Raw genomic sequence first — 72,089 nt, forward strand, 5'->3', positions numbered from 1 at the left:
ATGATCTCTGAGAAAAACAAGTTGGTCAAAGTAGCTGTTGAACCCGACTGTACATTTACTCTCAATTCATCTGCCACCACTAATGCAATAACCAATAGTGAACCAAGAGTTTTAGAACAAGAATTGATATTTAGTTATGTACAAGATTTCATGCATGTACAGGATACTTGAACAAATCTGTTAAACTGTATTTTAGCATACACCTTGTTTTATCTGTAACTTTACTGCAGACTATACTGTATATTATAATATGATAATATTATTATATCTCAATTTTACAACATTTTTGCTTTTTTCTTTTCCCTCTTTTGCACAATGTTAAGTTCTTATATACTTAATGTACTTTAATCTTAAATGTATTTCTGGAGCTTTTCTCCTAGGGTATCCACTGAAAGAGGGCCAATGGCTTAGCTGGACTAACCCGATTAACAAATGACAAATAAAGAAATAAATATACAAATATAGCAAAAGGTGTCCACATTTTGTAGTGTCACATACATGAAATGGAATCGTACTCAAACGAAAACTCGCTGTATCAGCACTATCAACATTTGCATTTGTTACTAAGTATACTGGCTTAAGATGAAGCAGTAAGTTTTTCTGAAACAAACTTTCAATAAACGATGACAAAAATTACATTAAAACTGATTTCTTTAGATGTGCTTTGTCTCACATAACTTTGATCTTTGATGTTTTATCTGCAATCTGCAGCATGTAGAATCTTGGGATAATTTCTAACAGCAGCATAAAGGTCACTGCTATAGCAGCATCTGTTCCATATAAATAAGGTTACCTTGATGCATGCTTTAGTTTGCCTTTGCTTTAAGCAAAGTCGGATTTCTCATAATTATTCAAATGATACATGATCATCAGTGCTGCGATCTGTAAAATCCACTGCTGTATTTACATATTCCTCACAGCAGGACAATCAAGAAGGAAACAGTACATTAATATATTCCTGCCCTGGTTCTCTGTTTCAGTCCTACCTCATCTGCATGCTAAAATAGAAATAGAGCTTGAGAGCAAATTTAAGCAAAAAAATGTAAGTGTGTCATGAAGAAGTGAACCAAACAATACTATAATGTACTTTAAAGTAAATTATCTGTAATTGTGGATCATACACTATCATCACATCCTACATTTTGGCATACTTAGAAGCAGCACACACACACACACACACACACACACACACACACACACACACACACACACACACACACACACACCTTAAGTTAAATGACATTTATCTAAATAGTGGTTGCTTTTAATAGGGATTCAGGCAGCACTTACAATTCCAGGGAGGCGCATTAACTGTACTGACTTGGCTTTAGTACTGCATGCTTATCTCTTTTGCTCTTTTAAACATAATTTTCTTCTGTGTAAGCTTTCTTTTTTTATTTTTAATTTTCTGTTGCATGCTGCCATACACTGCCACACAGCATCAGCCAATGAAATGAGAGTTGCACAACGTTAGCATGAGCAGGCAGTCACACCCAAGTATTAGCACTAGAAATTGAAGCGGGAATTGTGATGTACTAATTGTGCTGACAGGAAGCTCTCATTACCTCACATTCATTTTGTTGCATCTTCTGTTTTAAGCATGAACTATTAAGCTGTACACTAACAACATCATTCTGAAACAGAAACACTTCATATGAGCTAGTCACTTATGTTTTTGTTGCTGTAAAAATAATTCATGTATCTCCTGTAATAATACTAACAATGAATCAATGTATAAAGCATAACCACAGGAGATGTGTGCATTATTACTGTAAGGAGTGTGGGGCAAAGGGGCAGCTGCCCTCGATGCAAGCTATTGATGGAGCGATCAGGAGTGCTTAATAACTCCCGATCTGAAGCGAGTGCAGATACCATGATTCAGTTAAACTACTGGTGCTATACTGCACTCATACTGATCTGCAGTCATTACTCATCCATTAATCACTTCCAAATCCATGTCTGTGTAACAGACTAAACAGAGCAAGGAGCTTCTAATAGGCTTTTTGATGCAGTTTAGCAACTTAAAAGGAATTTAAAGGGGGTGTTTTCCTTTTTTTTTCTTCAGACATACCTGTCAGCTAGCCTTATTTTTGCCTCATAAATTTGCCCTGTCCCTTGTAAAATGATTGATTTTCTGTTAAATCACTGAGAACTACAGTTAATCACTAATGCCAGGCATGAATATCATACTTTGTGTTCTGAACATGCACATCAATACAAAATATTTTGCTCTATTAACTTGTTAAGTGTATTAGAGTAATATTTAAAAGATGTCTGTGATTTTGGTCCTCTCTGCCTCCATTATTTTTAGCTTGATACAAAATTCTTGAGAAAAGAAGTTGAGAGGTACAGTTGCACAACCTTCGGTTAAGGAAGGTGTCAGTGTGACTGCTTAAGGCACCACTTGACTTACCTATGTCTCATCTTCTACCTTTGTCTATCTGGAGCAAAAAACAACATCAGAAGAGTTTAGGAAACCAGGGGGAGAACCTAGATGGCCAACTGAAAGCAGCAAACATTTTGAGCTCTACAAAACTATTCTCAAAAACAGGAATATAATTTAGGATATTGTAACAACATTTTTCAAATCTTCTTAATAACAGTCTAGTCTTTGTCTCTGAATTTTGGCGGATTTTTCCAAAAAATTTCCTGTCAAATTTAACTGGAGATTATTTCATCAAATGAAAATGAACAGCTATAAGCACTCCCATTTTGATATATCTCTGAGGAAAGACCTGCAGCTATTGATTTGCACTCTACAATAATTGTCTTTGAAAATGGATGGCTTTCAAGAAAATCTAGAAAACCTTAGGGAGAACTGTCTTAAACAAACTGATGTGTTTAAAGGACTTCTTCAGCAACATCAGACTAAAATATCAGATATTGAAACTTTGTTAAATGATATTGATGAAAGATGTAAGAAGAAGAATCTCAGACTGACTTTCTTCTTAAACAAAACACTTGGCTCTGACAAAATTGATGACTTAGCAAACAGAAAAAGAAGATGCAACATTAGAATTTTTGGACTTCCTGAAAAATCTGAAAGTGAGGATATTATTTCCTTTCTAAATTCCTGGATACCTGAGATTTTGGACTTACAAGAGATTTTCTCTTATGGTATAGAAAGAGCTCGTAGAGTTATAGGGAAACCAGCAGCAGCATCATCCTTGTCACCACCAAGATCCATAGTAATAAAATTTCTATCTTACACAGATAAAGAACTTGTACTTAGATTTGATAATGACTACTCTTCTAAAGTAATGAACATGAGGAAGAAATGCTGGCCTCTTATTAAACTGTCAAAACAAAATAATATGAAATCTCAAATTATTTACCCAGCTACAATTTAATTCCACCTATCCAATGAAGTAAGGACCTTTAATAATCTAGAGGAAATATCTTCTTTCATCAAAAACAGCATAATTTCCATTTCAGAAGACATGGACTGGTCATCACCTTCTTTGAAAAGATCATCAGATAAAAACCTTTTGGACTGACTTAAAAAAGAAAGGAAAAAAAGACTGAACCTACTGTTGTTAATAATGCCAAATATCTCAAAGCATTTACTTCCAAATTAATCTTGTTTTCTGCTAATATAATAAAGGTCTGTTTCTATTTAATTAACTTACTTCCTCATTCATCATTTTCCAGACAAGAATATGTATTTTTTTTGTTTATTTAGTATCTAGGCATTACAGCTTGAAGGGTAAACTAACTTTATCAAACACCATATACAAGTATTTCACACATGTAGTTTTCCACGTGTATTTTTTTATTTCTTTTCTTCAAAAATGAATAGCTTAGTGAACTTAGCTTTGATTAGTAATGCTGCTTTTCTATAAATATGTTTGTTTTTTTCCATAGTTTAGTATGCCCTGATACAGCTTTGCTTTTTAAAGTGCTTTTATTTATTTTTTTATTAGTTGTTTTCTTTTCATTCTACAATTTATTTTTGTTGTGTCTAGCCTTGTCGTTTTACTGAAAGATTTCTTATACTTTGATGGGAAAGTTTATTTGTAATGATTTTGTCACTATAGACTGATGAGGTTTCAAGATGTTTGTTTGGCCTATATTATCAATTCCCCTCATAGTCTCAGTTGGCAGGCCCTTTTTTTCTTCTCAGAAACTTGCTTTGGAGCCTTGAGGTCAAGCTTTTACTCACCTCGAGATGTTTAGTCTCTCTGTTTATAATTGCGGAGTTTGTCATCCTCTCCTTTGCTGCTGTGCTTATCAGGAAGCTGTGAGATCTATTTTTCTGGTGCACTTGCTGTGTTAGGTAGTCCAAATCAAGTAATTCTCCCTTAGTAACTTTGCAGACATACTAGTGAAGTTTTCCAGGTGATTACCTGTATGTGCTAATGCACCTTCGCTGTATGATGTTATTTTGTTATTTTGGTGGTATGATTGCCTGCAGTTGCTGGAAATGAAGAAAGTGCTGTTTGGTTAATCCTTCCAATTTTGTGCATTGTTTCTTGTATGATCAATTGGTCGTCCACCCGGGCTGTTGTAGACGCTCATGTACATTTTCAGGTAATCAATCTATTCTCTTCATTATATCTAATACAGATTGCATGATAATTTTAATGTTATTAATAGCAGCTTCTCATTTTAAGCATGATAAGGATAGATTCTACCATGAACTCATAACACTGAAGTGGACTTCAGAGTTGCATATTGCCTATATGATGAAACATGAATGTCAGAATATAGAATGCAGTAAGTTCCCTGAGTCATGGATAATTGGTCGCAAAAATTACTTCTTATCAATATAGTATATGTGAAAGATTATTCCTTGCTTTGAATCTCTTTGGAACTGTTTCTATTTATCTTGGGGCTTCTGTTTCATCCTTTGCTTTCCATGCTTCTTAGTTCACAGATACCGTGCCACTATTACGTGTCTAATGTTATTATATAACACCTGATTGAGTTGTTTCCCTATATATAGATATATATACTAGCACATTGGCTGTATGCAACACTTATCTTTGTAATAAGTAAAGTATATGTGGTTTTGTCTCTGTTAGGTACAAGAACCTTTCTGCATTATCTGAGAAATGGAGTTTATATCTAGGATAGATGTCTTGGGGATGACCTTTGATTGCTCAAGTACTACCAGACAGCAATTAGGAAGACACTCTTGGCTCTCATTTAGCCCAAAAGGGGAAAGTAATATTATGAAAGATTATACTTCATTTCCTAGAGATTTTATGAATTAGTGTTATGCACCCTCATTTTAATAAAGCTCCATATAGAGATCAAAGTCATTAGTATAGTGAATTTGCATACCCTTATTTCAGTCTAATCACGATTCAGAAAACACCAGAAACAAACTCCGAACAAATGGCTCACTGAAAGCTGGAAATATAGGATTTGATTTTAAATCTACAGTGATTTTAAAAGGATTTAAGGGAATTTTCCTTTTAGTACAATTCTGGTTCCTGTATACCTTTATTTTACTTGTACAACAACAACTTTGATCGCAATTTTATTAACCTCATTCTTAAAACATGTGTTAAAAACCTGATGTTATGGATTCTGGTGGGGAAAAAAATAACATAGTATTAACAGCTTCCTTATTGTCTAGTGCATTATAATGTGTTTCTTCAGCAAATTTATATCACTTTTCTTCAGACTCGCTTTGATGAATAAAGTGTTGCCTTTCTGGATGCATGTTTAGTTTAATTTTCTCTCTCTCTCTTGGGAACAGGTAATGGCCAGGGTTTCTCTATTATGTAAGTAATCGTTTGCCCCCTGTGACAAGTCTGTGTTAAGAACTCCATATATGAGCTAGAGAATTTCATGTTATAATAAGAATATGGCACCTTTTAAAGGTGAATCTCAGCAAAGCATTGTATTCTATGTGTATATTCAGACATTTATATACATTAGTAGTTTTTTTTAATGATATAGTGAGAATCTAATTGTTTACTTTTTTATCCTCAGGTTTGTAATCAATAATTCCTTTTTATCTGTCAAGTTTACCGGGGGGTTTCTGACTCAAGTGTTACTGCAGATTCTCATCCAATAATGTTATTTTAGTATTTATTCTGCAATACATGTACATTAAGCTATCTTAAAAGAGTGTGGAGGTTGAAGTGGAAAAGAAGAAGGAGTGGAAGATGAAGGGGAAAGGAGGGGAAAAAAGGAGAGTGAAAAGGAAGGTAGAGTAGAGAAAGGGGAAAGAAAGAGAGGGAAGAGAAAAGGAAAGGAAACCTATCTTCTCAAAGACGTGTTTGTTATTACGTAATACATAGTTCTACATCTCTGTAGCCCATGGTTTTTCTTTAAGATTGTTTTAAGAACCTCATACAGATATTTTAGTATGCCTTTTCCCTCTTTTTTCTCTGTTGTATTAACATAGACATACTCCTAGTGTGATTAATGAACAAAGCACATATTGTTCCCATATAGATTACGGCTTTAGAGAAGCTAATCATATCTAACACATTTTTACATAATTATACACAACAATCAAATTACTCCTCAGCTATTCTTAACCATTTGTTTTGAAATATTCTTAATGGATGTTTTTATTTCTATCACCCTTGACTAAGGGTTAGATTTCCTTTAATCTTTTCATATTAATTTTTAATATTTGACATTGTCTTATTTGTCCTGATTGAGCAGTTCTTTTCAAATCAATTTAATTTACTTAAACATTGTCTCCTATCTGCATATATTATCTGTAAAGCTCAATTTGGCATAGTGTGGTTAGATATGATGGGTAGTCTGATAGATCATTGTTTATCTATTAGATATTGAGATTTTATATGCTTATTAACATAAATTTTATTCATTATTTTTCAGTTCTTTTTATTTACCAGGCCTGAATCAATAATTTTAATTTCCTAGGTATAAATAGTTCTACTTTGTATTATCTGTTTTGTTTAGATAGTGACACATTACCATGTATAGGAAAGAGTTAATGGGATTCAGTAATAAACATTAATAGCAACTTTATAAACCAATACCTCTATGAAATTAACTTTACTATCTTTAAACACTAATGGTTTAAATAATCCAAGAAAAAATTAAACTTGATAAGATATCTGAATATTAATAAAGCACAAGTAGTTTTCCTTCAAGAAACCCACTTCAAGATATGTGAAAGAGATATCTGGAATCCTAGCAGTTACATAACACTTGCTCATTCCTCTTACAAAACTAAGACTAGGTGGGTAATGATCCTTTGGAAGAACAATATCATTAATCCCCAAATTATCTATAAATATGAAGACCAAGTGGCAGTCCTCTCTCTTGTTATCCTACAATTCAACAATAGGATATAAAAACTTATCAACCTCTATTGGTTTTCTTGCATGGGGTTAAAGATTGCCAAAAAACATCTAGATTTCATGACAATCAGTTATAAGGGTAATGTAATATTAGGTGGAGACTTTAATTGTATTTTAGATAATTCTGATGCTACTAATAAGAGATCACCAGGGCTCAATTCCACTGCAAAATTCCTTAAAAAATGGATTGAGTTGCTTAACTTATTTTATATGTTCAATACAAAGGATACCAATTTGTTAAACATTTCACATCAAGATCATAGATTCTCTACCCAAACAAGAATTGATAGAATATTAGTTTCTCATTACTTATTTTTGAAAGTTTCACATTTTGCCATATACCCTTGCCCTATATCTGACCATGATTCCCTTATACTCAAGTTTCAAACTGACTATAAAAGGCTAACATCCATAACTAGAATTCCAGCTTATATAAGAAAAAAATAATGAATTCAGACCTTGGCTTACCACAGAACTGCAGTTTTTTTCCTTAAAACAAATTATATACCAAATGTTGGTAAAATTCTCTCATGGTTCAAAAATAAACTTAAAGAATGGAAGTTGGAATTACAAAATATCCAATTTCAACTTCTATTAGCAAAATACAATGTTTCCAAGAATTCCTCTGATGATAAAAAGAGAATAGAAAAGCTAAACAAGAAATATCTTGATATCTTATCTCATAAAACAAATATGGTGTTGGTAAAATTAAAACTGAACTCTAATGCTTTATTACCCAAACATTTGCATAACTTGTCAAAGAGGGTTAAAATGCATTCTATGTCTAACAATATTGTTAAATTAGTACATGAAGGCACAAAAAAGGAAGTATCTGACAATGAAGATATTCTTGATGTTTTTAAAATATTATTATACAGAAGACAATAAACCTGTTAATTTAGAAGTCAAACTTTTAAATTTAGACCTATCTATTCTTAATATTAAGAAAATCCCAGAAAAATTAAAAACAGAGCTTCAATCACAAATTTCATATAAAGAAGTCTCAGACAAAATTAAAAATTTAAAACCTAATAAATCACCTGGAATGGACAGTATAATTATAGAAATATATAAATGTTTTCCTTCATCCATCACTTCCTTTTTCCACAAAACTTTAGTTTAAATTCAATCACAAGGTAACATTCATCCATCTTGGCGATACTCGTTAACTACCCCCACTCTGAAAGACAACAAGGATCCTCAATACTGTAGTTCTTAAAGACCTATTTCTCTTCTAAACAATGATTACAAGATTTTTATGTCCATTTTTGTTGATAGAATAAAAGTCCCACTGTCCCATATAATTAATGAAGATCAATCAGGATTTATATATAATAGACATACTCATTATAATATTAGAAGAATATTAACTCTTATTGAATACTTGAATAGAGGTGATGAAGAAGCTTTGATAATTGGCTTGGATATTGAAAAGGCTTTTGAACTTGAAAGTGGGATTTTTTATTGAAATTCTTAAATCTTTCTGGTTTTCCTTATATATATATATATATATATATATATATATATATATATATATATATATATATATATATATATATATATATATATATATACACACACACACACACACACACACACACACACACAATTTAGCTTTTCTAAAACTAAATTCTTTTACCTTGGAATCTATTCCCTTAACTAAAGGCTGCAAACAAGGTTGCCCCTTGTATCGTATTCTGTTTGCACTTGCCACTGAAATGTTTGCTATATTAATATGAAATAATCCAAAGATTGATGATATTGATATATATAACCAATATAGTTCTAAAATAATGTTATTTGCAGATGATATTTTGCTAACATTACCCAATTCAAAAATAGTCCTATTAGAGTTAGAATCCTCAGTAAAAAAAACATTCAATCAATTTCTGGTCTTCAAATTAATAAACTTAAATCTAAATAAATGTTATTAAATAAAAAGAAAAAAAACACACAAATTAGTAAAGATTACATTATTGGGAAACAAGTAAACTCTCTTGATTATCTGGGTATTGTATTATGTAGTACCATAGAGGAGACAATAAAAAGTAATTATAATGATATCTTAAATACAATTAAAATTCATATAGATAAGTGGAATAAAATATTCATTTCCTTTGAGGACAGGCTACAGTTAATAAAAAAATGATTCTTCTTTCTACAATATTATATATAACCCAACCATTCTTTATGCCTCCTGAAAAAATATTTAATTAAGAACATAAATAAACTTTTATTAAACTTTCTTTGGTATCCCAATAGAAGCAGAATAGCTTTTCTTCATCATATCAGACTATGGAATCAGGGAGGGTTAAATTTTCCAGACATCAAAACTTATATCAAAGCCTCTGTATTTGAAACGTCTATATTAAATAATCGAAAGTTGAATTCACCAAACGGTATTTCCATCAAAAATACTATTCAGCAAATTTGCTCTTGTGGGGGGCTGCACCTCCCACACCCCCCACTAATTATATATACCAACTCCAATATCGTACTACAATGAGGAAAGGGCAAATTTTCTGATCTTCACTGTACTGTGATTGCAATATTCAGAATTCACTGAACTGTATTTTTGATGGAAATACCATTTGGTGAATTCAAATTTTAATAATTTAATTTAGACCCATATTTGAAGTCATTCTGAATTGTGTAGATCCAAATTATACCTCTATTTGGAAATCTTTACATTTAATCATTTTACTAAATGAGAATAATCCTTTAACCAACCTCTCTTTAAAGGTTATTCTAATAAATTCTGGTTTCTCCTCTGTTTCATCTGCAATATAATATCTCTAAACCTACAAAATTTAATTCTGTAAATTTTATCTTTAACAATTTTAGGAAATTTATTAAAGCTAATGTTGATATTAAAATTTGATTTGAACTATTAATACTTTTCAGTATTACAAAAATTGTTTTTGATAAAATACATAAAAATACCTTTATTTCTTGGGAAGCCAAAACTTTCATTTGTTGGCAATGCTGCATCAAAGATCTTAAATTATTAGATATCCAACATATTATGAAAGACTTTGACTTATCATCGCAAGATTAGTTACTCTTACAAATTGTATTAGCTTACTGTCAGGACCTTTACAAAATAACTGGTAATTCCTCTTTTAAAGATAAACCCAAATTAATACCATATTTATATGACACCCTATCCAATGATTTCAACATCAATAATATTACTTCAAAATTATATAAAATTTTATTAAACTACAAACTAAAACCTCAAAATAAATGTTGGCATTATATTACTATGGGGTATTTTCCTTGTTTATTTTAAGATAATAAATTCATCATTTTGTCATCTGTTAAATTTACATCCTGGTCTCAGTACTGGAGTATATTTACTTGAAGTTTCTATACAGAGCTTTTCTAACACCAGATAAGGTAGCTAAATTTAGTAAACCTAATAATATTTCTTGTTGGAGTTAATCACTGACCTGTAAAGCTGACTGGTCACATTTTTTTAAGATTGCCCTAAGCTAACACAGTATTGGAGTGGCATAGATAATGTTGTAAAAGCTTTGTATTCCGACTTATTCCTGTTAACTAAAACCTTAATTTTATCTAATAATAATGATGGTTATCTTTGAATAAAGATAGTTTGTTTTTTTTTATGGTCAATACTTGCAATTGCTTAGAAATTTATCACTAGAAAATGGAATTCCATTTATTCTCCATTTCTTGAAGACTTCTTATCTTTACTGAAGGAAAAAGTGCTTAAGGAAAGCAAGATCAAAGAACTCAGGATTTACCCCAAACCTTTTGCCAACAATCCCAGGAAGAAAGTCATATCTCTAACTGAAACTCTTCAATTGGACTCTAACTCTCCCTAATAGAATCTGTATTTCTATTTATGTTATTTGTTTAATTAGTTAGAGATTATCACCTAGTGCTCTTTCCTATTGATTTTATATACTATTTCAGGCCAATGTATATACTGTATATCCACAAGTTCAAACAACTGTAGAGTCTTCTCACAGGTTTAATAATCTTCACACAGGTATAAAAACTTTAAGCGCTTTTCGCTTGCAAACATGCAAACTTCTTCAGAAGTACTAATACAAACAATTAAGTATTCTTAAATAGGCACTCAATCAAAAAACGTGGGACAAAACATAATTGTTTGCTTAAACAGACACTACCCCTAAAGAACAGCATTGATTCATCTTTAAAATATTTTTGTCTTAAATGATTATTCATATACCTAAACTACATTAAAACATTTATAATGATTAAAACAAAATTAAGAACAATGGATACTCTGTAACCTATTCACAGCATTACTACCAGCGTATTCATAATCAAGAATAATTGAACGGACATTCTAACAGACATTATCTTTGTAAACATTTGAGTTTAAGAACACTAGTGATAGAACATGATGCATTCAAGCCTGGAACATTAAACGCATTAAGTTTGATCTGCCACATTAGTTCCAACTCTTCTAGCTTGAAGGAAAATAGACCACCCCTAGTGTCCTGCAAAATATTGTCTATGACCATGAATTTGAACTGATGATGTGTGTTTAAATGGATATGCTTTGCTAAAGCATTATCTAACTTATTATGGCTGATAGCGTAAAGATGCTCATACATTCTATCTCGGAACCTATGTTCCGTTTTGTACACATAAAATGCAGGGCAACTTGAGCATCTAGCCAAGTAAACTATAAACCTAGTGTTACAGTTAAACCTTGATCTTAGTTTAAAATGTTGACCATTTAGTACAAAGAAATTAGTGACATCAACATGTTTACAATAATTACAATTTTCACATTTAGACATTTTATGTGGGCAAACGGAACGTAGGTTGCCAATTACATTCCTTATTAAGCCCTTTGGGCTGCAAAGTTTCATACTTCATAATAAGAATAGATTCCTTCTTTCTCAAGACATATTTTAATAAATCCTCATTACCATACTGATACTCTATTTGTTCTAAAACTGTAACTTTCATATCCTTTAAATCTCCCCCATGTATTAAATGAAAATGCTCCGCTATTGGACTCAACATTTTTTTATTTTTCACATCCCTTATGTGCTCTTTTATTCTTTCTGCCAAACTTCTTTTAGTTTCCCCTATATAACTTTTACCACATGAACATTTAATTAAATAAATTATACCCCTGCTCAAACAGGAGTAAATACTCAAAGTATTAAAATTTTTTTCTCCTATTTTTTCTGCCTCTTTTATTATATACTGGCAGACTGAACATTTACCACAAGGAAAAGTCCCCTTCTTGGCAACAGTGCTTCCAACCTTCTGTACTGGTCTTCTATATCTCCCTTTTACCAGAAAGTTTTTGAGACTACGTCCCCTTTGGTACGAAACACTAAGTTCCATACCAAACAATGTGGGCACCTCTCTTTTATTCTGTTTCCAGTAACTTTTTACTATCCCGTTCAATTTATCTGAAAAAACTGTATATTTCGTAACAAAAAAACATATGAGAAATTTCTTTCTCTTTTCCTATTTTAAGCTCTCTTTTTGTTGTAATTTTCCTAGATGTTCCCACATTTCAATCCTTATAAATTTTAACAGAACTATCTTTTACTTCATCTAGATTATAACCTCTTTCAATGAAGGTAGGTATCATATGTTTAGCTTCTTCTCGTGCTTCAATAATACTACTACATAACCTCTTTATTCTTAACATTTCACCAAAAGGTATGGATTTCAAAGTATGACCAGGATGAGAACTAGTAGCATATAGCATCATATTTGCTTGATTGAATTTCCTGTATATAGTAGTATGTATTTTCTTGCCTATTATTCCATTCAAGGTAATGTCTAAAAAATTAATTTTCATACCTATCTGGATCCCATCATATTTAATCTTATAATTATTTTTATTCAAATATTCTATAAATTCTGATGTCAAATTACGTCCACCTTTACAGATGAAAACTAGATCATCAATAAAACAAAAATATCTCATCACATTTATTAAAAAATTCACTTCTATAAATATATTCATTCTCTACTAATCCCATAAATAAATTAGCATAAACTGGGGCGAAAGCTGCACCCATAGCTGTTCCTTCTTTTTGTTTATACAAAATTCCATCAAATTCAAAAATATTATTTGTAAGACAAAAATGTATGAGCTCTATAATATATTGAGTCCTTGGCGTATCACCTAAAAAATATTGTACAGCTTTTAAACCCAAATGATGTTTTATATTCATATACAAGCTCACTACATCCGCTGTGATGAAAAACATATCCTCTGACCACTCTATCTCTTGTATTTTTCCCACTCAAAATATTCTTGCTTTAAGATTCCTCTTTGTTTGTCCAGCGTACCTCATAAATTTTTAAGCTTTTCATAAGTACAAGTCAAAACATATGCTACACCCTGGGACTGACATATAAAATGGGTTTTAGATGTAAACTCAACCACATTTATTTGTTGTTCATGAAAACTTCAGGCTCCCTATAGTAATTCCAAGACCCAAAATTGTGAGTCCAAAAATTATGAAAAAGAAATAGCAAAACTAGAGGAGAATGGTGAATATTGACAACTGCTGTTTTCCTTTAAGAGGCCTTTTGTAAGGGGACAAACCCTTGCACTCCACCAATGAGGAAGGCCACAGCACCACTCTCCCATGCCTGATATATACTAACTCCAAGACTGCCATAGTGTGGAGGAAAGGGAATACACTGAGACCCAGGCATCTCAGACTTAGTACAAATCTAGATTAGACACACTCAGCCTTGCTATTCCAACACTTGTACTTCTAAGTCTTGAAATTAAAAGTATTTCCCAAAATTAACCAATTTTCAGGCATCTCAGACTTAGTACAAATCTAGATTAGACACACTCAGCCTTGGTATTCTGACACTTGTACTTCTAAGTCTTGAAATTAAAAGTATTTCCAAAAATTAACTAAATTTATAACATGTTTTATACAAAAATTGCTAGCTACCAAGGAATGGTTCAGATTTCCTCCCTTTTATATGAGAACACCATCTGTTCTTCAATAATCACCCATTTATTATGGCCTTCCCTCACCGTGATCCATAATTTTAGAATCAGTTCTCATAATTTATTGGAAGGTGTCCAAAATATAACCTCTGATTATCTTTATCAATTATTATTGTATCTATAAAGTATCTGGTTTCCAAATGGTTTCTCTAGGCAGATACTGCATTAAGATAATATGTTGCTCCTATCTAAAAATCTCTGTTTAAGTCCTGTTTCACTATTTCAAATTTTCCTTTTAATGAGCAGCTCATTCTAAACTTGTATCGATTACCAAAAAGCAAATAATTAATTAAATGCTCTTGGATAGCTAGTAAGATACTGTTTTGTATTGTTATTTGCCTCTTTCTTATATAATTTCATAATATGTGATCTACAAGTCATTTCTCTGAGACTGGGCTCTATATCAGTTTGTTGAACAAACTATTTATCGAATACCTCTTTGTCAAACTTTATTTATTGAAACTTAATCCATTGAATGCTCATTTTAGCAAATTTTTTCCAAGGTAGAAAAATTAGTCAGTCAACCTAGTGACCATCACAAAACAACAACGTGTAAAACCCACCCAGGTGGGGGCTACTCCCCACACACCCCTAACTAAATATACCAACTCTGAGATCGCACTACAATGATAAAATGGCAAACTTCCAATGATGACAACTAGTTTTTTTCCCTGGGAAAAATTTGCTAAAATGAACATTTGATAGATTAAGTTTTGATAAATAAAGTCCGAAAAAGAGGTATTTGATAAATAGTTAATTCAACAAAGTGATAGGTACCCCTGAGACTGATGTACATGAAATCAGTTTCTTGTAACCCAACTTTTAATGTGAATTTTAAACCATAATGGTTGATACTTAATCAATAAGCACTTTCTCCACATTTCCATTTTCTCTGTACATATACATTTCAAATCACCAATATAAAGGGCATAAAATATCAGTACTGATAGCTATTTGCTAAAGAAAACAATACAGCCTCACAATAAAAAACATATTAAGCATGAGCAACAGCAAATTTCTCTGCCTTTGAAACTCACATTCATTGAAACTGCATTGAAACCCACATTTGTGAAAAATGCATCTGGTCGTTGGCCGATTAATTGTACTCTTGGGCTTTTTTCAAACCATGGGCCCCCTGCACACATTTTTGGACCATGTATAAATGCATGTGTTGTTTTATTCACCTTCCTGATTGTATTAAATTATATTCCTCGTTTATTATAGCACAACTTGTTAGAGTGTGATTTAAGACAATATGCACAATCTCTGCAGAAGTAAAACTCATCTGAATAATTGTACATTAAAGAGAACTGTAACTAATGAAGACATTGCTGCTGGCAAACAACTTTGCATTTCAGTGTTTCATATACAAATTCAATGTCTGCTGCCCTTGAAGAAAAAAATGTCTATGTTACATTTAAAAAATGGTGTGCTGGCAATATACAATAGGGAATGGCTGGCAAACTAAAATCATATTTAGAGTTACTAGGCATCTCATCCAAAGGACACACTCAGGAGTGCAGTATCCCCACCTCTCGCTATGCTGCACAGTAGTCACAGCAATCAGTCTACCTGTTGTAGGAAGAGGAACCCATAGCTGTCTGCACCAAAAGCACGTATGCCATCTGTTACACTACTGACACTGAACAACCCAGCTCTGTGAGTCTGGACTAATATTAACAGACTGCAATCCTTAATGATTTGCAAAAACTAAAAAAAAAAAAAAAAAGAAATAAAATTAAAGGAGGCCCGGCAGTTGGTGTGGATGTTTAAGGCACTTGCCTACCCCTAATTAATAAGTTTCAGGGTTTGACTCTGAGCAAAGTCGCTTAACTAGACAGTGCCCATAACACACACACACACACACACACACACACACACACACACACACACACACACACACACACACACACACACACACACACACACACACACACAGTGTTGTGCTTGTGGTTCTTCCATATCTCCCATTATGAATCTGTGCTTGCTATTGTTGTGTACATCTCCTGCAGGTGTTGTCATCTTCAATCCCCTGTAGTTTAGGATGCTGTTGTTGCCCTAATGCTGAGGTTTCTAAGGCTTTACAGAAGCTGTGTGTGTTTTCCCCCTGCGTGGTCTTAATGCTTGCTGTGTTTTCTCCAGCGAGGTCCTAATGCTGGGGCTAAATTTACAGAAGATTTTTTTTTATTTTTATACAGAAGCCAGACCACCAAGCCAACACAGGCCTTAGGCACCTGTCTCAGTCTGTTTGAAATATCTACTGTTACCCAGTAGCAAAAAAATGCATTTCTGAACAATTCAACCTTTCTATCAAATATGCAATATATTTGATGTTAGAAGTTATTTTATCAAAAAATGGCCTTAACCAAAAAAAATCCCAAAACTTTGCCACATTGTAGGTAAGGCACCCCACAGAACCCTGTAAAGATTTATGCATATGATAAAGCATAAAAAGAGCATGCAACGGATACCCTATCCAAAATTTCCTCACATCCTCATTATTTTAAAAGCCCAGCTATTGCCCTGCCTGTAAGAAATTGTAATTATATGAGCTTGACTATGCCTAGTAACGTAAACACTGGATCAAGGTTCTATTGCTTTGTATGCAGTTTTCTGATGTCCAGCTCCCATTAACTGTTTCCCATAGAGAATCATTGTTGAAGTGGTTTCTATTTGTGTGCTACCAGTGATCCAAAGTTCTTGTGCTCTTCATTCTTTTCTGTGGATATAAGTCTGTGGAATTAGAATACTTAAGTAAGGTGGACTTTGGGAGGGTGAGGGTGAAGCCTCCCCAATGTGGTGCACTGAATGGCTTGCCCCTACAAAAAACATTTCATTTTGTACTTTTTTTTCCAAGTTGAAATCTGACTAGTTTGTTACTTGCAGTTTTGATTAATTTCTTGTTGACAAGACACAGTGGAACCACATTTGATTAGGTAACATGTCTATAACTATACTGCCTAGGTAGCATTAGAAGGACAGTAATACCAACAGGTAAAACACAGTGAGAAAGCTACATAGGTAAGGTGTTATCTTAAGCAAAAAAATCTTGCCTACTGATCAGTGCTGTGGCATCACTGTTCTCTCATTTCTAACTCACTAGCAGTGCTCACCATTATGCTTACTAAAACTTTTATTTTACACTTTAATGCAGCCCCCTTCTTACATTCGAACACCTGATCCCTCTCCCTCCCCTGATAACAACCATCAATGGTGGCATCTCTGATCTCTGTGGTCATTCTGCTCCACATTTTAAACTTTGCCACTCAGTTCTTTGCTCTTTACACTTTTCTTTGTACATTCTCCTCAAGTAAGAAATTGTTACTTCATCAATTGGCCTGCCTAGAGTGGACATATTGTTATAGCATTAGGGATGCTGACTCTGCCCATAACATGGTCCATACTACTCTATGTTCCCTACAAAGTGCAATCTACCTCCCCAAACAATGTCATAGGGAAAACATCCGGTCCTGTCTTAAGAATGAACTAAAAAACAAGGTAATACTCATAGACCTTGCCTAGAAATCTTAGAAGTTCTCTAACTGCCCTATCACTAGACTTCATTTAATCAACCTCGGTAATTTTCCCTATGAGGAAACTAAAAATTCAAAATCCAGCTGTCTCCCTATGAGAATTAAAAAAAAATGATAATAGAATTCCTGACATTTTGAAAATTAAACTGTGATCCGATTACAATAGAAGAGAATTTATGAAACTTTTGAAACTCACTATTTAAGTGTCACCTCCTTTAACCCCTACACCCCTATCATTTATATATATATATATATATATATATATATATATATATATATATATATATATATACTTTCACTAGAATCACTGCTCCTTGAAGTAGACAGAATACTTCAAGATGCTTCGGTATCATAATTAGTTTATATTCCCTCTATTCACATTATAATTTTCATTGAATGAAGTATCACAATTATGATTCCCAAACATTTGAATAGGTATTCAGATCAGCTACCACCTAAACAGACAAAAGCATTTTTTAAACCACTACATTTATTGGTCTGAAATAAAATCCTCTTACAGCAAGAGCATTTCAGTTTTAGTAGTCTTTAAACAATTCACTTATTGTTCTTGACCTAATGATATGAAAATGTATTTACCCCTTCCATATTATTTATCCAACCCAATCCAACTAACCCAGCTATGATGATATTCTCCTCAGCAATTAAATCCAAAATGTTTCCTTCCATTGCATAACCAATTCAGAAGGCTACACATTTCTCCCATATAAAGCAAACCACTCATATTCTGAACTACACCCTAGATTTTCTAAAAAGCAGCTCATACACTTCACAATATATATATATATATATATATATATATATATATATATATATATATATAGAGAGAGAGAGAGAGAGAGAGAGATGTGCTCAGTCTCTAGGGTCAGTGATCTGTTTTTTGGCCTGCTGTAATCTGTAAAATCTGTAAAAGTTTATAATCCAAAGTATGGTTATCAATTTCTGGCAAAGTTCTTTTTGAAGAATAAATTGTACGAAGATTAAATCTCAGGAGTAGTTCATTTCATTGAAATCCTTTTTATTGTAATGATATCATTCTTATTACAGGCAGATGAGCACTGCATTGTGTTAATGTTACAGTCATGCAATTGTTTGGTTTATATTTGCTGGGAAAGGGGCATATTACCAGCCAGATTCATGTTTTGGGGTGTGTCCTCCAGTGGGCTAGAGGTGGGCATCTGTGGACATGGAGTTCAGGTGGGTCCGCTCTGAGTCCCTAGCACAGTTATTCATTTAACCATTTACAGTCTAAGTGTTAACACAAGAGAACTTGCGTGTTTCCACACAGTCTGATTTGTGCCTGAAACGATCATTCTTCCAATATGATCAAAGATTACATTTTATTATAATTTATATTTGATTATGACCTTTTTACCAGTAAAACTTTAAAAATGCTAAGCCATGGTTGCTTTAGTGTTAAACATATTCTGCAGTGCTTTTGAAAGTCTTCCTCAAATTTGCCTTAAAATAGTTTACTGTAATTTTCTGAATAAGGCTAGCTGATGGTTATAATTCGGTGTTTACTCTGTATTTCAGTTTTTTTAGAAAATAGTGTTATATCTTGTAAATACAGTACCTTTTTCTGTTTTTTTTAGAAAATAGAGTTACATCTTGTAAACAGAGTACCTTTCAGTGATTTCTGAGCCCTTATCAATAGAAAATAGCATTATAGCTTTTAAAATACAGTCAGGCATATCTTTCAAAGCTTTCCTCCTCGGGGATTGTTAGATTATGGTTCCTTTAATAAAATATGTGGTGATCAAGTTCCCTTAGATTAAGTATGCAGTTCACTGAACAGGAGGTGTTTAATCCTGTTTTTTTTCTGGCTAAAAGTCTTATATGCCATTCCAGTTCCTTCTTCTTTAATTTGTCGTTTTTGTTGCCATCCAGAAGGATGTGGTTAATTCTATCTATGATGTGGAATTCTGTCTATGATGTGGAATTTAATCCACATCCTCCAGATTCGTTTGTGTGTTTGGCCAGTGGGTTGGTCATGCTCCCTTGTAAGATTTCTTGTGTGATGGTGGGCTATTCTGGTTTTCAGTTTGTTGATGGTTTTTCCTGATGTAAAATGCTTGGCAGTGATTACATTCTGCTGTATAAAGCATGGTATTTGTATTGCAGTTTCCATAAAATGTGCTTTCAAATTTCTTTTTGTTGTTGGGGAATAAGAAGATGGATTTAATTTGCATATATTTGCAATAATTACAATCTTGGAAGATGTATGGTAGGTGCCTTTCCACTGGGAGTTATCTTCTGTGGTGTGGTGGCTTTCCACACAGTTCCTAATACTTTTGTTTTTCCTAATGGTGAATCTGGGTAACATGGGCAGAATCTTATTGAGGGTTCTATTTTTGCTGATGATGCACCAATTACCGAGGATTGCTTTTTTGATTTCTGCATAGTCGAGTGAGTACGTTAGGGATATGCTGGAGTCCCACTTTTCGTTGTTGTTCTGTCAGGTTTGGTTGCTATGTTCTCTGTGTAGGTGGTTTGAAGAGTGTCCCAAGGTAGGGTTGTTTTTAATTTCTGGTCTATGACGGGGTCCATGATTTGTTTGATGAGCTGTTCACTGTAACCTCTAGCCAGTCAGATCCTTTTACAGGCTTATGATGTCTTCAAAGAAGGATTCCAATTCTTTGGAGACCTGGTGATTCCAAGGCCCTGGGATTTTATGATGTTTCTTTTTTTGTGGGGTTGCATGCTGCTGCTACTGTTCTGCAATAACAGATTCACCCTGGTGGGTTTCTGGTGGAGGTTGCTGGTGAGTTGGTTTGTGTCCAGGTGTTTACTTTTTTCATGTCTAGGAAGTTTACTGAGTCATAACTGCAATTTGTTGTACATTTGAAAACATTCATAGAATTGTTGATGCGGTTCAAGAATTGCTCTAGATTTTCCAGACTGATGTTTAATACTATAAACATGTCATCTATAAATCTTAGGTAGCAGCCCACATGGGAATAAAACAGGGAGTTGTAAATAAAGTTTTCCTCCCATCTGCCTAGTGCTGTATTCTTCCATTGCAATTTCCATGGCTTGTCTGATGTAATATCCATCACATGTTTCCCTTAGAGCACTGCACACACACAGTCAGTCAGTTTGGTTTTTCTCCCCAGATCCCCAATAAGACTCCACACTGACACAGCTATAGGGTTGAGATGTCAGCCGTGTGGCCAAGCTAAGACCTCCAGCAACCTCTCTGTTCAACCATGCTTCATGTCCCTGCCCAAGAAGCTGACACACACACACTTTGAGATTTGATTGATATACAAGCACACACACACACACACACACACACACACACACACACACACACACACACACACACACACACACACACACACACACATACACACACACACACACACACACACACACACACACATGCATACACATATATACACACACACACACACACACACACACACACACACACACACACACACACACACACACACACACACACACACATACACACACACACACACACACACACACACACACACACACACACACACACACACCTGGGAAAGGCTGGCACAGGTTTACTAGCTATGCCCCCTTTTGCCCAGACTATAAGGTAGTTCCAGCTGCCACCATCCACCCTTATCAGCTACTATAAGGCCCTTACAAAGGGTGTCCGCTCCTAACCAGCAAAGGAGATGAAAGCGAACAAAACAAGACTACAACCAAAAGCAAAAGTTTGCTTGGAGAACCAAATAAGGGCACCAATACCGCAATATATGAAATTCCAAATAGTTTATTCAGTAGCAGCAAAAAGATTGAAATTTTTAACTTGCCTAAGAAAGTCCCAAGAGTCTTTTAAAATGGTGTCACCATTATTCGACAGATCTTTCAATTTTACATCCACAAATTTAGCAAGGGAGGTGGTAATGGACCCTTCTGAAGAAACAATAAGATGTAGGGGAGGATCAGTTGGGTCCTTGTGGACCTTCGGAATACCAAAAACTGAAGGTACCCTTGGATTTTTATTTAACAAAAAAATTTAAAAACAATTAAATGTGTCAATGTTAATAGAACCTTCCAGTAATAAGTCATTCAACATAATGTTAATCTTGGAATTAGCAATATTGACCTCATTAATAGAGGCTCTAGAGTACTTGGAAAAATCATATAACAAATCTTTCATTTTGGATTCATAAACAATAGTATCCATAAGTACTGTCCCACCACCTTTGTCTGGTTGCATAATTCTAATAGACTTATTGCTCTTCGGGTCATTTAATAAACTTCTCTCCTCCTTGGACAGATTGGAATTTAATCTATGTTCGTTCACTGTATTTCTGATTTCCCTTTCCAATAAATTTTCCAAATTTTTAAGTTGTGGATGAAGAGGGGAGGTTAATAATACTTTTTTCTTGAACAAGGAGGGCATAATAGTATTGGGGTTTGTATCATGAAATATTAATGCCAAATTCTTTTTCCTCAAAAAAAGTTTCAGATCTACAATAGCCCTCAGTATACTAACTTTTCTAGTGGGAATAAACTTGAAACCTTTAGAAAACAATTTGAAATGGTCAAAGTTAATATCCAAAATGTTGTAGTTTTTGAACTTGAAAATATTGCCTTGCTGACAAATGTTTATATTAATGGATGAAGCTCCTACCTCTTGTAGTTCCCCCTGTAATTGTGATAATTGTAAAAGACTGGATTCTGTTTCCGTATCCTGTCTGACCTCCAAAGCGGAGGTGAATAGTCTAAAGGGTCACCTTTGTTATTTTTGTATGGTACATCATGTTGTGCTTCTTCATGTGTCAATTGATCAACATTAAAAACCTGTTGTTCCTGCCTGGATTCCGTTCTTTGGTAAATGTATTGAACGGTCTAGGTTTGGGATAGGCAACACCTTCCTGATATTCCCTAATGTCCCTATCTAGTTTACCTTGTTTTCTCTTCATATTTTTAATACAATATTGGTCAATCTGTGAAAAAATGTTGTGATATAAAGCTTTTTCTGATTCCACTGTAAAAAGGAGGTCATTAATAATAACTGAATTATTGGATTCCATTTTACTCAAAAGTGTATTTCTTACCCTCTCATTTTCAGTAAGAATGGCCCTCACAACATCTAAACCACATTTATCAAAAATTTATATTAACTCTGTATGAAATTCCGAACCCTCTTCAACCCGGTTAGGAAATTTACAGACCCGCAAGCCTTTAGGAACAATGTTCTTATTTAAACATTCTTTCAGAAAAATACAATCACACCCTAGGCGTTTGTATTTATCCATGTAAAAATACAGGGAATCTAAATTTTCCCTGTATGCTCGAGAAACAGTTTCTGAATTGTTCATAGCAGTTTTGGTAAAGTTTAAAGAATAATTTGCTTTTGTTAACTGGGAAAGTCCATCTAGGAACTGAAATGCCCATTTTCAGTGGTGACTTTGGAATAAAAGTTCCAAAAACAAGGATAGAAATACATTTTTGACAATTTAAAATAAAAACAGTCAACAAACATTATTTACAAAGTACTTCAAAGCAAACGGTCAACAAACATTTTTACAATGCACATCAAATTAAGGAAATACATGTTTTAAAGGTATTGTGAGTAGAATCAAAATACTATGCCAATACTCTTGTGCAGCAGCCATAGTGGGCAGAGCTAGACTGCATGCTTCAAACTGTAGGTGTGATAAGTTGCATAGTTTATTAGTTGTCAGGTGATATTTTAAGGTGCTTTGGAATTGTTGCTGATTATTTAAAAGCTTGATGTGATTTGGAAGTTTGATCCATGCCTTGGAGATAGCAACAGTCACTGCAATAATTATTAGAGTTATTAGCAAAAGTTTAAGTTCTGAGGATCACAGGGTGGTTTTTGGTACATGGTATTGAATGAGATTTGACAGTGAGGGTGTTTTAAGTGGGTGGTGAACTATTTCTGTGTTTTGAGTAGCTGGGAGAGGGTGATGTGTTGAGGAGGTTCTAGCCAGTTGTCGCTATTGAGCATCATGCAGTGATGGGAGGAGTTTGGTAGGCTGCATGCAGATTTCCTGATTTTGTGTAGGAGCATTCTAGTTTGCGCTTGGTGGAAGAGCTGAGATTTGTGAATATTGTTGAGGCATATAGGAGAATAGGAAGGAGAAAGGAGGTGACAGCCATCTTTTTACTATGATCACTTAGCAGGTACTCTCTGAAAAGAGAGCCTAGTTTGCAGTGTGTCTTTTTGACTGCAGTGTCAATGTGCAGATCAGATTTTAACTTGTCATCAGTGATAACTCTTAGTAATTTTCTGTTAATGACATTTTCAATTTTTGAGTTTAATGTCAGTGTTATTTTGAGATATATTTTGAGGAAAGAATAGGATTTGTTTGTTTTGTTGGGGCTGAAGAGTAATTGAGAATTATTTAACCAGTTTTCTATGGAGGTAAAAGCCTCCTGTTTGATGGTTTCTAAGGTGGGAAGATTTGGTGCTGAACAAACTGAAATTGAGTTATCACCATATTGTATTATGCTGGCAAATTTTGATTCCTTGTGCATGTCATTAATGAAGATATAGAAAGGTACTGGCCCAAGTATGGAGCTTTGGGACTCCTGTAATGATTAGAAGGAGTGGGAGTTATTCCATTTTACAGACTGGATATCATTTTTAGGTATCTGGTGAACCAGCTAGTTGAGAGTGTAATGAGGCCTATAAGATTTAATCTTTGGAGGAATAGTTGATATGAGACTGTGTCAAAGACTTTTGACAAGTCCAGGAAAAGGGTGGAGACAAAATTTCCTGTGTTTTTACTTTGATTAATGGTATCTAGGAAATGTAGCAGTGCATTTTCAGTGCTTTGGTGCGGTTGAATGTCTTTCTGTGTAGGAGAAAGTAATTGGCCATCAAGCAGAAAGGCTAAGAGTTGTTGATGTATGCCTTTTCAAGTACTTTAGGGAGGAGAGAAAGGTTTGCTATAGGCTGATATTTTGACAGTTCGGTGGATGTGCTGCCTTTCTGTAGTGGGACTATTAACGAAGCAATAGAACCGGGATGTAGTTTTCTGTAAGGAATCTATTACTTAGGGATAAATACAAGGCAGAAAATGGTGTCAGTGGCTATAGTGAGGTACTTGGATGTCAGGTTGTCAGGAGCTAATGTTGCTGGTTTCCATTTTTTAATGTATTTTTGATGGTATTTGGAGGGGGGTTATTAGACTGAGTTGAAGTACAAATCTATGGTCGGATGGGGTTCAGTGGGGTTGGGTATAGGTTATTGTTTGAATTAAGTAGAGTACTGGATAGGAAGTGTTTATTGAATTTGTCTGCAATATTCCTGCTGGTTTCAGATGGAAAATGATTTGGGATGGGATTTCCTTGGTTTTAGGACATTGCTTAAATTTTGCCAAAATCTTTTTTTTTTAATTGTATGCATGGTTTGGTTTATGGAGAATGCATTTTTTAGGCACCAATATCTATCTAGGCAGGATTTGGTCCTAGTTTTGTGCCATTGTTTCCAGGCTTGGCATCTGTTTCTCATGTGCTGTTTAGTTTGATGTGTTAGCCATTGTACAGAATTTATTTTCACTCTTTTATGTCTCACTGGGGCTTGTTGCGTTAGTATGGTTTGCAAGGAGTTCTTGAAGTGACAGGCAATTTCATCGAGAGACAGATATTTTAGGGGTTCCAAATCACATTATTTAAGTGTGTCATTAAATATATATTTATCAAAATTGGTTAAGCTTCTCACAGAGCTGAAATATAGTAGTTTGGGGGTTTGTGATATTCTGTTTTTTATTTCCTCCACGTCTTTTGGGTTTCTAATACCATGATGAGAATGGACCCCATTCCTTAGTCAAATTATGATTAAAGTTCATGAAATTAGTATTGTTTTGATCTTTGATGTAAGCCAGAAGTGCTCTTTATAGCACCGTAATGACTTTTGCATTTCATAAGGAATTACATGTATCAGTAACACATCTAAGTACAATTGTAAATTCTTTTTTATAAGACCTGTTGCTCCTACTTCTATTGGAACTGTCTGGGTATCTTTCTTCCACATTGCCCTTGTTTCTGCCTGCAAATCCTGGTACCTTATGACTTTGTGCCTCACGTATATAAGACACTGTAGTCACTGGGTGTAGCAATTTCACTGATTAATGCTACTTTTGCCTTCTTTTCATGGACTACTATATCTGTTTTTCTCGCATCTATTTTTTTTAACTGTTTGTAATGGGTGATCCCATGTGATATAAACTTCATCATTTTCTATAATATTTTGTGGGTCATGATTCCATTTTTTTCAGTTATTTCAATAATATAATGCTTACACAATCCTCAAAGCAACAGTCTTGCCACATTATTATGCCTTTCAGTATACAGTCCTTATGCTATTAGTATATCACAACCAGCAACAAGATGTGCAACTGTTTCCAATTATGTTCTACAAAACCTACATTTGTCTGTTTCTCCCACATGTTCAACAGACATTGTAAACCAACATATGCATAGAGACAGTGGTGGCACATGCCACTGGACTGCAGGACTGCAGCCCCCCAGCTGTGAAGAAGAACATTTTAAAAAATAAATATTTATAAATTATTAAAATTTAATTTTACTTTACTTTTTACTAGCTGGCTGGCAGTGCTTTGTTTAGCTCATTAGATTAGCTGTGAGTCCAACTGACTTGCAAAGTCCCAAAACTCAAACTGCGCATGCTTGTCGAGTTCCGGGTTTTTAAAAAAAAATAGTTTTCTGATTAAGGAGAGAAGGCATCAGCCTATTGCTCAGAAGTCTGTGCAGTTTAACTGCACAGTAAAGTGGAAGGGGATCAGACTGCCACGTCTGCAGTCACGTACATGATGTGGACGGCTAGATAGCTACTGATTGGTTCTCACTCTCTTTCCAAAAAAGAGATGAGAAACAGACAGTAGTACCTCTCAGTACTTACTTCGGTTGCCAGCTTGCTACCCTTGCTTGCTAAAAATCCAATTTGCTTTGCTTAATTGCTTTACCGCCTTTACGGAGAGTTGACTTGATCGTAACTTTGTGATCGAGGTCATTGGACAGACGGAGACAGTCTTTTTTAACTTTAATTTGTAAGTATATTTGGATGGAGATAAAGCTTTTTACTAACACATTATAGGCATAAAAAAGCAGGCAGAAAAGGGATATCCTGACAGATGCTAGCAAAGAGCTATATTTTAAAAATTGTGAGAAATCATATACATGGAAGGAAGAGAAAATGAACATTAATGTCAGTGCTATGCCACCACGTCCATATAATTTCACAGCTACCAGACAAATAGCTCACTAATACAGTATATGACAACTCTTGCAAGGAACATAGCAATCTATGCCTGCAAAATCAGCTCATAATAGTAATGTATTGTAAAATAAAGTGGAGTATGATATGTTCAACTCATATAACTTTTAAAAAAATGTATTTTTAAACATAGGTGTTTAATAACCTGTGATCACAGTTTAACTTTCAGTATAACTAGAACAAGTGACTTATTTTAATTTCCTGAGTGCATTATATCTTGGAAATGCATGCATGCATGTTAAATAATGTGGCATACAAATACAACAGTGCTGTAACAGAATTGCAGTATAAACACATGAGGCTACATCCTTACCAGAATGTGCATTCTTGCAGGAATATGGATAGTTATTGCTTTGTACATACAGTGCCTTCAGAAATCTTGATTGAAGTTTGAAAGTTGAGAAGTGCTTTGAGAGGTGAGGTAGGTGTCCGACTCCTTGTCCATGACTGATATATTGTTAAAAAAATGTTTATTCTATAGACTGGAACTTGTAAGGAAGTTCAGCAGCTTTGTTCATTCAATTTATTGGTCACCTGCATGATGCATCTTGGTGAAACAAGAGCTGAGAAATGTTGGATTTGCACCTAAAGGGAAACCAGTTTAAAAATGGAAAAGGCTGCTCAGCAGATTTCTTTATCTTGTAGTCCCTTACTTACTTAGTGAAATAGGGAATCCAAGTCTGAGTGATTATATAATAAATTTTTCTTTAAGTTGAATGTTCACTGCACTTGTTTTGGAACCTCCTTGATGGGGGGGGGGGGGGTAAACACAGATAAGAAGAGAGTTGTGTCTGGGTTGAAAGTGGCATCAAGATATTTTTTTGTGCAGCTGACAAACATTTTTCAGGTAAATACAAAGAACCACAATTACAGCCCTAAAGCTGGGACAATGTAGCAAGTCTTACACAGTGACAACATCCATTTTACATGCCATCAAATGACTGCAGAGATGGATGAGTATACACTGTAATTTAATAGACGATGAGCTTTGCCTGAAGAGGTCACAAATTCTTATACCCTTAAAGTACTTATACCTTTTGTCTATTTGGTGTGATTAGTTTTCAGGATTTAAATCCACAATATAGAGGAAATCGGTTCATAAGGATGTCTGGATCCTACTATAATTCTGAAATAGTCGTTTGTGAATTTTATGAATTTACTGATGTCAGTAATTGTGCCGGTCCCAAGCCCGGATAAATGGGGAGGGTTGCATCAGGAAGGGCATCCGGCGTAAAATTTTGCCACATTATATATGCAGAAAACTGTACAGAAATCCATACCGGATCGGTCAAGGCCCAGGTTAACAATGACCGCCACCAGTACTGTTGGCCAACAGGGTGCTGGCAGAAATTGGGCTACTGTTGGCCGAAGGAGGAGAAGAGGCGGAAGGCATGCCCGAAGGCAGGTAAAGACTAGGACTGTGATAGTGAGGGTCAGAACTTTGAATGTTGGCAGTATGACTGGTATAGGGAGGGAGCTAGCTGATATGATGAACCAAAGGACGGTTGGTATATTGTGTGTGCAAGAGATCAGATGGAAGGGGAGCAAGACTAGGTGTATCGGAGGTGGTTTCAAATTGTTTTATCATGGTGTGGATGGGAGGAGAAATGGCGTAGGCATTATCCTGAAGGAACAGTATGCTAAGAGTGTTTTGGAGGTGAAAAGAGTGTTGGATGGAGTGATGTTTATCAAGCTGGAAATTGATGGTGTAATGATGAATGTTGTTAGTGCATATGCTCCACAAGTTGGGTGTGTGATGGATGAGAAAGAAAAATTTTGGAGTGAGTTGGATGAAGTGGTGATGACTGTACCTAAGGGTGAGAGAGTGGTGATTGGAGCAGATTTTAATGGGCATGTTGGTGAAGGGAACAGAGGGGATGAGGAAGTGATGGGTAGGTATGGTGTTAAGCAAAGGAATGCAGAAGGTCAGATGGTAGTGGATTTTGCGAAAAGGATGGACATGGCTGTGATGAATACATATTTTAACAAGAGGGAGGAGCATAGGGTGACATACAAGAGTGGAGGAAGATGCACACAGGTGGATTATATCTTATGTAGAAGGGCCAATCTGAAGGAGATTGGAGACTGTAAAATGGTGGCAGGGGAAAGTGTAGTTAGGTAGCATAGGATGGTGGTTTGTAGGATGACACTGGTGATCAAGAAGAGGAAGATGAGTGTGAGGGCAGCACCAAGGATCAAATGGTGGAAATTGAAAAAGGTGATGTCCAGGGAAGAGTTAAGACAGGCACTGGGTGGCAGTGAAGAGTTACCGAATAGCTGGGTAGCTACAACAAAGCTAGTAAGAGAGATGGCTAGAAGGGTGCTTGGTGTGACATCTGGAAAGAGGAAGGAGGACAAGGAGACCTTGTGGTGGAATGAAGAAGTACAGGAGAGTATACAGAGAAAGAGGTTGGTGAAGACGAAGTGGGATTGTCAAAGAGATGAAGAAAGTAGACAAGAGTATAAGGAGATGAGGTGCATGGCAAAGAGAGAGGTGGCGAAGGCTAAGGATAAGGCGTATGAAGAATTATATAAAAGGTTGGACACTAAGGAGGGAGAAAAGGACCTGTACCAATTGGCTAGACAGAGGGACCGAGCTAGTAAAGATGTGCAGCAGGTAAGGGTGATAAAGGATAATGAAGGAAACATACTCACAAGTGAGGAGAGTGTGTTGAGCAGATGGAAAGAGTACTTTGAGGGGTTGATGAATGAAGAGAATGAGAGGGAGAGAAGGTTGGATGATGTGCGGATAGTGAATCATGAAGTGCAGTGGATTAGCAAGGAGGAAGTAAGGATAGCTATGAAAAGGATGAAGAATGGAAAGGCTGTTGGTCCAGATGACATACCTGTGGAAGCATGGAGGTGTTTAGGTGAAATGGCAGTGGAGTTTTTAACTAGATTGTTTAATGAAATCTTGGAAAGTGAGAGGATGCCTGAGGAATGGAGAAAAAGTGTTTTGGTACCGATTTTTAAGAATAAGGGTGATGTGCAGAGCTGTAGTAACTACAGAGGGATTAAACTGATCAGTCACAGCATGAAGTTATGTGAAAGAGTAGTGGAAGTTAGGTTAAGAAGAGAGGTGATGATTAGTGATCAGCAGTATGGTTTCATACCAGGAAAGAGCACTACAGATGTGATGTTTGCTCTGAGAGTGTTGATGGAGAAGTACAGAGAAGGTCAGAAGGAGTTGCATTGTGTCTTTGTAGATTTAGAGAAAGCATATGACAGGGTGCCTAGAGAGGAGTTGTGGTATTGTATGAGGAAGTCGGGAGTGTCAGAGAAGTATGTAAGAGTGGTGCAGGATATGTACGGGTAGTGTGACAGCGGTGAGGTCTGCGGTGGGAGAGACAGATGCGTTTAAGGTGGAGGTGGGATTACATCAAGGATCAGCTCTGAGCCCTTTTTTATTTGCAATGGTGATGGACAGGTTGACAGACGAGATCAGACAGGAGTCTCCGTGGACTATGATGTTTGCAGATGACATTGTGATCTGTAGTGAGAGTAGGGAACAGGTGGAGGAGACCCTGGAGAGGTGGAGATATGCTCTAGAGAGAAGAGGAATGAAGGTCAGCAGGACTAAGACAGAATATATGTGTGTGAATGAGAAGGAGGATAGAGGAGTGGTGAGGATGCAGGGAGTACAGGTGGCAAAGGTGAATGAGTTTAAGTACTTGGGATCAACAGTTCAGAGTAATGGTGAGTGTGGAAGAGAGGTGAAGAAGAGAGTACAGGCAGGATGGAGTGGGTGGAGAAGAGTGTCAGGAGTGATTTGTGACAGATGAGTTCCAGTAAGAGTGAAAGGGAAGGTCTACAAGAGGGTAGTGAGACCAGCTATGTTATACGGGTTGGAGACAGTGGCACTGACAAAAAGGCAGGAGTCAGAGCTTGACGTGGCAGAGTTGAAGATGTTAAGATTTGCACTGGGTGTGATGAGGATGGACAGGATTAGGAATAAGTATATTAGAGGGTCAGCCCAGGTTAGAAGGTTTGGAGACAAAGCCAGAGAGGCAAGATTACGTTGGTTTGGACATGTGCTAAGGAGGGATGCAGAATATATTTGGAAAAAGATGCTAAGGATGAAGCTGCCAGGTAACAGGAAAAGAGAAAGGCCTAAGATAAGGTTTATGGATGTGGTGAGAGAGGACATGCAGGTGGTTGGTGTGACAGAGCAAGATGCAGAGGACAGGAAGAAATGGAAACAGTTGATCTGCTGTGGCAACCCCTAACGGGAGCAGCCAAAAGAAGAAGAAGAAGAAGTAATTGAAGCATGTAAGCAGATATTCTATAACAAGTATGCAAAAATGAAAATATACATTTACCATACTGCCTTTGCATTTAAGTCAAATAAGTTGAACTAAATTAGGTTTCCATAAGCAAGAGGTGTAAAACTCAAAATATACCAGTTGTCTGCAACATAGCATTGGTTATGATTAAGTTACAAAGAGGAGAAATGTAACTTATGGTCATATATGCTTGTCTGAAAATGCAGAGAGGAAAACAACTGACAATTAAATAGTTTGGTTAGGATTTTAAAAGCATTGGTAATCATATCAGAGCAATGACCATTTGCTTAATTAGTAAATCAAGGGGTCTCAACAATTTTCCTGCCCGGGAACCAGAACAGAACAAACAGTCGAGAAATTCAAAGCAGAGCATCTGATGTGAGAGAGAGCTCAGCAATGGCATTTGATGTGAATGTTGTTGTTGCTGTTGTTCTAGTTATGGGTAGATAACCCAATGTTTTGAATGGCTACAGGCTGGTTAGTCTTTAGCTGTCTTTGATTTTGCTGAACATGCCCAATTTTGCTTGCCCTGTCCCTGGCCTCAGCATACCTCTTAGTTGTCTGGATTTTTGCCTCATACTTTTGGTCTTCTCCACATAAAATATGTGGTTTTCTGAATAATGAGGACAGCCATCACTAAATGGGGGCAGAGATTTAAATTTTAAACATCATATCCTTCAGAATATGCATCCTGATGCAAAGTCTGTTATTCTAGCAACTTTCCAAGTTTGCTCAGATTTTCTGAACTGCCTCTCTTTGCACTAATTCTACAGCTAAGTTTCTGAAAATGGTTTCCACAATTTCTATCTGAAATACCCAGATGTCTAATTGTTAGTGTGTGGCATGGATAATAGCCAGGGTCTCTGCTGGCATATTCCCTTATCATTGGCCTTTCCTGAAGTTATAGCTAATGTGATTCCATACTATGTAATATCAATGCAGTGTATATCATGATAATACCCACGTTCTTTTAACACTCTCCATTGTCAGGGAATATAACGTGAAGCCATGATGCAGTGAAACTGTAAAAGTGAAAATGTATATTAAATCGCATTCTCTTATTCCGTCAATGTCTGAAGTTAATAGTATTAATATTTTAAGTGTCCCCTGATTGTTTGGGAAATTAATGACTCTGCAGTCTTCTTTAATAATTGCCTGTGTAACAATTGCTGTGAAGTTTAGCCAGCTGCACTGAAGTACTGTAAAATCCCTAACAGTAACAGTCACTAGTAACGTAAGTAATAATGTTTTAATATGCTGTTTTTGGTAGCATACACTTTGAAAGACACTTGTGTCTCTCTGAAACCCATGGCATCCTGAAACTGTTAATGCTTAGTTTATTGCCTATGACTGATTCTTTAGAAAGGCATATATTCCTTGATCTATGTCTATTTTTTGTGTCTGTGTGTGTAGTGTGTACAGATTTTTGCATCAAAGTGTTGGTCTGTTTTTTATAAAATTGTGGTTTTCTGGCAAATTAGTGGCAAATCGTTAAAGATTGAAGTTTGAAAATAATGACAGACATTTGAGTTTCAGATTTCATACCATTCATAAAATTCATACTAATGCAAGACCTACTATTTTATTATCTTTCTAAGTTTATAAGAGCAATATTTAAAAATTGTCCTTATTTTTGGGCCTTTGTCCCACTTCTATTTATGGATTTGTCCAAATTTCTTTCTCTGAGGTAGAGAGGTATGACAAATGTGTCAGGGCCATCACCATCAGTCAGAGACATTTCAAATTGTGACATACTTGTTATACCCCACTCCCCCATGTAGTAACTCTGGATCTGTCCAAGTAAGGCAATGAGCAGTTATGCAGTCTAAGTGTGCAGAGTATCCCCCATCCATGGTAGACACAAGTACTACAGTGGCTTTACATCTGTCCTTGATTTTGCAGAATGTTCTGGTTTTCTGTCATATTTTATACTGTTGATTTATGCTTCTTATTATTCAGAAAATGCATGTTGTTGTAGTGCCTGTTGCTCTGTGTTTAAGTAGCAATGCTTCAATGACCATTAGGTAAGCTTGTCTGAGATTGTAAGATACAAGTAAGCTTTAATAAGCATAATGTTAAAGAATTACAATTACCAACATTGAAAGCCTTTTTGTTGTTGCCATGCAGAGAATATTTACATATCTAGATAATGTATAAGCCTTAGATATTGAAATGCATATAACAGTATTTGTAATAAAGGACAGGATTACAGTATTTTCAGAAGCTTGTTACATTTGTTGGAGACTTGCAGTCATCTTTGCAGGCTTTATCCGTAAACTAAACAGAATGCCAATCTATCATGTGTGGTCCATAACTTGAGCAGGAATCCTTTAAGCAATTTATCTTGAGCTTGTTTTTTGTTTGCTGTTACTTTTTTACTTTGATTGTGTTTTCCCCATGAAACAATTAGAAAGCTGTTGTCAGGCAGCAGGTCTTTCTTGGATAAGAATCATTTTTACAACTGGGAGTATCACAGAGATTGCTACTTTCAGCATGTTACTTGGTACTTTTATAAAGCTGAATATAAATTATAATTAGAACTGCAGTGCAAGGAGAAGTGGTTTGAGTTGAGTGCTGCTTGTTTTTTTTATATTTGATTTTGACTGGCATTCCAATAATGTATTTAAAAAGTAATTTATTTTGTCATGCCTCATAACCTTTTTGTTTCCATCTAGATATTAAGTAAGCTGCCAAGTAGCCAATGCATTTAAATATTTTTTCTTCTACACTTCATTTTGTCTTGATTGGACTCTCATAATGATGGTTTGGCACCCAGGGCAGCGTATTTAATTAAAGTCCCAGTTTTTGTGGTTTTGAGCATAGCTTCACCCCTTTCTAGTTGGCCACACACCTTCCCATTGGCCCCACCCATTCTGCTGTCTCCCGCAGCCTCCCTTTGATTTGAAGTCACCAGCTGCCACTGCATAGTCCACTATCTTGGGCAATCAATAGTAACCTTTCGTCTTTTGGTTTAAATTCACCTCTCCTTAACCATTCCTACATTTGATCCTGATCAACGTGAGGTTGTTCCAAGAGTTTTCTGTACTTGCAACTATACTTATGCATTTTCCACTTTCTTGCCTTCTCATCTGATCCTTCACTGTATATTCTTTCCTTTGTTGTTTGGCACATTCTGTTGCTGGCTAATTTTTACCTACTTCTGATTTGATTTCCATTCCCGCTTGACGCCAATATGCTTATGCTAAGCTAAGAAGGGAAGTCATCTTAGACTTATTCTCCTCATGTTTTAAAACTTTCAATACATTTTGGTCCTGTGAGGTCAGCAAATATGTACACAGTCCCACAATTGCAGATCTATACATGTAATCAATTCTGAGGAAGCCCATACCTCCTTCAGAATGGGGAATATATAGTCTTGGGATGCACTGTTTTTTATAAATCATTTGATGAGCAGGAATCATCCTTTTTGTTTTCCTGTCTGACCTATCCAACACCATTCTCTGTTGCTACAGGTGGAGTGATGATCACTGAGAGAGTCTGGAAGGGTGCCGGCTAGTTTAATGTTTTCAGGACTGGTAGAGAGCATGCAGTCCAGTATGAATTTTTTGTGGATAATTTGTAAAATTGGATTGGTTGTTGGATCAGCTGAGTGAAATGATTGAAGCTAATGTTATGGGGGAAGAGTTCGGTTTGTTAGAGGTCCAATCAATGTTAAGGTCACTGAGCTCTCACACTTGCTGACAGACTGAGCAGGATGATTTCTTGGTTGAAAGTAGATGATAAGTAGCTAAGTATGTTTTTGGTAGTCTTGGCATTTGGGGAGGTTGGGTGTAGGCAGCTACAGTGATTATGGATTTCTGATTGTTTAGGTGAAGTTTGGCTATTAGGCTTTTTATTGCTGTATTGTAGAATAGCTGTGAGGTGGGTATGGATTTGTAAGGTGGCTTGAATGCTGATGACCATGCTCCTAGCCTGTTTACATATTTGGTCTTTCCTAATGATGGTGTAACCAGAAGGAATAATTTCTTCATCTTTAATATCAGGTCTTGGGTTTCGATGATAACTAGGATGTGGGGTTGATGGAATTCAGTCTATGTGTGAAGGTCAAATATCTTATTGCGGATGCTTCGGGCATTGAAATTATACATTTTTAGGCTGGAGGAACTGACTGGGGTTTGTTATATTGGGTGTGTGTGTGTGTGTGTGTGTGTGTGTGTGTGTGTGTGTGTTTTATCTGCAGGAAAAAAATGATTTGCTAGAAAGGTGAAGATGAAGAAGAATTTCACATTTCAACATGACAATAACTCCAAGCATACAGCCAAATCAACAAAAGAATGGCTTCACCAGAAGAAAATTTAAGTTTTGGAATGGCCCAACCAGAGCCCAGACCTAAATCCAATAGAAAATCTGTGGGGTGACCTGAAGAGTGCTGTGCACAAGAGATGCCCTTTCTATCTGACAAATTTGGAGCGCTTTTGCAAGGAAGAGTGGGCAAATATTGCCAAGTCGAGATGTGCCATGCTGATAGACTCCTACCCAAGAAGACTGAATGCTGTAATTAAATCAAAAGGTGCCTCAACGAAATATTAGTTTAAGGGTCTGCACACTTATGCAACCAGCTTATTGTATGTATTTTATTTTTTATATTTTATCCCCTAACACATGTGTTTGTTTTTCAACTGAATTGAATAGGTTATAGGTCACATTATAGGTGGAAAAGTTTTGAAATGATTTATTGTGGTTTCATTTTTTATATCACAAAAAACTGGCATTAACTGGGAAAGTCTGACTTGGAATGAAGCCAATTTTCAGTGGAGCCCCAGGGAGAAACACTCCAGACACATGTCTTTATAACTTGAGAGGAAAACAGAGCTCCCAGAGGAAACCCACACGAATGCAGGGAGGACATGCAGACTCCACACATAAGGCACCACAGCCAAGAATTGAACCAGAGAACCTCTTGCTGGGAGGCAACAATGCTACTGCTGCACCACTGTGCCATCCATACATATAAAGCTATGTCTAATTAGTCTTATATGTAAAGCCATGGAAAGAATTATCATGGAAGTGATCATTAGTCTTATAGTAAACATCCAGATACTGTACCCAGCCCAGTATGGTTTCATCAACCTGGTGGACTTCTTTCAGAAGGCCACCAAAGCAATGGATGAGGGTAAAATGGTTCACACTGCCTACCTTGACTTGACCAAGCCATTTTACACAATACCCCACAGGCATTGTTGATAAACTCAAAAGGTTAGGTGAAAACTCATATGTCACCCAGTGGATAGCCAACTGGCTCACAAACAGGACCCAGGAAGTTAGAATTGGGGAGTCCCCTCTACAAAGAGGCTAGCCACAAGTGGAGTCCTTCATGGGTCAGTCCTTGGACTGTTCCTTTTTTGGCATTTACTTCTCTGAAGTTAGAGACAATGTCATTTGTCTCTGGCTGACTAAATTTGCAGACAATTGCAAATTAGGAGCTGTCATTGAATCCCACACTGACACAAATGTTTTCCAGGAGCGGCTGACACAGACAAATAACTGGTGTCAGAGACGTGGACTAAAAATAAATGCCAAGAAATGCATAATAGTATCCTTCGGGAAGTCATCCACCCCTGGTAACTATCATATTGACAACACACCCCTTAGAGTTGACCCAGTAGTCAGGGACTTAGGGACACACATATATAGTAATCTGGCCTTTGACTATCATGTGTCTATAGCTGTGAGGAAATCATTGTATATTGCACAATTTGTAAACAAGTGCATGGATTCTAAGTCCAAGGAAGTCATTGTTCCACTGTTTTGGGCATTCATCAGACCTATCATTGAGTATGATGCCCCCTTTGGTATGTAGTTAACCAGGCATATCCAGCAATTGGAATGTACACAGAGGTTCCTCACTAAAAGAATAGAGAGCTTAAGTAAAATGTCCTATGCAGACCACCTCAAGGCTCTATCCCTGCATTCTGTCTCCTACTGGCTTTTGAGGGGAGATCTATGCCTGCCATACAGGGCATTGTCAGACCCCACTCTGATGGATCTCCTGCATATCTGCCAAACAAACAGCACCAGAATTACCCATTCTAAAGACTTAAACCTTGCCTGTGATATAAATAGGACCTGCTGGAGAGACAGGTATGTATCCCAGAGATTACCCCATCTCTAGAACAGGCTGCCAATCCATGTGAAGCAGAGTTCCTCTCTCATCCAATTCAAGTGTAACCTGGACAACTGGATGGAGAACAGGAAATTCATCCCTGGTTTGGCACTTATATCTCTAATGGACACAGACAACCTGAAATGTTTCATCTCCCAGGCCCTAGCCTGTAAATGTTTCCTCTCCCAAGCCCCTGCTTACACATATCAAGGGTATCAGAACTTGCCAGAGATTTGTGATGCATGGCTAGGCTTAAAAAGGCCCTTGTGGTCATTGGCTTAGCAAACACTTATAAACCTATGAACTTGAGAAATGTATCTGTCTCTCTGACATGTCCTATGCATGTTGCAATCTAGTAGTTTTGATGGTGTTTGTTTTGTGGTTGTGCAAAAGATTCATCAAAACAGGGTTCAGGGATGTCTTGTATCACAGTTAAAGATCACCTTTCAGAAGTCTCTATGATACTGAGTAAAGAGACAAGGCTTTGAGGTAATCAGCATAGGACATTGTGTTTACTCCCTGTATTCTTTTTGTAAAGAACCTTTGTGGACATTCCAGTTGCTGCATGTGCCTGGTCAGGTACATACTGAAGGGAGTATTCTACAGTAAGATGGGCTTGATATGGGCCAAGTACAGTGGTATGATGACCTCTCTGAACCTAGGTTCCATGCCCTTGCTTATGCGTTAAGCAACACAGAAGGATTTTCTTACTACTTTGGACATGTTTGTGGAAGGCTAGGTTACTATATACATGAGTTCTCAGATCCCTGATTAATGAATCAACTTTTAAGGGTGTTCTATTGATGACATAGTTACCCAGGTTGGCACACTTCCCAAAAGATACTATAATGAATCTCTTGGTATTGAGTTTTAAGCCATGGCTTTGGCACCAAGTATTTGTCAGTAGTAGACCTTCCTGAAGAGTGTTCTCGTCTTGAGGCGATTCAATGACTGCTCCCTAGTTTGCAAACTTGGTTAGCCAGAGGCCTTTGACATTAACTTTGACATCTAAGAGGTAGATGCCAAGGAGGAGAAGGCCTAGCACAGAGCCGTGGGGGACTCCACTGGTGACTGGCCTATTTGTGGAGGTGGCTTCACTGATTCTAACCACCTGTGTCCTATCAGTAATCCAGTTAGCTGTTCAGCATGTTATAATAGGATTTATACCTAGTTCTGTAAGTTTGTTGACAATGCCCAAATGGGTTATTGCATCAAATGGTTTAGCCAGATGTAGGTAGGCAGTATGCACAGTTTTCCCATCATCCATTGCCTCAATGACCCTTTCAAGGAACTCCACCAGATTCAGTAGGCATGACATTCCTTTGACAAAGCCAAACGGGTATTAATCCAGTGTCTGGAGGTCTCCTATGTCCCTGCTGACAACTTCCATGATAATTCTTTCCATGGTGTTGCACATAAAACTAGTCAGACTAATGGATCTGCAGTTTTCAAAATCTGTTGAAGGTCTTTATGAAGTGGGATGACTATTTTATCTGCCTAAATTTCTGGTATACAGTAATATGAAAACCATAGAAGTGGAGGCTAAATACATTCCTTCTTCTAAATTAGTGTCTGTTACAACAGGCTAGCATAGAATTATCACTCACTGCATGTTAAGAATAATGCTATATACCAGATTATTTATTGGAAATTGCTTTAACTCACATGCAGTGCTAGTGAATAGGATGAGAAGTATATGCAACTTCAATGAACAGAAGCAAATATGAAAGGGTGTGCTTTTTTGATCCACTGAATAAAACAATATGTATATCTGTGCCATTTGAAGCCCATGAACAGAAGAAAACCTGTGCTGTCTGAGTGTCATCAATCAAAACAAGGAACACATATTCCACAAAGGTCTCTGTCCTTTATGAGGAGGATAAAAGGAAACTGCCTCTGAAAATATTTGACTCCTAGTAGAGACAGTAAACAACGCCTGTGCCAGTGCAGTTGTAGGGAAGGCATAACCAGCTGCTTGTAACATGCATGTTCACTGCTACTAATAATTGGATTTTCCTTGCCAGACTAAAAAAAATGACAGCAGTCATCTCTGAAAGCCAGGTTGTGGGCTGGAGGAGAAGCATGAGGCCGCAGTCAAAGACTACCACATACATATTTATGCAGGAGAAGACTAACCATATCCTGTCTGTCTGAGTGTTAACAGTTAGCATCATGCAGCTGAAGTCAGTACTGTAAAATATTTAGTTATCACGGCCCCTGTAGACACATTCCCCTTTCTGCATTGGGTAAAAGAGTTCTGTCTCTTAATTTCTTGCCAGGTCAGAAATTTAAATCCATATAACTTCCTCCAAAGCAAAGTTGCCCTTGATAACCAGAACATTCTAACCCTAATAAGATTAGATAACTTTTGACAGTCTAGTGTGTGTGTGTGTGTGTGTGTGTGTGTGTGTGTGTGTGTGTGTGTGTGTGTGTGTGTGTGTGTGTGTGTGTGTGTGTGTGTGTGTGTGTCTGAAATGGTTTCACTTTCAAATCGTAACTGTATTTCCATGCTTTGCACAGCTTCACATATTTGCTGCATCTTTACTGAAAAAGCAACTGCAAGTTTTGTGCAGCTTTTCCCACTTTTTTCTATTACTGCTGCCTCTTTATAAAAAAAATGCAATTGCAGGTTTTATGCAGCTTTTCCTGATCATAGCAAAATAAATTACAAATTACAGCCATATGGTAAGGTTTGTTCCATTTTTGATCTAGAATGATGAATTCGCACAGTTAGTTGGTGAATTAGTTTTAAATCCTTACCATTGTCTATATATGTTCTGAACTTCTATACATATCCAACAGGTGAAATATCTTCCTTCATTATGGTAAAGGGTTTGTACAGGAATCTGGCAGCTGAATGGCTTGGTTACCTACCACCTCAGTGACCACTTCAGGCATAGATGAGAGACTGGTCCTACCAACCACTTTTTGGAAAACCATGAAAGTACTCTGCACATAGCCTACAATTCTGAAAGTCTTCTGCGTGAATTGAAGGCTGCTAAAAGCAAAGTTTTCCAGTGAAAATATATATAGCTATATAAATATATATATATTTAAGTCTGTAAATGTTGCTGGTTCACAGGGGGCTGGAAATATTTTTTTCTTCCATGACAAATTTTCAAAATTAAGACCACATGGAGGAGACATCAGCTTCTTCAGTGGTCTCAGATGTACAGCTCCCTTGCAAACCATTTCACATAAAGTACTGCATCCAAAGATGTTCTAATGGCAAACAGACCAAAAGGGTGATAAAAGTACCTCAAGTTATGCATAGGAAAGTCCCTTCTCAAAAAGAGTAGAAAGTAGAGAAGGGTTTGCAGGATCATGGCTGCCTTGGGATAGGTACTTTTATATTTCACCATGCTGAAGCTATGATTCACATATACGGGTATCTTTTCCTAATGATAGGACCTCTGCAGGAAAAGTATACCACTGCGGAGTCAGAGTTCTGTCTTCGGGTTGTGAAATGTAGGTGGTTTGGGTCTGAGTGCACAAGGATCCTCTATTGTTGGAAACATAATATGATTCTGGGGTCAGGACTGCTCACTTCATTGAGGAGAATGAGGAGAAAAAGAATCAGGGATTTCTTGGCCACACTGGGGCACCAAGAATCAAGATGGTTTCCTCCATATTATCTTCATCAGCGCGCAGGGAATTAACAGCAGGGGGTGAGACTTACAGGAGTCCTTTGCTCTAGGGGATATGGAATACACCCAGTGCTACAGCTGTCTTGTACAGCTACTGTGAGTAACATTTTTGAATCTAGAAATTTATCAAGAGGCAAGCATGGTTCTCTGGAATGTCATAAACTATGGTCAGTTCACAGAAGACTTTTGGAATTTGCCTGCCCTCATGTTGATGGGTGCAGACCTCCTGAGCTGGTCTGATAGCACATTCTGAGATGAGATATTGTAATATATATGGAGCTGGATGCCCAGTCTTGGTATCATTTCCCAAGTCAATATTTGTAGCTTCTATGTTGGGTAAGAACAAGTGACCTTGCTTGCTCTTATATTGCACTACCATAGAATTGTTACAATTCAGTTGAGGATGCCTAGTTGTAAGATTAGCCTGACTACTTGAAGTGTATAAATAATGGCTGATATCACTTTGATGTTGACGTTTCTGCCATGGTCTCATTTTTTTCTAGGTATCCTGGCCTCTAAGTGAACACATCAGGCCTTCCTGGAGAGATGACAGTCTAGTTATATTTCAACTCAACAGAGAGCATTCCTGAGATGGCTTTTACCTTCATCAACCACAAATTGAATTCCCTGTGAACTGGGGAAATAACTGGAGGAGTGGTTACCTTCTTGAGGAAGTGCAGGTTCTTGTACTACAGACTGCATAGGTACCATTGCAATGTCTTTATCTGTAACCTGTCAATCGAGCCATGAGAATCAGAAAAAGGTGTAGCCAACAGTCTTCAGGCTGGTCTTTTAAAATGTTAAAGGCAAGGGTGCAGCCTGGAAAAAGAAGACAATGAATACTGCTAATCCTTCCTCTGGGTCCAGAAAGGTTCCCATGAATCATGTACTTTGTAAGGGGGTATGGGTGGACTTCTGTAAGCTGAAGGCACTCTTCAGCATGGTGAGGCATTGAGTCATAGAATTTATACTATTTTCAGCTTCTCCTAATATTTTACCTGCATTTGGTAGCCACCCAAGTACAGGTACATATAAATGCCCTGAAGTCTGAGGTCGGCAAGGACTGGGACTAAGCATTTTGCAAATACCTAGGAAGGAGTGGAAAGTCTAGGGAGGAAGGAGACAAGCTGGAAATGCTTTGCCTTTCAGGAACAGTTGGAATTTTCTGTTCATCTCACAAATGGGAACATCTCAGGAAGTGAGCTCCACATTCAAGTTAACTATAGTTGCCTCTGGAAGCAAAGTGCAGGAGAAGAGACTGAATATGAACATTGTGAATTTCTTTACCATAATAAATGTATTTAAGCTTGATAGGTTCATCGTTTGACCCCATGACCTGACTTTTCTTGGTACTAAGAACAGCTTGAAGTAGAATCCTAGCCTTCATTCTGTAAAGAGAACTGTCTCTACATGTATTGATTCCATACCATCAAATGTCCAGATTTTTTTAGAATGTCCATTTTTTTGCCTCATATTTTTGGTTCCTCCCTCTTAAAATGAGGATTGAAGTCACTAAATAATGACATACATTTAATTTTCAGGCTTTGTGCTTTTCAGAAAATGTGTGTTAATGCAAAACCTGTTGCCCAAGCAAGTTTATAACAGCCATATTTAAAATCTGTCCCTGGTTTTTTGCCTTTTTTTCCCCTACTGTTTTTGGCTTTGGCCAGATTTCTTGCACTTAGAGGTTCAGAGGTATGACTGGTGTTACTGCATCTTTTAAAACTGTTTTTTCCAGGGACACCTGGCTTGGGAGAATAAGAGGCATTCTCATAAAATGATGAGCAGTTTTGAAATTCTATCTTGTATGCCAGGTACATAAGCCCGTGCACTCAATGATCTCTTGTCAGCTTGAACCACTGAGCTGTGAATAGGAAATACCAGCCTCCTAGGTGGGGTCCTGTCAGAACTTGACTGGACAAAGGATCATTGCCCTTTCAAGTTCTTCAGTGGCTCTTCCCAAGCTCCTTTGGATTAAACTGCTCAGGCCAAGAGTGTGAAGAAATGCCACTGCTTGCCAGGACAATTCCTATTATAGTTTTATAGTGGGGAAGGAAAGAATTCTCAGCTGTCTGGATTGTTTTGCTCATCTCTTCTGTTTTTTAATATGTCCTGCAATGGCGGATGCATTTAGTAGTTGCCTGTTAACATACATCCTGAAGAAATGTATCTTTAGCTAAGTATACCTTCTGATGACGTTCAAGGTTACTTGTAGCACAGATATCAACACCACCTTATAGTGTACTTGCTAACCCTGTGAGCCATGTATGATCATTCTGAGAGATTCTCTTTAAGGGCGGCATTTAAGAGCTTCTCAGACGTGTCCTGTTTTATAGTGTTCCCCCAATTTTGCAGCATGTATAATTAACCCTAATGTCTACAGTGAGCAAGTCACTTAATCAGACAGGGCTCCAGGGTCACCCCTGAAAAAAGGATACTTATATTCAGTAAGCTTACTAAAATAAATAAATAAGTTATGATTCTCTTTGTTGTTAGGTACGGTGGCAGTATCGGGTGCCAGCTTAGATCCTCTAACTGTCCAGACAAATGACAGCAGGACGGGTAACGACAGTTTTGTATAATTTTCTTAATTTGTTTTGAATCTAGTAAAAATGATTGGGTTTCCTAGGTGTCAGTGGTTAACAGTCAAACTGTAGTGAGGCACACCTGAAGTCATCCTCAAATGTTGGTATAAAATTACTAGATGTACAACTTTTGAGTTCTTAGTTTTATAGTACACTACTAAAGTCATGCCTAACCAAAAAAACAGACGTTAGAATCAAACCCTGTACCTTGCATCTGGGAGGTCAAGACCTTAAATATCATGCCAACCCTTTCCATTCAAAACAAAAGTCAGGCAGTATGAAAGTCAGGCAGCTATTCAATACCACATTTAAAATGTTCCTACATTATTACATGTTATGTTTCCCTGACAGATACAGTCTCAGTAGGAACTCAAAGCCAAGACCCCTTGGCATCAGTAACATAACTTAGTATTAAATAAATCTGTGTAGCATAACCTAAATCCTCTTCTTTGGTCATATCTGAGTCAGAGGAAAGCCAACAGGGATGGTTCTCTGTTTCTCTTAAATGGAGTGTCTACCTCAGAAATAGTGGGCTCACCAGACTGCAGTGGGAGTGCATGGATTTCCTGTCATGTCACCAGCTATTCCTCAATGAGCTGTATGTAGACAAAACTTTAGGAAGCCAAAGCAGACATCAGCAAGACTGATGCCACAAGGATTAGGCCTGCAGGTGCAGCTTGGGAGGCTCAACCAACAGGCAACCTGTTTATATTTACTATCTAAAAAAGAAATTGCTTCCCCCAAGACCTCTAGAGTTATGCACAAAAAATGTCTGGAATACCAAAGGGGGAAGAAGGCTTTACAGCGTGCAAGGACCATGCTTTGCGAAATGCAGGCACCTGGGAAATGGCATCTGACTGTGAAGCAGCACTGAAATATTGAAAGGCATGGCCATACTGAGAGACAAGCATTTGAGCTTTGTCCTGCAAACTGCACCAATAGATGGGAATATATATCCCTAGATGAAAGGGCTGAGAGCTGGCAAACTTGCACCTCTATGAAACACACTTCTATTAGTACTCACTGTACTAATAAGGTTGCAATGGTCTCTGACTCTCTGTCAGAGGAAGCTTCTGAGATAATTTCTTGTCCATCTTTTTAGGCATTCACTAGCTTGGCAGCTTTGAAAAACCTCTTCCTTAGGTTTAGGCACAGCTTTTATATTTTCCCAAAGGTTTGTCAAGCTATAAGAAGGTTTTCTTGTTAAAGGAAGCATAAAGCTTAAAGGCACTATGCAAAGAAGAAAGCAGAAAAATACTGAAGGTGAAAATCCATCAGTGGAACCTTACAGCTATAGGTATGCTCACTTGTCAGTAAGCCAAGTTTCAATTACAACGAGAACGTCAATCTTATGTTGGGTAATTTAGGCATGTAGTCTAACAGTTTTATTTCTTATGCTTCTAACATTTATTGCAGCAAAAATTAGATCACCAGGGTTGAGAATTGACTGTTGTTGGGGTTACAGAAGTGTATGGGAGAGAATTATCTTTATGTTCATTCTGACAGGTAGGGCCAGGATTAGGATGTATATCTCCTCCTAGAAAGATTTTAGTATATTAGAAAATTATACATACTTGTCCCACCCTCAGGTCAAATTACAACTGAAAGCAGTCAGTTTATAGCCAGTACAAAGCAATTAACAAAGAGATGCAAAGTAAAAGAGGTTGTCATTTCCTGATACTAAATAACTGGCATATGCAGTATAGTCTACTGGTCAAGCAAAAGGGGACAGTGGCCAACATAGTAAGAAGTCCTTAGAGTGCACAGACTATTTCACAGAGACTTTCAATCACAGAGCAGGCATGTATTTAACTGATTAAAGTTAATACACACCAATGTTCTTCATGGTAAATGTGCTTTCTTTATACAATGCCAACAATTCTCTGTAAACTTGTTGTAGGGCCTTACAGCAGAGCTCCTGCAGTATTGAGATCAGATGTAGTGACCACAGGCTCTGAAATGAAAGAAAGATAAAAGCTCTACTAAACTGCAAACATATACTGAGGTAATAAAGTTAGTACTTATTATACAAAAAAGAGATGGAGGAAGGACCACTGTAAGGCAGAGCAAGAGTATATGGGGGAAGTATAAGAGTAGTGTGATAGTAAGAAAGTGTATGAATGTAAACTCAAAGTAGTTTTAGCAGGAAGTATTGTGGTAGAGAGCCACAATAATACACTGTAAATATACAGCTGTACTGAGCAAATTATGAGAACATGGCACTACACTTTTTAGGTGAGGGAAGAAGGGATACAAAGGAACAATATTATAAGTACAGATCTTCTGGTACCAGGAAATAAAAAAAAGTGTAATTTGGGACGACAGAAAAAATCTGATAAAAAAGGAACAGGATATAATAAGTTAGCAAGATATGCTAGGAATGCATGAATTTAGACAAGTCATCTTTTGTGCTCAGTGTGTATATCTTGGTATTTGACTTGTTTTGACTATGTTCTGCACACTAACAGTTAGTCACATGGTTTAAACAGTTTTATGAATGGTTATTTACTATTATAAGCTTTTTTTGAACATGTAGTGCTAATTGTTTCTGATGCTTTACACATCTTCCAGTTTCATTCACAGGTAAAAAGATAAATATATATATTGGCCATATAAACTGAGTGAAGGCAGTCTCCATAGTGATTGCATGAGTTGGTAGTAAGCAGCTGATTTTGATTTTTAGATCAAAGCTGCTTTGTGGGATGGTGCTTTTGTATGAAGTTTAGTATTGAGAGGGTTTGTTTGTTTTGTGTAGGACATTATGGATTATCTTGAGTTGTTTGTACTGGCAGTAGTGTGTGAATTCCATTCAGTTTAGCTTCTGGAGTGGTAAGCAATAGTGTATTCTAATTTTGGTTTGCAGCAGATTTTATTATTTAATGGTAGCATTGCTCTAGCTTGACTACGCTAGTTTTATTCACATTTGTAATGACTGGAGAGACATAGAATAGGCTGGGAAGGAGGACTGCATAGGCAGTTGCCTGCAGTATCTGCTCTGTCTGGTATGACTTTGCTTTATATAGCATACCTAGTTTATTATGGGTTTGTTTTTTTTTATTTTTCCAGATGTTTTGGGCTTCTAACAATAAGGCAGACATTCGTCTTGCTTCAGTCTTTGAAGTTTGTCTGAGTGCTCAGCACCCTGAATGGACCCAGACATGCCTCATTCTGCAGTTCAGATGGTGTTGCATGCATTGCTAGCATATTTAAGTACGTCTGAAAATTCTTCTTTTTTTTTTTTTATCTCTATTGCTCCTGCTACTATTGGAATTAACTCGGGGTGCTGATTCCATATTACTATAGCTTTTCCTTGTATATCCTAATATTTTATGACTGTGTTTTTCATTTCATAGGGCACTGTGATCACTAGCTGTAGTTATTTCAATGATTTTTACTTTTATCTTTTTTTCTTGGACTACAGTATCTGTTTTTCTTGAGTCAGATTTTGGGTCTATATTAGTTCGTCGAAAGACATCTCCATTGAACACCTTTCCATCGGCACCAAACCATCGAAATTCACTTGCACAATTTGCAAAATTTTACCCAGAGCAATGAAGCAATTGTTCCATAGCACAATGGAACACACAATGCACAAAATCAAACCCACCCAATGTGGGGGACTGTGCCCCCCACACCCCCTTTAACTATATATGTCAACTCCAAGGTTGCACTACAGTGGAGAAAAGGGCAAGGTTTGGAGCTGGCCAACTACTTCCTTACCCTGGCAAAAATTCCGCAAATCACACAAGTGAAATTTGATGGTTTGGTGTTGATGGAGAAGTGTTTGATGTGATCTCTTTGACAAACTAATATAGACCCCTGATTTCTTATTTGTTTGTAATGGATGAGTCTACATAATCATAATTTCTTCACTTTTAGCAATTCTTTGTGGTTCGGGTTTCCAATTCTTCTCTGCAATCTGTACATTGCAGTGATGCATAATTCCTATTGCAACAGTCTCCCCACATTGCTCCCTTCAATATACAGACTCAGACATTTTTATATTGCAACCAGCAACAAGATGTGCAAATGTTTCTCGTTCTGTACTACAAAAATTGTATGTGTCTGTGTCTCCCTCTTGTTCAATAGATATGTAAACCAATGTGTAAGTAGTCCACTATCTTCAACTAACATTATTAACCTTTAATCTTTTGGATTAAATTCAACTCTCCTTAAACATTTGTGAGTCAACACATCATCAAAAATAATAGTTACAGGAATTGTCTAAACTTACCACTATAACTGTAAAGTTTCCATTTTTCTTTTCTTCAGATCCCGTTCTTTATATTGTATATTCTTTCTTCTGTTTTTTTGGAATTTTCTGTTGGCATCTGATTTTGTCTACTTCTGGATTGCAGACCTATACTTAAAGTCAATTTTGAGGAGGTCAGTACCTCCTTCAGACCAAGGAGTCATGCACTGGCTTTTATATATCATGTGATAAGCATGAAATATTTTTCTTGTGTTTTAGTACAACTGATCCAGTGCTTTGAGGGGTCAATCAATTACTACAAAACTGTAACCTAGTATAGGGATAACAAATTGATTTATAACTTGAACTTTATACTTGGAGGTCAAGGCAGTGGTCAATATTACTTATAGCCCTCTAAAATATTCCTTACTTAGCTTTGTTCTCATTTTTTTTCATGTTTTTGCGGACCCTTCATCTGTCACCAAGCATTTATACAATTCCTCCTGTTCAAGTTCATTTATGCCTCATTCCTCTCCCAGGGTGATATTTCCTCTGTGTTTCAGTGTTTCTGCTATAAATGTTATTTTTACACATTTATCAACACCAAATGTCATTTTTATATCAACTGAGAAAGTTGTTACCATTTGTTTGTTGTGCTTTTAGTTTCTTTGCTTGTCTGATAAGCTATTCAGAATTCAATGATTCACAAAATGCCAATGAGATGTCATCTGACAAGGATGTTTTTTTGAAGACAGCTGTAACCATAGCCTAGTTTATTATGTAAACAGCTTACTGGATTAAGGGAAAGGCTAAACAGCAGTAGCGACAAAGAATCACTTCGGAATATCCCCTTTGGATTTTTTTCCCATGGGCTAATAGTTTGCCATTTTTCATGACTTAGTTGTAAAGTGGTTTACCACAGTTTCATAGTCACCACAATGTAATTGATCAGTGTAAGATGTACCTTGTACATTTGTAACCTTACCATAATCCATGAATGTAGGATGTGTCAAATGTTTTTATGTAATCTATCCATGCCATACTTAGGTTCTGCCCCCTTACAGTTCTCTGTTATGGCTTTGGTTAGCAATAGATTATCTTTTTTCACAAATGAGTTTCTTTTGTATCTTTTTGTTCGATTACCATGACTGATTATTTTTCTAAGTGACTATAAATTCCATCTGCATCAGTTCAAGTATATAATTTATATATAGTCAGAAGGCAAGTTATTAGGTCTATAGTTCTTAGGATGGCTAGCAGGCTCAATCTTAAAGATGAGTATGCTTTTTTTACTTTTCTTAACCAGGTAGGTGTCAGTTTGAGAGTGCATATAAGTAATGTTTACCCTTTCTTCTTTTTTAGGTGGTGTTACTACTACTTTTGCTTTGTTTCCCTATTCTCTATCAAGGTTTTATAGGTAATCAGTGAATCACTTCTGTTTATACTTTTCCTTTATATTTGTCTGTAAACCTTCTAAGTTTTCCCAGTTGTTTTAATTGCTTTAATATTTTAGTTAATTATTGGAGACAGTGTATGATAATCCTGATCTGTTTTGATGTTGTGTATGGCTTTTAACACATCTGTCTCCCTAAGAGTTTCATTGATCTGTTTCCATGTCTATACTCCTCCAATATTGATACTGCTTGTCTTGGTTGTTTTATAGATTTCTTTATTCAGGGCCTCTGTTATTGTACCCTGCATGTTCCCTTCCTTTCCTTTGTTACTCTACATTTCTGTAGCACCTTATCTGTTATTAGTGTTCATGCACAGTAGGACGTTCTGTGTATTTCCTTGGTAATACCTTATCTGTTATTGGTCTAGGTGCACAGTAGTATGTTCTATGTAATTCTGTGGTAACACCTTATCTGTTATTAGTGTACATGCACAGTAGGACATTGTATGTATTTCTGTGGTAACACCTTATCTGTTATTAGTGTACATGCACAGTAGGACATTGTATGTATTTCTGTGGTAACACCTTATCTGTTATTAGTGTACATGCACAGTAGGACATTGTATGTATTTCTGTGGTAACACCTTATCTGTTATTAGTGTTCATGCACAGTAGGACGTTCTGTGTATTTCCTTGGTAACACCTTATCTGTTATTGGTCTAGGTGCACAGTAGTATGTTCTATGTATTTCTGTGGTAACACCTTAGCTGTTATTAGTGTACATGCACAGTAGGATGTTCGATGTATTTCTGTGGTAACACCTTATCTGTTATTAGTGTACATGCACAGTAGGACATTCTATATATTTCTGTGGTAACACCTTATCTGTTATTAGTGTACATGCACAGTAGGACATTCTATGTATTTCTGTGGTAACACCTTATCTGTTATTAGTGTACATGCACAGTAGGACATTCTATGTATTTCTGTGGTAACACCTTATCTGTTATTAGTGTACATGCACAGTAGGACATTCTATATATTTCTGTGGTAACACCTTATCTGTTATTAGTGTACATGCACAGTAGGACATTCTATGTATTTCTGTGGTAACACCTTATCTGTTATTAGTGTACATGCACAGTAGGACATTCTATGTATTTCTGTGGTAACACCTTATCTGTTATTAGTGTACATGCACAGTAGGATGTTCTATGTATTTCTTTTTAACACCTTATCTGTTATTAGTGTAGATGCACAGTAGAACATTCTATGCATTTCTGTGGTAACACCCTACCTGTTATTAGTGTAGATGCACAGTAGGATGTTCTATGTATTTCTGTGGTAACACCTTATCTGTTATTGGTGTAGATGCACAGTAGGACATTATATTTATTTCTTTGGTAACATCCTATCTTTTATTGGTGTAGATGCACAGTAGGACATTCTATGCATTTCTGTGGTAACACCCTATCTGTTATTAGTGTAGATGCACAGTAGGACGTTCTATGTATTTCTGTGGTAACACCTTATCTGTTATTGGTGTAGATGCACAGTAGGACATTCTATGTTTCCTGTGGTAACAACATATCTGTTATTAGTGCAGGTGCACAGTAGTACAGTCTGTGTATTTCTGTGGTAACACTTTATCTGTTATTAGTGCAGGTGCACAGTAGTACAGTCTGTGTATTTCTGTGGTAACACCTTATCTGTGATTGGTGTAGATGCACAGTAGGACATTCTACGTTTCCTGTGGTAACAACATATCTGTTATTAGTGCAGGTGCACAGTAGTACAGTCTGTGTATTTCTGTGGTAACACTTTATCTGTTATTAGTGCAGGTGCACAGTAGTACAGTCTGTGTATTTCTGTGGTAACACCTTATCTGTTATTGGTGTAGATGCACAGTAGGACATTCTACGTTTCCTGTGGTAACAACGTATCTGTTATTAGTGCAGGTGCACAGTAGTACAGTCTGTGTATTTCTGTGGTAACACTTTATCTGTTATTAGTGCAGGTGCACAGTAGTACAGTCTGTGTATTTCTGTGGTAACACCTTATCTGTTATTGGTGTAGATGCACAGTAGGACATTCTACGTTTCCTGCGGTAACAACGTATCTGTTATTAGTGCAGGTGCACAGTAGTACAGTCTGTGTATTTCTGTGGTAACACTTTATCTGTTATTAGTGCAGGTGCACAGTAGTACATTCTGTGTATTTCTGTGGTAACACTTTATCTGTTATTAGTATAGATGCACAGTAGTACGTTCTATGTATTTCTCATATCTCACAATCTCACTTTGTAGTTCAAATTACTTTTCTTCTAGTTTACTAGTCTTCTAACATTCTGGGGTGACCCACTTTCTATAACCTCTTTCTTTCATCTATGTTAACATATGTCTCCATTTCTATGAAATCATGCGGGTCTGTTCCTGGACCATTCTGTTGTGGAATGAGAGCTTCTTCATTCCTTTCTACATCCTGCCCTTCCTCTTGCCGCGCAGTTTTAGCTAGACATTCACGAGTCTCCTACAGAAGGATCCAAACTTCATCCTGTGGTATGTCTTCTTCATATGCATCCTGTTTCATGTGGTGCTCCGCTACCACCTGGGGACTCATTGACCCATCATATCATAATATTAAATCCTTTGTTTTACTGTGGGCCTATCACTTACTTACTAGTTGTTTCTTTTCCACATCATTAAGCTTATTTTTCCCATTACATTCCACATTTGTAATCTTATTTTACTATTGTGAAATTTACCATATCAAGATGCCTTTGCTTGCATTTCTGTTCAGATATTTTTGAATTCCATTTATTATATAACAATCACATAACAATCCACATTTTCAATCTATATGCTGTAAGCATCAGGAATCTAATGCAAACCTAGAATTGTAATAAGTTGTTTCTCTACATCCTCTTTCAAGACTTGTTATTATCTTATTTCGATATAATATCTCAGTCTCTTACTCTGTAATGCATAACATTTAACTGTAAGTATGTTGTTTCTCCATGTTCTACTTTTGACTTGTTAAATCAAGACAATACCTTAGTACACTGTAATGTTTTCCTGCTCTTCATTTAAATCTATGTATCCTTATGTAATATGTAAATGTTTTATCATGTCAGTTTCTATGATAACTTGATGGAGCTTTTCTCGCTGGGCCTCCGCTGTAAATGGACATGTGTCCAGTCGGACTATCCAGGCTAACAAATGTAAAATAAATAAATAAATAAAATATTGATTAGTATGTTATTCCTACTCTAAATAAATATCACTCCATGTCAGATCTATTCCTGTCCATATTTACAAGTTTCAGTGACCTGTGATTTACATTTGTTATATTGTAGCATTTCTTCAGTCTCACCTTTTTCCAGGTAGCACAATGCTCCTTCATCTAAGTAATGTTTTCATCTAAACTGTTGCATTGAAAATATAAAACTATTATCTATAGTTTTTAAAGTTTTTTCCTGCGTAAATATATTTATTTCCTCTAACTTGTTTTTCGTCTTGCTCTATATCTTCTGTGCAAATCCTGATTTTGTTGTAAATGTTGGCAATACATAATCTCATTCTTAAGTTCAATAGTCCACTTTATTGACTCCATGCAGTTTATTTATGTATTTATGGTGTGTGTGTGTGTGTGTGTGTGTGTGTGTGTGTGTGTGTGTGTGTGTGTGTGTGTGTGTGTGTGTGTGTGTGTGTGGACTGTTTCATCCTTCTTCTGCAGGGGTGCCACCTCAGTGTAGCTCAACCTTGTGGCAGGAATGTTTGTATGTGCTGAGAATTCTGCACTGCCTTTTTTTCTTGTTCTGGCACCAGTACCTACACCGATATTGGGCCTTTTTTATCATCCAGACTTTTTTTTTTCTCTAACCTACCTTTCTTCATGGTATATGAAATGCTGCCTGCATAACCGGCCTTAGGCATAGGCCAACTAGGTGGCCACCTAGGGCGCCGCTCTAGTAGGGGCACTTTTCCAGTATTTATTTAGTGTAGGTAGACCAGGACGGGGCACCGGGTAGTGCAGGAGGGGTGCCATGGAGCCCTTTTGCCTAGGGTACCAGTTGACCTAAAGCCGCTCCTGGCTGCCTGTATGTCAGTGTCATCTTGGTGAGATTTTGTGAAGCTACAGATACTCACTAAGGCTTGAGGATAAATTCAGTTCCAGCAGTACCACTCTTCTTCTCATGTTGATTCCTTACCTCCATTTGGACTCCTATTTCTTCTCTCCATGTGAGTTTTCTGTATGACAAAGCTTATGTGTTGATCATATTTCAGTCTGTGATCTATAACTTCCAATAGTAATTTAAACTATGTAACATATATATAATAAACTATATAACATGTTCTATTATTGTATTGTTGGGAGATGCAATTTTGAAATTAGTGTTCTCAGTACTGATGTTGCTTGTGTTAAAGAAAATATGTTTTGTTAGCATTTAGCACTAGATAAGATTCCTTTAACTCTTTTTTCTATAGTATGTAATGGCTTTTGTGATATAGCTTGTAACTGTAATAATGGTGAGGCTGAGCCTATTAATGCAGAATCCTCTGCACATTGAACTAGTGCCATGTTTGTATTTCTGATTATTTTGTACACGACCTTTACAAATCTGTGAACAAGTGCATATCTTCACCCTTTCTTGTGAGATGACACAGATGGTCACACTGCTCCCTCTCCTTCTCCATATTTCTGTTAGTAGTGGAACCCCTAAAAAGGTTCCTGAACACCTTGGCTCTGCTACAAATGGCCACTGGGGGAGCCCAAAATTTAGTAAGAAGAAGCTTTGCTTTATGTAGTAAAGTGTGCAATACTGATCCCAGAACGTGGAAACAAGTCGGCTCAAACTCACAAATGATTTGGACAGATTCAGGGGGATGACAGGAGTGAGAATCAGTTGGACTCATCTGCTGTTATTGCAATCAGATAGGGTGTGCAGAAGCATGCATGCACTAAATTAGGACTTACTCTGGAATTTGTGATGTGCAGAATTTCCTTCCAGACTCTTACTAGAATGAAGTTCTGTGGCAGCTGTTCATGGCAGCTGGGCTTCCTGTATTTGCCATTCCCTGTCAAGGTGGCAGCACTGAAGGTGATGGTTCTGCTGAACATTATCTGGCTACTCCAAGATACTGTGGTCCCATGCACATTAAGGTACTCCAGTCTGATCTGGTGGGATGTGATGACGTCATTTTGGTGACAGAAGGCACTGATGGTACAAAATTCCTAAATATGTATTGGAAGGCAAGCTGGAGAGCTAGGTTTTCCACATATTGATTCCCATCTGTTAGCATCACTGGAAAAGTACCTCTTCCTAAGGGACTTTTCAAAACATGTGGTTCCTATCTGGGCTCCTTTGGAGTGCTTTGTGTACCTGCACTCCAGTGATGGGGTTACTAATGCTGCTATTTCTGCAGGAATCAGGAACTCTAACCTGATTTTACATGTACTCTGGAAAATATCAGTTGAAGAGTGGTCCAAATGAGATGGTGTCTGTGGTGGTTGACGGAGGTCCATCTGTAGGATGAAAATCACTACATATATGTAATTGTGGTCATCAGTGGAGAACATGGAGGATAAGGACATACACTTAGAAGGGGATATTATGATGTCAGGCACCCTATCTATAGAATCATTTTAACTCCAATATGCAGTCAAGGTGTATTGGAAAATGAGATGCATATGCCTGGGGATTAAAGCTGCAGGTGGGGGGGTGACTAAGCCAAACCAGATGATGTACTGCCAGAGTGTCTCCTGGCAGTGAAGCAGAGTGTATATTTACCTCAGTTCTATATAAGGAGCTTCCAGATGAATTTGTTGATAATCCCATGCAGAAGGAATAGAGGGCAGATGGAAGGGGACAGGCTGTTAAGCTCCTAGTCACATCTGTTAGATATGAAGAGAATTGGAGGCACCTGTCCCCATATAAATAGTTGCACAATAATATTAGCATGAAAGCATGTGCCAAAATGTCATACAAACCTGAAAGCAATGATCAGCAAAGAGGCTGACCCCCTCCCCCATTCCATCTGCTTTCAAACGTTCCATGCAAGGGATTCACAGAAAATGTTGCTCATCAGCTCCTTATATACACTTAAGATGTATACATATATGCATAATGCATAATGCATCCGAGATTATCCAAGTGCAACTAACTCTGAGAAGACCGCAATCCAAATTGTAGCTTGCTACAGACCCCCCACCATGCCCCAGGATTCCCACTCCTCATTTCTTGATACACTGGAAAGTATTAGGGTACAACTAACACCCTAATAATGGGAGATTTCAACTACCCCACCATTAACTGGGAAAGCTACTCATGTACCAACTCTTTTGCTCAACGTTTTCTGGAATTTATAAATTCCAACGCCTTGGATCAACTTATTCACACCCCCACCAGGGGCAGTAATATCCTAGACCTGGTCATTACCAACATGGGAAACCGGTGTTCCACACCAGAGGTCAATTCCTCGTTGGTCAGATCCGACCACAAGCTAATCACCCTAGACATCCACATCCCGCCCACAAGCTAATCACCCTAGACATCCACATCCCGCCCCCACCCCCAATTAGGGAAACCACCGTTACAAACTTCTCCAAAGCCAACTTCACACTTCTTAAGACAGAAGTGGCAAACTTCATGACACCCATGCAGATGGACAATAGAGTTACGACTGCTGAATCCTATACAAATGCACTTTATAAGCATTTGCATGAGTGCATGGATCATGCGATCCCTAATAGAACCAAGATGCTATCCTCCAAAAAAAGGAAGCTGATCTGGTGGTCCTCTGCCATAAACAAACTCTACAACAGAAGAACGAAACTGTTGCAAAAAAGAGTAAAATCCCATGACTGGAGGAACGCCTTGGTCAACCTCAGTAAGAAACTGAGATCCCTCATAAAATCCTCCAAAGCTAGTTACGAAAAGAAAATTGCCACCGACTCTAAAGACAACCACAAAGCATTCTATAGCTATGTCAAGAATCTCAATGGCAACACTCAGATCTGCTCTGAGTTACAGCACAATGGCACTAAATATACAGAACCAACTGATATTGCCAACATCCTGGCAGATAGGTTCAGTGCTAACTTTACCCCCCTCTCACCCCCTAGAAGGTCCATCTCTATACCGGAAGAATGCAAAGTTCCTGTAATCACGGCTGCACAGGTAAAAAACGCACTCTCCAAAGCCAAGAACACAGCATCCATGGGACCTGACAATATCCCAGGCTGCGTTCTACACGAACTACAGAATGAACTGGCACCCTACCTAAGTACCATGTTCACTCATACCCTCACCTCAAGCTTTGTGCCCACTGAATGGCGCACCATGACTGTTATCCCACTCCACAAAGGGGGAGCCACGACGGACCCTGGGAACTACTGCCCCATTAGCCTGATGAGCCTGGTCTGCAAGGCCATGGAACGTATCATCATGGAACTCATAAACAAAGACATTGGTAATCTCCAAACTCTGGACCCTACCCAGTTCGGATTTGTAAAAGGCAGATCATGTCTCCTAAACCTGATTGACTTCTTTGAAGCAGTCACCAAAGCCATAGATGTGGGTAAGGTGGTTCACACAGCTTATCTAGATCTCGCCAAGGCTTTCAACACCATCACCCACTCTGGAATTATAGATAAGCTCACTAAACTAGGTATAAATCCCTATGTCACAAGATGGGTTGCCAACTGACTCACGGACAGAGCCCACACTGTGAAAGTAGCAGACTCCAAATCCGACTTCAGACCAGTGACAAGTGGAGTACCACAGGGTTCAGTCCTGGGTCCTCTCCTGTTTGGTATCTACTTCTCTGAAGTACAGGCTAACAAAGTTTGCAGATGACTGCAAACTAGGAGCCATAATCGAAACTCCTAAAGATGTGGGCATACTACAAAAGGGCCTCACTGAGACAGATGCCTGGTGTCAAAACCATGGCCTAAAGCTCGATGCCAAAAAGTGTATTGTCATCCCCTTTGGTAAAAACTCTGTACCCATGAACTACCACATAGCTGGTAGTCTACTTAACACCGAAAATGTGATGAGACCTTGGGATACAGGTGGACAGTAGTTTCTCCTTTGATAATCACATCGCCACAGTGGTCAGGAAATCATTCTACATGGCTCACCTCATCACAAAAGGTTTCTCATCCAGAAAAAAAGAGGTCATTGTTCCCCTCTACTCATCACTCATTAGACCCATTATAGAGTACAACTCTCCTTTTGGTATGTACCTCACAAGACATCTACAACTGGAAAGGCCACAGAAATACCTCACAAAGAGGATTACTGGCCTCAACTAGATGCCCTACGCAGACTGTCTCAAAAAACTCCAGCTTTACTCCATCGCATATCGCCTACTCAGAGGCGATCTCTGCCTAACATACCTTTGTATGTCAAACCCAGAGCTGTTGGACATGCTCCACTTAAAGAAATCTCAATCCATCCAAGCTACACGATCTAGGGACCTAAACCTTATCACCACAATAAACAGAACATGCTGGAGGGATAGATTCCTGCCCAGAGACTTCCCATACTCTGGAACAGACTACCTATCTATGTCAAACAGAGCTCCTTATTAGCACTCTTCAAGAAAAATCTTGATGATTGGATGGGAGATTGGAAAGTCACCCCGGGGATCACTTCTGTGGCTCTGCTCGACAGGGGCACAGGAAAATAATTTTCTTGGGTGGCAAAAGCCAGGGTACATTTTGGCTAAGGCTTATAGGCCCTAGGGCCAATAGCCTAGTACCCTCCTATGAACCTATATATATATATATATATATATATATATATATATATATATATATATATATATACACAGTTTCATTTCTAAGAAGTGAAATTAGCAGTGTATCATCTTGTCTGATGCTAGTCACTCCCCACCACCAACAACTACACCTGTAGCTTAACACATCAGGCATGAATACCTCAGTTTCCATCTCAACTGCATGCCTGAGTTGAAAATACTTTTGCATGTCTACATGTCATAACCCATGCATAACACATAATGATATGAATCCCTCTGAAGCAAAGGCAACAAGAGTGTCTGTATCAGAAGGTGATAGCAGAACAGAAAAATTGCTGGAGTTGTAGCATGAGAGGGGGGAACTAAATATATCTGCTTTGGTTTTGCCCACTAGCTGATAAGATATGATAGCCTTTTTATGCACTTGTGAATGAGTTCCTAGACAACAATTTTAAGTCATGTGTGTTGAATTTTGTGACATTCTGCTTCTCCTGGGGGTGAGGGGGGCTTTAGATTAGGGTTTGGTTGTTGTCGGATATATTGTCCATAGAATGTCTATAACCAGTGTAGAAGGAAATAATGACATCACTGATTATTGACTTTGCCTATAATATCATACTTATGGAGTGACGTAGCCAGCTACAGGTGAGTTGGAGTACCAAGTGGGTGCTTTTCTGAAACTCTACCTCAGGGGAGTATAGGTAACCAATATGACTTTAGTTTCTAGAACTTGTTGACTTCTTACTTATGGTGTCTTTTTGGTATTGCAGTCAGGCAGTATTCTCTTGTCATTTCAGTGGCTCATATGAGGAACAAAGGCTAAATTCTTACACATTTGATGATCACTAACTATGACTGATGATCTGTGACACATATAAAGCTTGCTCAATTTTTGCATGTTTGTCTATGAATTAAAATATGAAAATAATTCTTACCCAAATCATCTTCTGAACAATTATCCAGAATTTTTTTTATATAATATTAATTTTATTGCCAACTGCCTGTCAATTAGCCTGCTGTGACACATTTGGCCCATTCATTCCTCTTTTGGCAATAGCTGGTACAAATAACTGATCCAAACAGGTCATCATCGAGGCAGCCATCAGTGCTTTTCTTGAAAGTAGTAACCCCTGGTCTCTTTGACAGTTGATGGTCCCAATTTGGAATACTGCCCCTCCATATGGGTATGAGCTACCACCCATGCCCAGCTCTGGCTACAGCATGTACAGTTTGGTATGTCTCTTCCCATCAAGCTCCATTTGCTGCTATTATACTTCATTATACCCAGCAGTACAGCAATAAACTTAAATTCCTTTTCCTCCCCAGATGGGCAAGCGGGTGTTGGCCGCTCACTCCCACCCTTTTCATGAGGATTCTCCATCCCCCATGGTACTACTTGATCCCAGGTCATCTAGGCTACAGTCAGGACTTCATCTCTCTGTACCACAGAACTGACTGGGATGCTTTACAAACTAAAAGTGTAAACTCCTTTCTCTGTACACACCTCTGTTTTAGCAAAGGTAAAAAGATTTGTTGCAGAGCTCAGTGTAGCCTGCAGGATACTGCAACATGCTGACAATCTCTTTAATACTCAAATCAGGTGCAGAGTAAATTGTTCCAGTGCTCAGTTGTGCAATGTATATTTTTATTTTTTTCTTTACTAACGAGGGTAGTCCCATTAGGCTAGTGTTCTCTTTTCAAGGGAGACCTGAGATGGTATTTATTCTACTAGGCCATATTTGGCCACAACATCAGGAAACTTCCTTTACTCTTTTCAATAGGTGCCATGGGATCTTTTATATCCACCTAAGCTGTTACCAATTTAAACAGATGGGACCTCAATTAATATCTTATCCAAAGAACAGCATGCTCAGGAGTGCAGAACCCTCTAATATTAGAACCTAAAGCTTTTGATCTTCCACCACCAAAGAAAAGTGTGCTAGCTACTGTACCACTGACACCTTTTAATTTTCAGGCCAGTCACTTTATCACCTCAATATATATCCGCATCTGAACACTTAAATTTCGGTCAGATAGACATAATCTAATTAAACAAAAATAGAACTTGAATTTATAAATAGCATTACATCTGAAAACACAAAACCTTACTAGAAACTGTCATTAGATATATGAAATGTAAGTGAATTACACCCAAAGAGTAACATATCTCAATAGTGTCCATGTTGGCATGTGGCTTGAAATCAACTGAAAGAAAAACAAAAGCAGATTTAAAACGTTTTCTTTAGAACTAAAATGGAAAAGTTAAATTTTTTCTGTATAAACATAAACAAAGATGAAACTAACTAGTAGAAATAACTTTTATCTCAATGTAATTACAAAGCTTCTAACCTCTATAAAAAAAGTTTGCTCTGTATAAATATACCTTTCTCTGCTAAATAGAACCAGTAAGCCCCTGCATAAGAATATAGTAATACAAAGTAATATTCCAATCTCAATATTTCACATGATGGCATCTGAGGATCCTCCTCTTTGACCGGTACTTATCAGTACCACCCATTCTAGTGACTCACACAAAGTCACTTGCAAAAGACATTACATATGAGAGCGCTTGCAAGGGAAGGTTATCAAAAACTGAATTCAAGGAAGCAAACATCAAGGACGTAGAACAGGAAGATAGTTTACATATGGTAAAGCACCTGCCTGGCAGTCATTATAATAACACGTGTCCAGGACCTGAAATGCAAAGCAGCAAACATAAATCTTAATGTGTATCTATGAATTGTCACACTATTCTGTAAATCAGTAGTTCTGATCTCACAGACTTAAAAATAAAGAAAGCAAAACACAAAATGTAGATATGCAGTTACCCCTTCTTTGTCTGAAATTCTATAGAGATATAAGCACTGTATAATCCTGTGTTATAAGAATACATATTTTTGTATTTCCTAGCTAGAATGTTATGGAAAGTAATTGTCATATTCTGCAACATTTGAAATGTAATGTGTTTCTGCGGATGGAATCTCTTTAAAAAAAAAACTGCACTAGACCCAGAAAGGGCAAATACATTTACTGGCTTATATAAACAAGGATTATAATGCACATAAGGGAGGTGGTATGCTCCTGCTATACTAACTGGTGAAATGGTAAACCCTACCTGAGAAACATTCTACAGTGTGGAGGACCCTCTCGCTCTCTCTTTCTCCAGTAGTGTAGAAGAGAGGTACAATGAAGTGTAGCCAAAGAATTATGAAATCTATACCACAAGAGCTACAAAAAGGTTTGCTTAAAGGCTTAAATTCTTATGCAGCACATGATAAAGGATTTTAAGAAAACAGAATGGGTTTACAAAGTATAATGGTAGTAGTCAGAAACATCCATCCTTCCATTTTCTAAGTTGTTCTTGTGGGATCCACCAGGGGGAGGGGGGGCTTTCTCACAAGATGTCCAAACCACCACGGACTGTTCCTAAGACCCATCTCAGTCAGGACCAGGGAATATGAGCAGAAATGTTTACATCTCAGCATGTTGCAGATTTATGCAAATAGCCATCATATTTATAAAACCACAGTATCCCAGCGACAGAGTAATAATACTCTGTTTCACAGAATTACAGTGGAGCCCTGCAATGCACAAAACTAAAGCAATACTATACAAACAAGGAGTATGCTAATATATTCTACAGCAAGAAGAACGTCTGAGAATGAGATATTGGAGATAAATTTGTCACTGTACTGTAAAATTAGTCCCTCAGTTCTGCATCTTCTAATTTCTCCAAATCTTTTGGGTTTCTAATACCATGACAGGAATGGACTCCATTTCTGAGTCAAAGTATGATTAAAGTTCATGAAATTAGTATTGTTTCAGTCTTTGATTTCAGCCAAAAGTGCTCTTCACAACTGCTGCAATGTGCCCAGTAATGACTCCTTCTGCAATTCGTATGGGGTTACATGGATTGGTAACATATCTTAATATGATTGCAAATTATTTTTTACAAGACTCGTTGCTCCTGCTACTATTGGAACTGTCTGGGTATCTTTCTTCCACATTGCTCTCATTTCTGCCTGCAGATCCTGGTATTTTATGACTTTGTGTCTCTCTGTACAGAAGACACTATAGTCACTGGGTGTGGCGATTTCAATGATCAATGCTACTTTTGTCTTCTTTTCTTGGACCACTATATCCAGTTTTCTAGCATCTATCTTTTGATCTGTTGATAATGGGTGATCCCATGTGATATAAACTTCATCATTTTCTATGATGCTTTGTGGCTCATGTTTCCAGAGTTTTTCAGCCACTTCATTATAATAATGTTTGCACAATCCCCAGTACAACAGTTTTGACACATTATTATGCCTTTCAGTGTACAGTCCTCCTGCCATTAGTGTGTCGCAACCAGCAACAAGGTGTATGACTGTTTCCAATTCGGTTTTACAAAACCTACATTTGTCTGTTTCTCCCACATGTTCAATGGACTTTGTAATCCAGCATGTACATAGCCCACTGTCTTGGGATGCCAATATTAAACTTTCATTTCTCCTCTCCTTAACCATTCCTGCGTTTGTTCTTGATCAACATGAGGCTCTTCCAGAAGTTTTCTATACTTGCAACTATATTTATGTTTTTTCCACATTTTTTGCCTTCTCATCTGGTCCTTCACCTTATAGTCTTTCTTTTGTTTTTTGGCACATTCAGTTGCTGCCTGGTTTTTATCTACTTCTGGTTTGATTTCCATTCCTGCTTGATGTTGATATGCTTCTGCTAAATTAAGCAGAGAAGTCATCTTAGATTTATTCTCCTCATGTTTCAAAACTTTCACTACACTTGGATCTTATGAGAACAGTAGATATGCGTGGAGTCCCACGATTGCAGACCTATACATGTAATCAGTTTCAAGGAGGTCCATCCCTACTTCGGAACGGGGAATATATAATCTTGGTATTCCACGATTTTTATAAATCATTTGGTGTGCATGAAGCATCCTTCTTGTTTTAATATCTAATCTATCCAACACTTTTTGGGGCCAGTGAATCACTTCAAAACTGCACATTAGGACAGTAAGAGTAAATTGATTTATAGTTTGGCTCTTGTTCATAGATGTCAATGCTTTGCTCTGTCAATGCTGCCTGGTATGATATAGTTGATGTTTTCAAATACCTAAACATCTATATGTGTATGTCAAATGCAAGGCAGCAGGAAATAATCACAACAGCAGCAGTACAGGCTCCAGAGCTAAAAGAAATAAAAAAAAGAAATATGAGAATTGACCAAAAGCATAAGGCACAATCTGCACCATCCTGTGAAATAAGGCATAGCTGAGAGCTATGTTTTTGCATATCTGCATACCTCTAAACCTCTTTACTCAAGCATTCTAGACAAGGGGGGGGCAATGGACTAAAATATATTACTCTAATTCATTGGTAATAAAATAAGTCTTGCAGCGATATGTATTTTCTGAGCAATAAAAAATATTAAGCTCTAATGCCTGTCATAATTGATCAAATGTAACCCTCAGTGGGTTATCAGAAAATTAAAAAATTTATGACGGACAGGGGAAAAAATATGAGACAAAATTGCAGACATTCTGCAAAATAAGAGAGAGTTGAGAAGTATATGCTTCTGTGCAAACTTACAACAACCTCAGTCTGTTAACGTACCTGTCCTCAACTTAACTATCCTCACCCAGCTCCATAATCATCCATTCAGAAGAAGAAAAGTCCTGCACAGACTCTGCTTTGCCCAACTTGCTGTTTAGCAGGTTCTCATTATGAGAGCCTATCCGGGTACTGTCAATGTCAAGCTTAAAGCTGCTGTTTCTAGTCCTCCATTTACTGGCAAAAAAAAATAATATAGAAACTTTTTCCATCAAAGGTAATTCCAAACTGTAGAACGTGGTTCTTCTTTTCAAATGAATGATGGCAGCAGAACTCTTCCTGTCCCCTTTAATCAATAAAATCCAATGCCAGTATCTCACTGGCTATATTTGTATTTCAAGCTAATAATGAAAGAAAGGAAACCAGAGGATGGCAGTTTGCAGTTTCTTTTCTATTATTTTGTTAGTGTTGTGGGGATTTCTGCTTTCTGCTAGAGATGAGCCTATAAAAAATAATAATAATGCCAGCACTCTGGCACAAAGGCACTCACTGGGACACATACATTCACAGCCTGGGCACATGCAGATGTAGCACTGCCTGTGAGCAGCAATGACAGTATGAGCAGCAGCTGCAGCAGCAATAAATGTCATCAGATGCACTACCTACAGACATAACGGGGAGATGGATATAGACATCACACATTGTACAGCCATATTACAGATCTAACAATAAGTAGAAAATATGGTCTGCATTAGGTCTCTTCTCTGAATTAAGCAATTCACTGGTTGATAGGCTGGAATGTTGTGTCACTTTCACAGCAGCATTGGCTACTTCCTTTTATATCCTGTCATGGGTTCGGTGAGTCTTCCTGCCTAAGATGGACTATAAATAAAATAAATAGTGTAGTCAGCACTGACATTCTGGCATAGCTCAAACGTCAGATACTAACATGAGAGATGATCTGAGGTATGTGAACTGGTTGGCAGACTAACTCTGCTGATCTGTGTTTTGACTGGATATGTGAAGGTAATGCTCCCTGCTGGTGTTTTTGGGACTGTACCTAGTCCTGCTGACCTATTTTGCTGGTTCTGCCGGCCTGCTGATGGCACAGGTGCTTTCTGCAGATGACACAGGTGCTTGCTGTTGATGGCACAGGTGTTTTCTGCAGATGACACAGGTGCTTGCTGTTGATGGCATAGTGCTTTCTGCAGATGACACAGGTGCTTGCTGTTGATGACACAGGTGCTTGCTGTTGATGGTACAGGCACTTGCTGTTGATGGTACAGGTGCTTGCTGTTGATGACACAGGTGCTTGCTGTTGATGGTACAGGTGTTTGCTGTTGATGACACAGGTGCTTGCTGTTGATGGCACAGGTGATTGCTGTTGATGGCACAGGTGCTTGCTGCTGATGCTGAGGATTGTCTGCCACCTTTGGCTTTTCTTCATCAAGGTGTGCTGCAGCTGCTGACTGAGTAGTGCTGCAAGAAGGGAAAAGGGAGAAGAACGAAGGTGCTTTAAATCCTTTCATTTCTGAGATGTCACATTGGTAGACACCTAAAAGATGGATACAGTGTCTGTATGAGGTGAGTTAACTAATCACATTTTATTTAATAATTTTGCAGATTATCATTGTGGCAGACTAATGATGGTGGAGAGTGATGGGTGGTAAAGTTATACAGCCTTAATCAACACAGTATTAGTGCTGGGTGGTTACTACTTACTACTATGCCGCAAATAAAAAAAAAAAAATACTCTTGTGACAAAACAAAATAAAGTTTATGCAGCACTTACATAATATGGTTTCTCAGTCTTTGAAGGTTCAGTTTTGCTAAAGTCCTGGACAGTGAAAGTACCATGGAATAAATCTCATGGGGGGGTGAGTACAAAAATACACCATTTGTTGTCACTTCCACTGAAAGATAGTTCTATTCTATAACACCATTTCTATGCAAAGTGCAATGTGAATGGAGATGAACTCAGAGGTGTTAGGGACAAAGCTTGCAAGTTTGCTGTTCTGTACATATTTCCTGAGGTGGGTGCTTGGGACAGTCAGTTCTGGTATCTGAAGATTCCAAGAATAAGTGCCCCACCCACCCATCTCAGGACAGAGTATTGAGGGATTCATAGGCTCATAGGTATGTACTAGGCTAATGGCCTTGGAACCTTTACAAGCCTAGTCCATAGGATTACCCTGTCATTGTGCCATCCAAACTTAGTTCCTAGTGCCTCTGTCGAGTAGAGCTACTGGAGTGATCCCCGGGGTGAATTTTCGATTTCCCATCCACTCATCAAGATTTCTCTTGAAGAGGGCCAGTGAGGTGCTCTGCTTGACATGTATGGGAAGTCTTTTTAAGCACAAAAAAGACAGCTTGTTGTGAGAAATCCCTTTACACCTTTATTGTAAGCGCTTTTGTGCAGGTCCGATGCCTACACTTCTTCAGACAAATTACATTCCCAAAACCCATTCCTTTTTATACAATCATGATGTCATTAATCAAACAATTAATTAGTATAACTTAAAGACTATCATTTAAAAGAAGTTAAATTCAAGAAAAAGTACTTAAAAGCATATTCTACCAAAAAATCATATTTAAAATGCATTTGAAAGCTACATTTAAAATATATACTCAATTATATACACTTTAGAAATATATTAATCCACATTTCTAAATGCACTGTTAAATGACATTCTTATATTATAAAATTATTAAAAAAAAATATATAAATATATATATATATATATATATATACACACACACATGTATATATTATTCACAATTTTTCAATAAATGAAATTAAATAAAATTACATAATTTTAACCTCACAACTAAGATCAACCATTTATGGATTATTCATAATATGTATATCTATTTGTTTTCCTATGTATATGAATATAAATATATATGCACACACACACATATTCTTATATATATGTGTATTCATATCTCCCATGCATGTATTCATGTATACATACACATAAAATTTTAATTTGATTTAACATACATGTGCGCAATTATAACCATCAATATCACTTCACCTAATATTATCTCATCTATCCAAGGCTTTGAGCTTTAAAATACATTTTATAGAACTATATTCATTTAGACCTGGCTGCATATAGGCATTAGTATTAATTTGCCGTATAAGCTCTCTTTCTTTAAGAGTAAGCTGCCAAGGACCACCCCTAATATCCTTATCTACACGTTCAGCAATAACATATTTAAATTTATGTGCTGGATGCTCTAGAATATAGGGCATTTGTGGTGGTACCCTTACTAATGTGATATTGGTGTTCATACACTCTTTGCTTCAAGGCACGCTCTGTCTTTCCAACATAGTAACTAAGACATAGCTGACATATTGCAATATATACTACGCATGCTGTGAGACAATTAAATTTACCATGGATGTTATAATCCTTTTCTTTTATGGTAAATCTAATCCCTACATGTATATATTGACACTGCTGACATTTTCCATATTTATTCATAGCCCAGCCATTATTCTTAGCCCTAGTCATATTCTTACATTCAAGTATAGCTTCCAAATTGAGGCCTCTTCTATATACCACATATGGGCTACTACCTACTTTTTTTTGGATATTTAAATCTTCTTGTAACAAGGGCCAATTTTTATGCAAAATCTGTCTGATTACATTTGCATCTACAGAGAAGGTGATAATACAAGTAATTCTATCTTCCTGTTGGGTAGGCCTAACTACCTCATTTGTCCTCAGTGCATCCCCTTGATCTAAAAATCCCTTACTTAAAATGGGTTGGAAGTGTCCATTTTCTCTTTTCATTTTTACTTCCTCCCAAATCTGCTCAAACAATATTAGGGGATAGCCCCTCTGGACAAACATCCCTTTAAGATTATTGCATTCTTGTAAGAAATCATCATCCGAGGAAACCATCCTAGATGCAGTTACTAACTGGCCTTTTACCACTGCTCTTTTTTGAAAGTAGGGTGGCTACTGCTAAAATGTAAAAATACATTAGAATAGGTAGGTTTTCTAAATATAGTTGCTTTATACCTATTGAAATTTCTATCCTTGGTAAGCCTCGCATCCAAAAAACTTATAGTATCGCAATCAAACTGGTATGTAAACCTAAGGAACTGTGTATATTCGGAAATGCTAGATATAAATTCAATGGCAGAATCTTTTGTGCCTTTCCATATAAAAAAATATCATCCTGGTACCTAGTGTACCAGGCCACATTTTCCTTAAACATACAATTATTAAACAAAAAGTGTCTTTCCCAAAACGCCATTACACAGTTGGCAAAGGCTCCCCCGCAGGGGGACCCCATTGCCACCCGTAGTTTTTGCAGGTAGAGCTGCTTATCAAACAAGATAAAGTTATTACTCAGAACAACATCCAATAAAGTTTCAATTAGATTGATTTCATTGTGTTCCACCTTGTTTGCAATAAGCAATTCTCATTCAAGACCTGTTTTTTTGAAGGATAACTGTGTATAAATCTACTATGTCCACAGTAAGAAAGTTAAAGTCACTACAAAATTCTAGGCCATTCATGTTCTTCAAAAAATCCCACATATCTTTACATATTTGTGGTTCATTACTAATTATGGATTTGAGTTTGCTATCTATGAATTTTGCACAAGCATGCATTATAGATTTCCTGCCATCCACTGTTGGTCTAAAGGGTGGATTTGCCAAATGTTTGTGAATTTTCGGGGAACCAAAGAGTATTGGTGTTAATGGTGCTGGCATAGTTAAATAGTAATACGTACTCAAATCTATGCTATTCTCCAACACAAGGTCATTTAACACATGTATGGGAAGTCTATTCCATAGCATGGGCTGTCTCTGAGTTATGAACCTGTCCCTCCAGCATGTTCTGTTGATTGTGGCAATGAGGTTGAGGTCTCTGGAGCATGTCGTGTGGAGGGATTGGGATTTCTTTAGATGTAGCATTTCCAACAGAGCTGGGTCAGACATGGCTTTGTAAGTCAAGCAAAGATTGCCTCTAAGTATGCGATATGAGACAGAGAATAGTTGGGAGTTTTTTGAGTCTGCCCATATAGGATAAGTGTTTAAGGCCTCTCCAGTTGTTGCAGGTCTCTAATGAGGTACATGCCAAATGGAGCATTGTACTCGATGACTGGACTGATGAGGGAAGAGTAGAGGGAGACAATGACCTCTTTCTTCCTGGATGCAAAACCCTTAGTAATGAGATGTGCCACATAGAAGGACTTTCTGAGTGGCAAAGTGGTGGTCAAAAGAGAGGTTGCTATCAACCTGTGTTCCCAGATCTCTTATAACACCTTCTCTGTTCAGTGGACTACCATCAATTTGGTAATTCAAGGGAACCGGGTTTTTCCCAAAGGGGATGAAGACAAATTTTTTGGCATTGAGCTTAAGGCCATGGTTCTGACACCAGTCATTGGTCTCATTGAAGCTTTTCTGTAGGATGTCAGCATCACTTGCGGATTTAATAATAGCTCCCAACTTGCAATCATCTGCAAACTCTGTCAGCCAGAGTCCATTTGTGTTGGCCTAGACTTCAGAGAAGTAGATACAAAACAGGAGAGGACCCAGGACTGAACCCTGTGAGTACTCCACTCGTGACTGGTCGGCAGTCTGACTTAGAGTCAGCTACTTTCACACTGTGAGTTCTATCTGTGAGCCAGTTTGCAACCCACCTAGTGATATAGGGGTTGATGCCTAGTTTAGTAAGTTTTTTCTATGATTTCTGAGTGGAGAATGGTATCAAAGGCCTTGACCAGATCAAGGTAGACTGTATGAACCACCTTACCTTCATCCACAGCTCTGGTGACTAACTCAAAGAAGCCGACCAAGTTGAGCAGGCATGATCTACCCTTCACAAAACCAAACTGTGTAGGATTCAGAGTTTGGAGATTCCCTATATCCTTGTTTATTAGGTCCATGATGATGCATTCCATAGCTTTGCATATCAGACTCATCAGGCTAATGGGGTGATAGTTCCCGGGGGCTGTAGTCACTCCTCCTTTGTGGAGAGGGATGACTGTAGCAGTGTGCCATTTGATAGGGACAAAGCCTGAGGTAAGGCTGTGATTGAACAGGGCACAAAGGTGAGGTGCCAGTTCACTCTGTAGTTCATAGGTGAGGATGTAAGTCCTCCTAGTCTTACACAGGAGTTATGCATCACCATGTACTATGCTGGCAATCTTGAATCTAATCAATTATAGGTTTATTTACCTTTAGATCCTTGACTTTATGCAAAATTCCATCATGCAGAATAGTCAGTGCTGAATATTTTAGCAAGATATTCACATCAAGGTAAGTTGCAATGGCAAGTAATGCTTTATCCAGGGTATCAATCACACTTTTAAAGAAATTTTTAGCTCATGAACACAGGATCTGCTTTGACAATGCTATGCTGGGTTACAATTATACCATGATCCAGTCATCTTTAACCATGTCATTCAGAAGTTACAAGGTAAACAGCAACTCCTGAAAGAAATTAAACAACAGAGTTCAAGCAAAGCCAGATACCTGACAAAAGAGCATTACAAGGTAAACATAAGCAGAGCTCTCAACCTCTTGGAACAAGAAATCTGGACAAAGCTATAAATAATAGCGGGCAAAGGCTCACAAGTAGGGACAACTTTTAAATACAGCGGTAGCGTTGTTACCTCACAGCAAGAGGTTCTCCCGTTCAATTCTCGGCTTGGCTTGGGAGTGCCTTCTGTGTGGAATCTGCATGTCTTGCCCATGGTTGGGTAGCATTCGAAAGACATGCGTGCGTAAATGGGCGTGACTTCGTTGAAGGTTGGGCGTCGAGCTGGCACCTCGGCGTTTTGTAAAAATCTACTGCCAATCATTAGTGGACCAGAGTTCCGCTGTGGCAACCCCTTACCAGGAAAAAGCCGAAAGAAAAACAACAAGCTCTTACAAACTTGGAAAGTTGGTAGAATAACAGGTTTTGCATTAGCATTTAATTTTCTGAAGAGTATGAATTCTGAATTGTGAATATCTGTCATTATTTTCTGACTTCACTTCTCAAAGATTTGGTGATGATTTGCCAAAAAAACACAATTTAGTGAGGCCAAAAATATGAGGCAAAAATCAGGACATTCTGTGAAAATCTGCACAGTTGAGAGGTACCTAAGACAGACACAGAATTAAAGCTTGCACTGTGGGAAAACTAATTGTTCTCCACTGCAGATGCATAAAAGTTGAACAATTTCAATTTACCCACATTTTTTAGTTGTGACAGATGACATTCTGGCAGCTAACAAGTACACAGTAACAATCCTCTACATCTGAATATTCAACACCTACATACATTACTGAATTCAGGAGCTAAACCTGCAAACTGTACACCATGCTGTTCCGATTCACCAGGATTTCTTTATTCTAAAATAAACAAATAAATAAATTACCTAATCTTAATCAGAATGCTGTAAATGTAAAAATTTAAACACAGTTTTCAAAGGTGGCATTAAAACAATCTGCCTGAGCCAAAGTATTAGAAAAAGGTAATTTCCTTCCTTTGTTTTTAAATTGTAACGAAGGAGGAAGAATGCGAAGATATACAAAATGTCCCTTTAAAAGGCAGGAGCAAGGTATCTTCCTACAAACACTAACTGTTAGCAAGCAGAAATAGTGAATTTCCACAATTCTAACAATAACGAACAGCCACCCAGCAGCAAAATAAATAAATGAATGTGTAAGCAAAAGAAAAACATCAGCAGAGCTGGCAAGTATGTGTTCCCCTTCAGACGCAGATAATTACACGTGGTCCATTGTGATCATGCTATACGCTGGAATAGATTAAAATGGAAGGACTACGTAGTGGTGCACAAGTGAAACTCCAGAAGATCCCAGCAGGAGCACAGTTTAAAGGCAAATATCCATTGTTAGCATGCAGCCAAGAGAGCAAGTATGTTCTAAATGATGGAAAAACAGCAGAAACAATGGCAACCAGAAAGTGCTATATCTATAAACTTAATCCAGAAAATATACAGTGTTCTTCCAGACTTCCAGAAATCTGGGCAAAATGGAAGTAAATACTCCATTACATAATAGTTGTGTACAAGTGAAAGACAGAGATCAACATGACAATTTATACTGAGTCCCACTTCTCTAAGAATACTTCTCACTCCTTTATCCTGGCCTAGGTAATGCACCCTAAAGAGGAACCAGACAGCAGCTGACACATCTAGCAAGACCTAGGTCCACCTGGCTTCTGTGCAACATTATAAAAATATGAGCATTAAAAGATCTGAGAAAAAGCATAATTGTTGGGTTTGTGTGATTTATAGATTCAATCCTGATGATGCTTGGCAGAAAGTCATCTGTGGATACAAACAGAATAAAGACATATCAGTGTGTAGGTGACCTGGAATCCAGGTGACTTTTTCAAAAGTGGAGGGAAGCATACGATGCAATGCTGTCCTGTAAAACTATGTAGGTGTTTACATAAAT

This window comes from Protopterus annectens, chromosome 2.part2, assembly GCF_019279795.1.
Source record: "Protopterus annectens isolate FY-2018-M chromosome 2.part2, PAN1.0, whole genome shotgun sequence".
NCBI classification, from domain to species: Eukaryota; Metazoa; Chordata; order Ceratodontiformes; family Protopteridae; genus Protopterus; species Protopterus annectens.